The sequence below is a fragment of the Lathyrus oleraceus genome, chromosome 7 (genome assembly GCF_024323335.1).
Source record: "Lathyrus oleraceus cultivar Zhongwan6 chromosome 7, CAAS_Psat_ZW6_1.0, whole genome shotgun sequence".
Lineage (NCBI taxonomy): Eukaryota > Viridiplantae > Streptophyta > Magnoliopsida > Fabales > Fabaceae > Lathyrus > Lathyrus oleraceus.
Genome location: NC_066585.1, coordinates 409,905,740 through 409,977,828, shown reverse-complemented (window position 1 = coordinate 409,977,828; position 72,089 = coordinate 409,905,740).

The following is a 72,089-nucleotide window of genomic DNA, read 5'->3' as shown; positions in this document are numbered from 1 at the left end:
CAGAACCTAAGAGCAAATACTCTCACTTACACAATGTGTAAACTTGCCAAAATTCATTGATCCAAAAAGAAGATACATGCCTCCTTTATATAGGAATGGCTTAAGATGATGAAATAAGTAAAAATTAACTCCTAAGAAAACAAAAGTTTTACAGCCACTAATTATCATGATAGTGGGTTGTGTTATTACAAAGAAAGTGCAAAATAAAGAAGAGATAGTGGGGTTCTTGAAAGGGCAGAATAATGACAATTCTTTATTTACCACTTCTCTTGCAATTTTCGTCCATTATAGTGTGGTTATTGGTAATTCCTTTATTTTTATTTATTTATGCATTATTGGGCCTTTTATCACATGCTTGGATGATAAGAATAAAATTGGGCTCTTTTTCTTCAATCTGGCCCATGCATTCTATTGACTTGATCATGAAGTGAACTAAAGCATCATTGACTCTTCTTGCCCGTGCCCCTGTCATAGGACCTCCTAAGCTTTGCATTGTATCATTTATGTCCCTTGTCATAAATGAGAGATCAAAACCTCGTAGTTCGTGGTAAAAATTTCAAAGATGAGTGGATTGATTTTAACAAAAGCTTAAAGATCTTTTGGTATCAATGGGAATACACTCAACCAAACATCCACCGATAATGAGGGATTTACAACATTTAAGAGGGAAGGCCCCATCTTGGATTAAATCAACAAGTATTCCATTAACCCCTGATAAATGGAAAGTCTTACACTCAACATATCATGGAATGGGAGAATTACATCTCAACCAAAGATAACTCAAATCTAAATGCTTTCGTTTTAAAAAGGTTAAAAGGAAAAGGCACAAAGTGTCCAAAATGATTAGATGAAGTTGTTAGTTCTTTTTGGGTATTTTTGAAAATAAAGTCAATATGATTAAGTCTTTTTACAAGTTTGATTAAGAAAATAGTTTGAAAATCAATGGCATAAGGCCAAGGTTTCTACTCATTAAAACAAGTCTCAGTTGGATAACAACAAGAAAATAAGTTTTGAAAATGAGAAGGAGATTTTGAAATTAATGAAGGGGGGGGGGGGAGATGAAGGGACTATCTTAGACAAGATTAAAAATTTTGAGTTGAAAAGATCTAACCCATGGGAAGCATCCACAAGACAATAATGTTAGATAGAAACCTATTTCATTTGGATTGTCAAGCAAGCAACAAAACCATAATCATCCAAGCAATTAATAAGAAGACCAATGGTATCAAATAAATATAACCAAACATCCAAGCTAGCACTCCAAAGCAAGCAGTCTTCAATGTCCTTCATGTGTATCAGATGAAAAATCCCTTGAAACATACTCAAAGAGAAATCATCAAATAATAACAATAAGATTAAGATCACAATTTGAACAAAGAGAAAGAATGTATCAGATAAACCCAAGGGAGTCTCTCAAGCTTGTATCAGATGAATGGAATTGGCCAAGAAATGGTCTTTACTTAATGGCATTGGCCAAGTTTCCTTCCATAGCTTAGGAATGTTGTCTACTCTAATCCATAGGTCCAAATCAAGTCACAGACGAAGATCCAACAGTCCACCAATGTGTTTTTTAATGTTTTTGTTTTTATTAAGTGTTTTAAGGTCCTAAGACCATAAACAAAATACAATCACAAACACAAATATATCACAAGCACAAAATATAATGGCTCAAGTGAACAAAGTGAAAATGACTGAAGCTTAAACATAGGCCCAAGCGGGCAAATAGCAAATATGATATGAGATGCTAAAATAAAAGCATAAAGTAAATAACAAGAAATAAAAGCATGAAGTAAATGACATTAAAATAAAGTCAATATAATTAGATGTTAGTGAATGTTAGTAGAAGAGGAAAATATGTTTTAACCATTTTTTGGAGAACACTCGACCATCCACTCACAAGCATGAAAATATGAACCTATACATCTTTTATGAGAAGGGATCCAACTTGGATAAAATAAACAAGTATGCCACTAGCTCTAAGAAATGAAAAGAAACAAAATTTTCACATAATACCATGAGGAATTGGAGACTTACAACTCAGTTACAAAAATGCTATTGCCTTTGGGACAAATTTAGCGCTATGTTAAGCAATTGTAATTGGACTTATGTAGAAGTCACAACTATCTGAGGCCAGTCAATAATAATATTGGTGTTAATGCATGCTATAAACAAGGTATCCAAGACCAAGCTCCTAAAGAATACCATAAAAAAAAGGGATGAGCCTATCTCATTCAAGCTCATGTTGACTCATATGACACAAGGTCATTGATGAATCAACTAACACATGATCCATAAGAAGTCATTGGCCAAGAGAGGACTGGGGAAAGAAAAGAGATAAAGATGGAGATATGAAATGAAAGAGATCCCAAATTGATCAAGGGATGAACCTCACTTGATCAATACCATTCATTCATCTTGAGGGATGAAGTTTAAACTTCATCAACCCCCTAAATCCAATGGTATTGACCAAATCAAGGTCCAATTCAACCAAGACCAAGGCCAAACAGAAGTGAGGTCAACACAAAGTCAATACAAAAACTCATCAAAGCATTAAATCAATTAAATCATTTTTAAAACATTTTTAAAATGATGAAAATAAATTTTAAAAGGTGAAAAAACTTAAAATCCCTTCAAAACACCAAAGAAATGGCCAAGGGATTTATCATAGGTCAAGCAAGGTTAAAGGACCATTGACTATTTTTTTTTGGCATTTTTGAAAAGTCAGAAGTAGTTAAAAACTAATTAAAACACGTTAAAAATCACAAAATTCACCAAAAATATCAAACTTAATCGAAAAATTAATTTTAAATCAAAAATGGGAAGAGGAAAATATTTTAAATTTTCGCTATTGGTCCCATAACTTTGGATAAAAATGAATTTATAATGAACTTTATAAGAAAATGCTATTAAAAAATATTTTAGAAAATTAAAATAAATCAGAAAAAACAAGAGCCATCAGATATCCCTCATTAATTGAGGTGGCATATCTGATGGACATACACGCGTGTTCCACCAATGCCCCAGTCAACGCGTCCACATAAGAGGTAATCAAAAGCAATGGACTAGATTAGAACATGGAATGAAGATCTGAGGGTGAGGAACAAGCCAACACACCACCGAAGCCCTAGCTCCGATCATCTTCTCTGGTGAGGGCTATCGAACTGGTCAGACCAAAGTTGCACAGAAATTCATGGATCATATACCATTTTAAAGAGAAAAATGCAAGGATCATGAATATCACCTTCATTTTTTCCATCTCTCACTCTATAGTCAGAAAAGTGGAGATGAAAATTGAGGTGTTCAACCTGAGTTGCTTCGATTCAAGTCCAAGACAACTTAGGAACATTGCCTACATTGGTAGGACTTCAGCCATCACAAAATTGAGTCCAAATCTTAAGAATTGAGGGAGAATCAAAGAGATGAAAAATAAGAAAAATCCCCTTTGGAAAGCAGCTTTGGAGCTTGATTCTTGATGCAATTCCACTTGATTTCTCTTCCTCTTGCTTGCAGAAGTCCAAAGGAATGAAAATGGCAATGAATCCTTGGAATTTTTATTCATAATCTTAAGTTGAACAAAAACTCGATTTCAAGTGAAATCCTCAAGGTATTCTCTATTATGACTTTATGGTACTGATTGGAAAAGTTGGGGCAAGGTTCCTTTTTAATCTGAGGCAATGCACTTCAGTTTATAGGCCAATGAAATGATTTCCACACCATTCCAAATCTGAATCAAAAATAGCAATTCAATGGTGCATGGGTGCATGGACGCATGGTCAGGCCTAATGAATGATATCAATCCCCTCCAGGTCGTGCAAGAAAGCTACTGAAGTGATCACATGGGGCCATGCAAAGTTGTACATCAATTGGAGTTTAAAACTTGCTAAATTAAGCCATGGAAAGAACTCATGCGCAAGTCCTTCAATTATTATCAAAATAGTGTGATCTTGGACTTTTTAGAAAGCTATCATCATGCGTAACAACTTTGATGTTGGTAACTTTTCAATTTGAATCATGGAACACGGTGAATTCTGGCCTTGAAGATGGAGGTATCAAACATACTTAGAAATTTTTCTAAGTTATAAGTCAAATGGACCCTCTTTCCACCTTGAATAACTTTTGATATGAGCTTCAAATGAACTTGGTTTCTTCTATCCCTTTCAATTACCTTAAATGTGATCATAAATATGACTCCATTTGGAGTTTGGATGATGGAGTTATTTATTTTAGAAGTTGAGGAAATTTTCTTGTTCAATGATGAGGACCAGAATGGACCTAGAATGTTTCCTTATGGTAAATGATCTTTCAACTGGAATTTGATATTTCTCAAATAAGAAACGTTGAAGAATACATCTTGAAATTAATCATGAAACTTGGTTCATATTCATATCATAAAAATTGAGGAAGTTATGGTTCTTGGAAGTTGACCTTCTATCCAGGGCACATACAAAATGACCTACAATCTTTTACCATAAAAAACGACTTTCAAAGCCAAATTAGCTCTTTAGGCCAACATGAAAGTTGTTTGTAATATTATAAAGGGTAAAGTGTATCTTGGAATCATTTTCATATGACAAAAATTGTAGGAGATAGGGTCTAGGAAACCCTAGATTTGACAAGTTGACTTTTCTGGTCAACTTCCTTGAATCAACTTGCAAACTTGAAGTTCCTTTGATCTTAGGGGCTCATGGAGGATCATATATGATTATGATGATTTAAAATGAGGTATACCTTGATATCTTTGACCAAATGTTGAAGAAACTTGCTGAGGAAGGCACACAAGATACCTAGATGAATTAGGGCTTCCTAGACAAACAAGCTTCAAACTCTTGATGAACTCTTGATCAAAATGACAAATAAAGAAACATGGGGATCCATCTATGATGTTTATAACCAATATGGACATTTGCTTGCTTGATCTCTTGCATTGGGATCTCAAACCCTAGTTGTGGGCTTGGTGAGGCACAAATGGACGCACACACACACTACCTACAAAAGAAACAAAGCTAAATTAGACATATTTTTGTATTTTTGTTATTAAACAAAGCAAAATAAAGTATGATACAATCAAATATGCTTGGTTTTCTCTCTCAATACAAACCCAAATGAACGATAGGTGAGGAGAATACCAAGGTGTGATCCCAATGCTAATGCAAAGTTATGAGATGGCATGAGGGATATTAGGGGTCAAAATTAGGGTCTTACAGCTGCCCCTATTTAAGGTCATTCTATCCGAGGATCTGAAGATTAAAATATTTGTATCAACGCGGTAAAATGGACTTAAATAATAACAACAAGAAAAAAATTTTGGTCCCTAAGATACCTCGTGATGCATATGATATGAATGCAAAAATATAATCTTCGTGGGGGATATATTTCCATAAAGGAAAAGAATCCAAAAGAAACCGAAAGTCCACATGAGCACAATGCATTCCATAAGGAAAACTTACTGAGGAGGTAGAGACTTAGGGGATAAAAGTTATATGTAGGCCAGGCTATGAGTTAAAAACTATTGGAGACACGAGAGAATTTCCATGAAAATAAATCAATGGAAAGACTCAGACTGGGGAAAGGCGTAAATCAGAACATTGTTGAAATACCCAAACGTTCAAAGGAAGTTCGATTTCACAAGGAAACTTGAATCCAGACTCAACTGGGGAAGAAAAAATTCATCACGGGAGTAAAAGAGAGATATTATCTACCACCTGTTACTAGGTAGGTTAAAAAGAAAGATAATATACTCGGGAAGAGGGACATCTGTTACCAATTACTGGGTAAACATATCAAGGACGACTCACTGCGGAAAAGGAGGAATAATTACCAACTATCAGTTACTAGGAAGCTTTACAAAGGTAATCAACCAAAGGAAAGAGTTATATTACTAGTTACTGGGCAATATACTCAAAAAGGAGGAATATCCATTACCTGTTACTGGGTAAGAATAACCTACTGGGGAAATGAGAAAGTAGGATTTACATCTACCAGTTACTGGGTAGAAGACCAAAGAAGTAGGATTTACAACTACTAATTACTGGGTAGAAGACCAAAGATAGGATTTACAACTACCAGTTACTAGTTAGAAGACCAAAGATAGGATTTACAACTACCAGTTACTGGTTAGAAGACCAAAGATAGGATTTACAACTACCAGTTACTGAGTAGAACATTAAAGATAGGATTTACAACTACCAGTTACTGGGTAGAAGACCAAAGATATGATTTATAACTACTAGTTATTGGGTAGAAGACCAAAGATAGGATTTACAACTACTAGTTACAGGATAGAAGACCTGAAGAGTAGGATTTACAACTACCAGTTACTGGGTAGAAGACCAGAAGAGTAGGATTTATAACTACCAGTTATTGGGGAGAAGACCAAAGATAGGATTTACAATAACCAGTTACTAGGTAGAAGACCAAAGATATGATTTACAACTACCAATTACTGGGGAGAAGACCAAAGATAGGATTTTCAACTATCAGTTATTGGGTAGAAGACCAGAAGAGTAGGATTTACAACTACCAGTTACTAGGTAGAAAACCAAAGGAAGAATATTCGTTACCAGTTACTAGGTAAACATATCAAGGATAAACTGTCAGGGGCAAATTCAAAGATAATTTTTGTTAACTACCGGTCACCGGGTAGATAATAGAAAAATGACCAGCTGAAAGAAGGATAAATAATTACTAGTTATTGGGTAATTGAGCAATGATAATCTGCTGGAGAAAAAAGAAGATAACCTGCTGGGGAGACGAAAGTAAATTCGCTGGGGAAATCAAAGAAGTAAATTACTTTTAACCGGTTACTGGGTAAATTAATATAGGTAAAGTACTCAACATCAAGAAGGATATTACCAGTTACTAGGAAATAAACTCTCGGAATACCAAAAGATCTATCTAGGTAATAACTACAACGAAGGAATCAAACAAGACTCAACCTAATGAGGATATAACTCAAGGGGAGTGGTTCCATCCAGATAATGAATTGGGGAGAGAAAAAAAATCATCCACGAGGAAATAACTCAGTGGGGAAGAAGAAAGGATAAACGTTTTCTGCTTAAGGGGTTGCGCTCTACATTGAAGGAGGATAAACACACCAAATATGCATGGGGAAATAATATCACCAAAGCAGAGGATCATGAAAAACAGGTATATGCGTAAAAATTAATAATGAAATATATGATGTTATGCTTATGCATGTATATGCATGAGAATGTATATCATTATGTTGACAAACGAGCACAAAGAATACAAACATGAAGATCCAATCACCACAACTAGATACTCGGCTAATCTGAACAAGATGAGAAAACCAACTGAAACACCTGTTAGGGATGAAAATAATGTTAGTGTAAGCCCTAGAGGCCAATACTTTTGGTACTTGTATCGAATTATTTATTAATAATAAAAGGCATTTTCTTTATTATGGTTGATTAATAAAGTCCCTGGAATAGATAGTCCGTTTAATGTATTAAGTGTGAGTTAATCATGAGAGCACATTAAACATAAGGACACTATTCTTAAAGTATCCGTAGTCGAGCTTTAGTGTGAAGTGGGATAACATTAAAGCATTAAGACTATTATGTTTGTAGACTGATGATCGCATCTCATGGATCATGGATAAAGAGTTATCAAGTCTTAAACATAGGTATCAATATTAGGAGTAATATTTATACCGGATTGACCTGCTATGAGAATACTATATAGAAAGTTATGCAAAGTGTCATAAGTTATTCTCATGGTGATAATCGTGTATACCACTCTTCGACCTGAAACCACTATGGATCCTAGATGTAGAGTCGAGTGCTTTATTGCTGATCTAACGTTGTCCGTAACTGGATAACCATAAAGACAGTTGATGGGTACTCCACGAAGCATGCTGAGGGACATGAGTGTCCTAGATGGAATTTGCCCATCCTGCGTAACATGATAAATGTCTATGGGCCCAATATTGAACTGGACAAGGATGACACAGTCTATACCTTGTGTTCAATATAGACATAAGGGCAAAGGGGTAATTATACACATAATTATTATCACAAGAGGTTTTGTCAGATCACATGACATTTTCGTGTCTTGGGTAGCAGCGATGTGTTGCTAGATACCGCTCACTGTTTATTATGTTAAATACGTGATTTAATATATTTGCCAACGTCGCGAAAACCTATAGGGTCACACACAAAGGACGGATTGATGAGAGATAAAATAACTAAGGAATACCGTAATGTATGGTGCCCTTAAGTAGAATACGAAATATGGTAAGGTACCAAATACTTAAGTGATTTTGGCATATTATGAGATATGGGCAAAATGCACTTAAGTGGGCTTTTTGGCTTGAAGCCCACACAAGTGGTTCTATAAATAGAACTCTTGTGCAGAAGCATTGTATGGGAATACAACACAACTGAAGACTTGGAATTTCGTATCTCTCTTTCACTCAAAGCCTTCATTCATAACAACTAGCACTGCGATTGAAGGAATCCGTTCGTGTAGACTGAGTAGAGACGTTATCATCGTTCAACGTTCGAGATCGCCCCATGGATCTGTATCCAAGGTTTTGATCGTTACAAGAGATCTGCACCAAAGGTTTGAATCGCCACAAGAGGTAACGATTCTATCACTGATCATGCCCATTTGTAAGGATCACTAAATGGAGAAATTTTAAATTCCGCTGCGCCTTGGATGGCAATTCTCCTTCAGTGGTATCAGAGCCACTTATGAAACCATGAATCTGATAACTGTTTTTGTTCTGTATTAATATGATTAAAGACAGAATGAATCAAAGATTAAATTGAGATCGATCAAGTTATATATATGATATATGTAATCCTGATGCAAAATACATTATATATGATATAGTGTTCTCCTTTCGTTCATTCAAACACTCAATGGTTGTTTTCCTTTGAGCGATCAATGGTCATTTGCTTCTTGATCCGACATTAGTATGGTGAAGTAATGACGTGTTGATCAATCATACTGAATTAACAATCGAGATGTGTTTGACGGTCTGAAATTGGTGCATCAGGGTTAGTGACGGCACAAGGGTTGTGTTGTCAGAGAGTTATGCGATTGGGGTTATGATTGCACAAGAGTTGTGCTTTCTAAACACATTTTGGAACAGTGTTAACCGGTTAACACATATGGTTAACTGGTTAACGCAATACGAAATAAAATTTTGAGTTTTTCAAACAGTGTTAACCGGTTAACGCTTTTGGTTAACCGGTTAACGCAAGGCGGAAAACAGTTTTCCAAGACATTTTCAAACAGTGTTAACCGGTTAACGCATTTGGTTAACCGGTTAACGCATGGCAGAAAAGACTTTTTTAAACAGATTTCAAATAGTGTTAACCGGTTAACGCATATGGTTAAACGGTTAACGCAAGGCAAAATTCACCCGTTCGGCTAACTCAGTGCTTTAAAAGTATCAAGTGTTGATGCGAAAAGCGACATTGATTTTAAATGAATTGTTCATTAAAATGTGGTGATCGGTCGTCAAGATTTAATTTGGTTTTAATTAATTAAAGGAATTAATAATAATAATAAAGTGTTTATTATTGTCTTGTGGTGATCGATTATGGCCTTAGTCTTCCTTTATTTTGTTTTGGGTTTTAAAATACGACCTGCATGTCGTGCCTCTCTCTTAATCTCCCAAATGTAACTTCTTTTCTCATCTCACTCCCTCGTATGTAAAACGAGTTTCTTTTTGTAATGTAATGATATGAAGAAAGCAAAGAAGTCAGTGCCAAAGGAGGACAACCTTGAAGATCTTGCTTGGAGAAGCTTAGATCGTTGTAGGTTAGCTTAGGTTATCTCATTGGCTTGGGAGAACAATTGCGCTAGGGGCCATAACTGTTTCATTTTATTTGTATGTATGTTGATGCATGTGAATGTATGTTGATGCATGTGAGAGACGGTTTATATGATAAACAAGCCGGTGAGATCAGAAAAATTGCAATTCCCTCAAATTAAATATTAAGTTTATGCTTTCCAAGTTTTAACACTCATCAAGACTAGTATCGAATAATGTAGGTTTCGCCTACGCGAGGTGAATGTTCTATATTAGTAAGGTGCGATGAGATAATTGTAATATCCAACTGTTAAAACAATGGGTCAAACTTAACTAAACAAATTATAATAAGATTATATATATGTTTAGAAGCAAGAGTTGGGAATGATCTATATGATGGATTGGAATAAGGAGTTATTCACCCAACTGAAATTTTCGAGAATTGTATGAGATACAATTGAAAGGAGTTCCTACCTAAATAACCTAGTTTTGTATAATCCGCCTATGCGGACTTAGAACGAAGTGAAATATGGATCTCGACCCACTAGAAAATTTTCCAACGGGATTTTCCGAATCAAATGATGAGGGTCATTTGTTTTGAATAAAATAGTGGGAGCATGTTTAATTAAATGCCTAATTAAATATGTCAATGATACTTATATTTTCATTAATCCTTATGTAGATAACCATGACAACAAACACCTCTAACAACATATTGCGATCAAACCTTGAGAAGAAAAAATTGTCTGGGACAAATTTTCTGGATTGGTACCGCAACATGAGGATTATCCTCAAACATCATAAAGGGAAAGGCAAGGAAGTTGCCAAACCCAAACCCACTATTGCTACTTTGAAGCCTAGTGGAAGCATAGAAAAAGAAGGCACCTGCTTCCATTGCGGTAAGACCGCACACTGGAAGAGGAACTGCCTAAAGTACCTGGAAGATAGGAAGAATGGAGTAGAGACTCCAGCTTCAGGTATTTTTGTTATTGAAATTAATTTATCTACTTCTGCATCATGGGTATTAGATACTGGATGCGGTTCTCACATTTGTACAAATGTGCATGGACTAAAAAGGAGTAAAGATTTGGCAAAAGGTGAAGTCGACCTACAAGTTGGCAATGGAGCAAAGGTTGCTGCCTTAGCCGTAGGAACTTGTGAATTGACTTTACCTAGTGATTTAATAATTCAGTTAGAGAACTGTTATTATGTACCAGCAATTAGCAGGAATATTATTTCCGTTTCTTGTTTGGACAAGTTCGGTTTTTCATTCATAATAAAGAACAATTGTTGTTCAATTTATTTGAATGATATATTCTATGCTACTGCTCAAATGAACAATGGATTATATGTCGTTGATCTTGAAATGACAGTTTATAACATTAATACTAAAAGGATGAAACCTAATGAGTTAAATCCAACTTACCTTTGGCATTGTCGATTAGGCCACATAAATGAGAAACGCATTTCCAAACTCCACAAAGATGGACTGTTGGACTCTTTTGATTATGAATCATATGAGACATGCAGATCTTGTTTAATTGGAAAGATGACAAATTCTCCATTCACAGGAAAAGGTGAAAGAGCTAATGATCTTTTGGCCCTCATACATACTGATGTATATGGACCACTGAACATACCAGCCAGAGGAGGTTTTCAGTACTTCATCACATTCACTGATGATTTCAGTAGATATGGTTATGTGTATTTAATGAAACACAAATCAGAGTCCTTTGAAAAGTTCAAGGAATTCAAGAATGAAGTACAAAACCAACTAGGTAAGAATATTAAAACTCTTCGATCAGATCGAGGTGGTGAGTATTTAAGCCTAGAGTTTGATGACCATCTGAAAGAGTGTGGGATCCTATCCCAACTCATTCCTCCTGGAACACCCCAATGGAATGGTGTATCTGAGAGAATAAATCGAACCCTGTTGGACATGGTCCGATCCATGATGAGTCACGCCGATCTTCCAAACTCCTTTTGGGGACATGCGCTATTGACAACAGCTTACACACTTAACCGTGTTCCATCCAAAAAGGTTGAGAAGACACCATATGAGATATGGAGTGGTGAGAAACCACATATGTCTTACATGAAGATTTGGGGTTGCGAAGTTTATGTGAAATGACAAATTTCAACTAAGCTTGAGCCCAAATCTGACAGATGCTTATTTGTGGGGTATCCTAAAGAAACAATAGGGTATTACTTCTACAATCCTTCTGAGGGCAAAGTGTTTGTCGCTCGAACTGGAGTTTTCCTAGAAAAGGATTTTATTTCCAAAGGAACCAGTGGGAGGAAAGTAGAGCTTGAAGAAATTCAAGAATCACAAAGCATTGATACACCTATGGAGGAATTAGAGCAGAAAATACAAAGAGTTGTGTAAGAGCAACCTGCTCAAGTAGAACAAGACCAATGTAGGTCAAGCAGGATACGTCGCCTGCCTGAGAGATATGGATATCTCATAAAGGTGAAATATTACTCATGGATCAAGATGATCTTGTGACCTACTCATGGAGTCTTCGTTTTGATGAAACAGTAAAACAATATGGATACATCAAGAACGAAGATGAGCCTTGTGTCTACAAGAAGGTTAGTGGGAGCATGATCGTGTTCCTGGTGTTATATGTAGATGACGTATTACTCATTGGAAACGATGTGCCTACCCTGTAACAAGTAAAGACTTGGTTGGGGAAATGTTTTTCTATGAAGGATCTAGGTGAAGCCGCCTATATATTAGGAATCAGAGTCTATAGAGATAGATCATGAAAACTGCTTGGCCTAAGTCAGAGTACATACATAGACAAAGTGCTGAGACGCTTTAATATGCATGATTCCAAGAAAGGATTCATACCTATGCAACATGACATGTGTCTATTAAAAACACAATCCCCTTCAACTAAGGTAGAAAGGGAACGCATGAATAAGATTCTATATGCATCTGCAATAGGATCTATCATGTATGCCATGTTATGTACTCGACCAGATGTCTCGTATGCTTTAAGTGCAACGAGTAGGTACCAATCTGATCCTGGTGATACCCATTGGGTATCTGTCAAGAATATTCTTAAGTACTTGAGAAGGAGTAAGGACTCATTCTTGATATATGGAGGTCGGGAAGAATTGGCTGTAATTGGTTACACCGATGCTAACTTCCAGACAGATAAGGATGACTTTAGATCGCAATCTGGTTATGTGTTTTGCTTAAATGGTGGCGCTATGAGCTTGAAAAGTTCAAAGCAAGATACAATTGCTGATTCTACAACCGAGGCCGAGTATATTGCTGCCTCAAGTGCAGCAAAGGAAGTTGTTTGGATCAGAAGTTCCTCAGTGAACTTGACATAGTTCCTAGCATAGTGGATCCCATTGCTCTCTATTATGATAACAATGGTGCTATTGCACAAGCTAGGGAACCTAGATCTCATCAACGATCCAAACACATACTTATGCGTTATCATCTCATTCAAGAGATAATAGATAGATGAGATGTGAAAATATGTAAAGTACCTACACTTGACAATATTGCTGACCCACTGACAAAGCCTCTTGCGCATCAGAAGCATGATGGCCATACTAGATCAATGGGCATAAGGGGTATGCCTGATTGGCTCTAGTGCTAGTGGGAGATTGTTGGTGTAAGCCCTAGAGGCCAATACTTTTGGTACTTGTTGTAAGACCCCAATTTTGACCCTAAGATCCCTCATGGCATCATAACATATTGCATTTGCATTGCCTCAAGGATGTTTAGCATCTTGGTTCCCTTTGCCTTTGGGTGGGACTCCTTGTGATTGGTTTGAGATCACCAAGCATGCTTGAATTATACATCATTGTTTCTCTTACTTTTGTTTACTAACCAACAACACAAAAATGTGTCACTAACATCTTTTGTTTGAAGCTTGAGTATCATCCAAGACACTTTGTGGGTTCTATTTAGATGATCAGTCAACACAAGGGAATGGCTTGAGATACTTCCAACAGGTTCAAATGGGGTCTATTCGTCAGTCAAAACGTTAATCTTGAAGGGGAAAAAGTTTGTTCATGAGTGTCATACCCCAAAAATTACCCATCATTTTTCCTAAAAAAAAAATAAAAAAAAAAAAAACGAAAAAAAAAAAAAAAAAAAAAACGAAAAAAAAAAAAAAAAAAAAGAAAAATTTATTAATTAATTAATTAATTAAATAATTAAAATAAATAAATAAATAAAATATAACAAATTATTTTGGACTTGGGTCTCCCTCATTCCAAGCCCATTACCCACGAAATTAGTCTATAAATACTAAAGTTTCAGTAGGGGAGTGAGACTTGGAGTTTACACTGGGAGATTTACTGGAGAAAGAAGGAAGAGAAGCAAAACACTCTGAGGTTTCCTTGGAACAAAACCTTGAGGAAAAAGAAAGAGAGAGAACAGAGAAGGACGGATAGAAACTTTGGCATAGGAACCCTGCCTACCCGGAGAATTCAGAGTAAAGAAACCCTGAAGGCAGCCCATCTGCACCGAAGCCATCGCCGTCCAATTCCCGCTGCCTAACTTATTCCGATACTACAAGTGGTCAATCCCTTCAACCTTGAATTGGCAAACAGGTTTGCGTATCTCTATTGTTTATACTTTCAATTGGCCATATCTACATATATAATGCATCATGATTAAATGTTGATATATAATTTGCTTTCGTATGGGAATTTAAATATGCCTGAATACCCTGAATGTTTGACCATGTTATTCCTGTGATAAAATGCCATAAAATTCAAAGTTCCTAACATGGGGCTGTTTTCAAATTCAAAATCCGTGGCCTTCGCTAGGCGAGGCAGAGGCGAACGAGACAGTACCTGATTCTTCTAGTCTGTTTTTTTTATGTTTTTATCATAGCCATGCATTATTTATCCTATCCTATTTATTGTTGTGATATTTCTCCGGTGTAATCTTCGATTGCACCCTGATTTGGTGTTCTGACATGTTTCTTTTTTTTGAGTTTCGTAAAGGTTCACATATCCCAGGAAAAGGTTATTTGGCTAGGTATTCCACTTTATTTGTGGGATACCCTTGTGGAGTTTCACCCTAAATTAATTTTTTAATGTATTAATTTCTAATGTATTAATTTTTTAATATATTATTTTTAATAATTTTAATGTGGAGTTTCATCCTAATTATATAATTAATTGTAAAACTTTGCCTTTGAATAAGTGATCTTGGACCTCTCTTTGTTGCCTTACGATTACGATATTACGGTCATGTCCCGCGAACGTGGGGATACCCTTAGCAAAGACCCTTCGGTTAAATCATCATAAAATAAATTATAGTCCCTCGGATGTTGCCTTCGAATATACAACTTTGTCCCTCGATGACCCTCCGATGTTGCCTACGGTTAAATGATGATAGTCCCTTCGAATGCTAAGGTATCCTCATAACTGTTGCCTTCAATGACCAATCAATGACCCTACGATGACCCTTTTACATCCAAAGGATAAAACTACTTATTTCTCAATAATAAGGACAGTTTTACCCTCATAAGGATAGGAAATACTCATAAAGACCTTGGGTCGGTATAACTCTTAATTGCTGGCTCACAACCTAAAACATTTTTTCACACCTCACACCTTTCAAAATACCTTCAGAAAATCACCACTTGGTATACATTCATACTAGAATCATTACCGAGTTATATTTTTCTAAACAATTTTCAAAACTAAACGAGATAATCACTTTGTATACATTCATACAAGAATCATTACAAAGTTAAATTCTCTTTTCAAAACAATTTTTCTAAACAATTCACAAACACTTTTTTTTTAGACAAAAATAATATAAGTGATCGAGCAATTAAGAGCCCATGGATAACCATGGATACAAAGGGTGCTAACACCTTCCCTTTGTATAATGTACCTCCCGAACCCAAAATCTAAATTAAGGTCTTTCCTGTTCTTTTCCACCTTTCCTTATTGGATAAAAGAAAAGTCGGTGGCGACTCTTGCTAACCGCGACATTGCGATAAAACACACAAAAAGTCCAGTTCACCGTATGACAGAACTGGCGACTCTGCTGGGGACCCTTAAAAAGAGAGGTTACCTTAAAAACAAGATCACTTATTCAATTTGTCTGATTTATTTTTAAGGGGTTGCTTGGGTATGTTATGCTTGAGTGAAAGATCCTACACCCGGATCTAGTGTACCTTAGGTAAGTAGCAAGAGATCATCGCGACTGTCCGGCGTATACTGGAATGGTCAAAATGATGGCTACGGTTAATGTGGCACTTTGGATGTCCTGATGTTCCTCATGTTAGTTGAGGAAATATTTGGCATTCGTGTGGTGTCATAAAAGCATTAACCAGACCTTTAGAACCCTAATTGACTCATCCTGGCCATTAGAAAGTAGTGAGATAACTGGCTTCGGTTCCGACTGGAGTTGGTTGAGACTCGATACTACACTCTTTGAGATTGGACTTTAGGGAAGCTTCGGTCAACCACTTGGTGTTGCACTGAAGTGGACTTAAGGAAAGGTCAATGATTTGAGATCCTTCTAGAACCCGGTTACTATTCTAAGACAGGTTGAACCAACCAAACTTCAGTGGGGAGGGTATTTACCTATGGACCTCACGCAAGCCTTAAAACCTAGGAATGATTGTTGTGTGACTTGCTTGTGCTTGTTATTTATCTAACAACATGACATCATAACAACATAACATTATAACATCATGGCATTGTACTAACCATTTCAAGGATTTAGGGATTTAACTCTGCTAAAAAAAAAAAACAGAAAAAACAAAAACAAAAGCAAAAACAAAAGAGAAAAGAAAAAAAAAGCTCTTTTTGTTAGTTTATGCAAAGTTAAATCCCGAAAGTCCTTGAAAACATTTCATACATTGCATTGCATCGCATAACAGGTATTCTAAAGGATCAGTGTTCTCACGATTTTCCTATCAAACAGATTCCAGCAGATTCAAACAGATTGAACAATGGCTCTCGAACAAACTGTCAAAGATCTCCAGGCCCAGAATGCTCAATTCCAGGAAATGATGCTGAGCTTATCTAAGGGGCAGGAAGAACTGAAAGCTCTTTTGATGGAGAAGAAGAAGGACCAGAAACCTGTGGGTTACATCAACCCGGGGAGAAGGCTTAAGGGACAGGTTACAGGAGTCAAGATTAGAATTCCGAAGGATTCAGAAGAAGAGACCGAGAATGATTCGGAAGATGAGAATCCTAATCTCGTCAATTCTGAGGACGACGACGAAGATTATGAACATGAACAGTACTCTCCGAAGGATGATAAGTACAAGTTGCTGGAAGAACGTATGCTAGCTATGGAGGGGCAGAAAGTTCCCGGTCTGGATTTCGAAAACTTGGGTCTGGTCTCTGATGTGGTCATTCCCCGCAAATTCAAGGTTCCCATTTTCACTAAGTATGATGGTGCCTCTTGTCCTCAGATGCATCTAAGGGCTTATGTGAGAAAGATTCAGCCGCACACTACTGATAAGAAACTGTGGATCCATTTCTTCCAAGAGAGTATGTCTGGCACACAGTTAGAGTGGTATTATCAGCTTGAGAGCTCTAACATCCGCACATGGACTGATTTAGCAACAGCTTTCTACAAGCACTACCAGTATAATTCTGAGTTAGCGCCTACTCGGCTACAGCTACAAAATATGACTATGGGCTCTAAAGAAAGTTTCAAAGAATATGCTCAAAAGTGGAGAGATTTGGCTGGCAGAGTCAAACCCCCTATGACTGATCGAGAGTTAGTGGACATGTTCATGGGTACACTGACTGGCCCATTCTACAGCCATCTACTGGGAAGTTCCTCGTCAGGTTTCACTGAACTTATCTTGACAGGTGAACGGGTTGAAAGCGGCATTCGAAGTGGAAAGATACAGGCAGCTACTTCTGCAAGCACCAAAAAGTCCTATCAGGGAAAGAATGAATCAAATGCTGTGTACAGTGAGAGGAAGCATAACAAGAAGAATCGTGACCATACTGTTGGGGCAGTTACAATTGCCGCACCGCCATCTCAGAACTTCCAACACAGACAAGACAGGTCGAGAAGACAGTTTACCAAGATCAATATGACTTTAACCCAAGCACTGCAGAGTATGTTAAAGGCCAATTTGATTACCCTCAGAGGCCCTCCTGCAAATCCCAACACTAATTCTCCTCGTTATAATCCCAACGCCAGGTGTGCCTATCACTCTGATAGCCCCGGGCATGATACGAATGATTGCTGGTTGTTGATGAACAAGATTCAGGATATGATCGACGCTGGAGAAATTGAATTTGATCCTCCGGCGACCCCCAATGTCATCACAGCACCTATGCCTAATCATGACCAGAATGTTAATGTTATAGACGACAATTCTCACGTTACTGACGTTGCTGATTTAGCATCTCCTCTCCTGATCGTTAAGAAGAATTTATTGCAAGCTGGTTTATTTCCAGGTTGTGCTGAAGATTGCGATCTCTGTGTACTCCGACCCAATGATTGTTTGAAGTTGAAGAACGGCATTCAACGGCTGATGGATGATCGTACAATTCTATTTGAAAGGGTTCCTAAGGTGGACAACTCTATTGAAGAGGTATCTATGATTGCTAGGTCCAAAGCTCCAGTGAAGATTACCGCTACTAAAGTGCCTGTGAAGATTACCGCTGAGCCCAAAGTGGCTCCCCTGATTATTACCGCACCTGGCCCCGTGCCATATTCCTCCAGCAAAGCTATTCCGTGGAACTATGGAGGCGACGTTTACATCCATGGCATAAAGCAAGTTGGTAGTTCTGCTAATCCTAATGATATTGTGGAGACTAGTAAAATTACTCGAAGGGGAAGGATCTTCTCTCCAGAAATCTCACCTCCCGCTCCCGAAATTCGAGGAAAAAGACCAGTCAATCCTCCTCAGTCAGAGACATCGGTCGAAGTTACTTCTGAAGATGTTGCCAAACAGGAAATGGAAGAGATGCTGAAAATCATCCGTAAGAGCGATTTTGATGTAATGGAACAATTGGGGCATACTCCGTCTAAAATCTCAATGTTGTCCTTGTTATTATCCTCTGAATCCCATGCCAATGCATTGATGAAATTCTTGAAGACCGCTCATGTGCCTCAAGAAACATCCGTCGATCAATTCGAACATTATGTTGCTAATTTGACTGTTGACAATGGCCTAGGCTTTTCCGATGCTGACCTGACGCCAGCAGGAAAGAATCACAATAAAGCTCTGCATATCTCCATCGAGTGTGAGGGGATCACCCTGGCTCACGTGTTGATCGACAACGGCTCTTCCTTGAATGTGCTCCCGAAAGCTGTACTCGATAAATTTGACTACAAAGGCATTGAACTGAAACCTAGTGATGTTGTGGTGCGTGCTTACGATGGTGCGAAGAGTGTTGTCTATGGTGAAGTGGTTCTCCCTATCAAGATAGGACCTCAAGTCTTCAACACTACCTTTCACGTGATGGACATTCGTCCCGCCTACTCCTGCTTGTTGGGGCGCCCTTGGATCCATGGGGCAGGTGCGGTAGCTTCGTCGCTTCATCAAAAGCTGAAGTATCCAATAGCAGGCATGGTTGTCACTGTATGTGGAGAAGAAGAGTATATTGTCAGTAGTGTGCAAGCCTTCAAATACGTCGAGATGGATGGTGAATTCTTTGAGACTCCTTCTCAGTCATTTGAAGTGGTTCCTCCACCCAGTCCTGTCCTTAAGCCAACTCCCCTTGTGCCCAAGGTTGTTCGTGCTCCCCCTGTCATGATCTCTCTGAAAGATGCTCAAGCCGCGATTGAAAATGGTGATCGTGCTGGTTGGGGTCAACTGATCAATGTACCGTACAAGTCTGATAAAGCTGGCCTGGGGTTTAACTCTGGAAAGATAGTCAAAAATCAGATTAATGCTATGGAAGATGCTGATAGTGATTGCGACTTGGATAGCTGGATTTTCCCAACAATTGGTGACGGACTCGACAATTGGAAGACTGAAGACATTATCCCGATTTCCTTTAGTCAGGAGTAATTGTTATTGTTTATTCTAGAATTGCAAATTTTAATTTTCTTTTACAATCAAACTTCTTAAAGCATTGTGTCTATGCCCGAGGCACAATGGCTAATTTGTTAGGGGTTTGTCATTTTCATAAGCATATTCATATTCAATAGATCAATGGACTTTTTGCATTCAAATATTGCGCTCTTTATCTTTCCTGTCATTTTTCAAACAAGCTATGTTTCTTGCACACACTCACGTAACAATTTGCCGATCCATATCCACTCTGGATCCTGTTGGTAATGACTCTGCTACTGTTCATTATGACTTTGAAAATCCGATCTACCAAGCCGAGGATGGAAGCGAGGAAGATTGTGAAGTCCCTGGAGAACTTGCCCGACTACTGCAAGAAGAAAAGACTATACAGCCGCATGAGGAATCAATTGAAATTGTAAATCTGGGTACTGAAATAAACAAGAAAGAAGTCAGAGGTTTCTTGGGGCACTCGAATTACATTGCCCGATTCATTCCACACTTGACTGCTACCTGCAAACCCATCTTCAAATTACTGAGACAAAATCAAGAGATGATATGGAATGATGAATGTCAAGAAGCTTTCGACAAAATCAAGAAGTACCTCCAAGAACCTCCAATTCTGGTGCCACCAGTTGAGGGAAGACCTCTAATCATGTATTTAACCGTTTTAGAAAACTCAATGGGGTGCGTGTTGGGACAACATGACGAGTCCGGTCGAAAAGAGTATGCCATATACTACCTTAGCAAAAGTTTACCGACTGTGAAACAAGATACTCACTGCTCGAGAAAACTTGCTGTGCTTTGGCCTGGGCTGCTCGCCGACTAAGACAGTATATGTTGAATCACACCACTTTGTTGATTTCTAAGATGGATCCTATCAAATACATATTTGAGAAACCCGCCCTCTCCGGAAGAATAGCAAGATGGCAGATGATTTTAACAGAGTATGATATCTAGTATACCACCCAAAAAGCAATCAAAGGAAGCGTGCTAGCTGATCATTTGGCTCATCAGGCCGTGAATGATTATCAGTCTATGAATTTTGAGTTCCCAGATGAGGATGTCATGCTTGTTACTGATTATGAAGAACCTGGACCGAATGAAGGACCCGAAGTGGGATCCCGATGGACTATGGTTTTTGATGGATCGTCTAACGCATTGGGCAACGGTATTGGCGTCGTGATCATTTCCCCCAAGGGTGGCCATACGCCTTTCACCGCTAGACTATGTTTTGAGTGTACCAACAATATGGCTGAGTATGAAGCATGTATTTTGGGACTCAGAGCTGCTATAGACCTGAGAATCAAGTTTTTGAGGGTGTATGGAGACTCAGCCTTAGTAATCAGTCAGGTCAAAGGAGAATGGGACACTAAACATCCGAACCTCATCCCCTATCGAGAGCAGGTGTTGACATTAATCCCATACTTTGAAGAGATCACATTCGAACATATTCCACGAGAGGAGAACCAGTTGGCAGACGCATTAGCTACCATGTCATCTATGTTCAGAGTCAGATGGGACAATGAAGCTCCCCGGATTACCATTGAACGACTAGACGAACCAGCATATTGTTATGAACTTAACGCTGATGAAGTAGAAGAGAAGCCTTGGTACCACGAGATAAAAAGATATTTAGAAGCTCAGGAATACCCTGAAGGGACATCCATCAATGACAGGAAATTTCTGAGGAAGTTCTCCGCTAAATTCTTTTTGAGTAATGGAATATTGTACAAACGTAACCATGATTCGACTTTGCTTCGCTGTGTGGATAGAAATGAATCAGAGAAGATTATGGAAGACATGCACGACGGTATCTTTGGGACTCATTCTAGTGGACATACAATGGCCAAGAAGATTCTGAGGTCAGGGTATTATTGGTCTACCATGGAAACTGATTGCCACCATCACTCCAGAACTTGTCATAAGTGCCAGATCTATGCGGATAAAGTACATGTGCCTCCTGCTCCATTAAACGTGTTGACCGCGCCGTGGCCCTTTGCAATGTGGGGCATTGATATGATTGGCGAGATTAAACCTACCGCCTCTAATGGACATCGTTTCATCCTTGTTGCTATTGATTACTTCACAAAGTGGGTGGAGGCAGCCTCATTTGCTTCTGTTACTAAGAATGTGGTGGCACGATTCATCAAGAACAGCCTCATCTGCCGATACGGCGTCCCTGAGAGAATTATCACTGACAATGGCACTAATTTGAACAACAAGATGATTACTGAACTCTGCACGCAGTTCAAAATAAAACACCATAACTCTTCTCCGTATCGGCCAAAGATGAACGGCGCTGTAGAAGCGGCTAATAAGAATATTAAGAAGATTATACAAAAGATGACGGTAACATACAAAGACTGGCATGAGATGTTACCATTTGCTCTTCATGGCTATCGTACTTCCGTGCGAACTTCGACAGGGGCAACTCCTTTCTCTTTAGTCTACGGAATGGAAGCCGTTTTACCAGTGGAAGTTCAGATTCCCTCTCTAAGGATCATGAAAGAGGCGGGCTTAGACGAGGACGAATGGATTCAGACTCGACTCGATCAGATAAATTTGATGGATGAGAAGAGACTTGCGGCTGTATGTCACGGGCAGATATATCAGAAGCGCATGACCAGGGCATTCAACAAAAAGGTCAAGAGACAAGTGTATCAAATTGGCGACTTGGTAATCAAACGCATCATCCTACCACAAACTGACCCCAGAGGCAAATGGACTCCCACATACGAAGGGCCATTTGTAGTTAAGAAGGTATTCTCAGGTGGAGCCATGATACTCGCCACAATGGATGGTGAAGACTTCCCACAGCCCGTGAACGCGGACATAGTTAAAAAATACTACGCATAAAAGAGACCCGCTAGATTGACGTATCTAGGCAAAAGTAAGGGCATCCCGGCGAACCAAAAGGGTTCGGGCAAAAATTAGGGATATATAAAAAAAAATGTACACCCGGCAAGTCGAAAACCTGAAAAGGCGGCTTGGGCAAAAAAGGGTATCATGGTGGACTGAAAACCTGAAAAGGCGGTCCAGGCAAAAATTAGGGATTAAAGCGTATGACTATGTCCCGTTCTCAATCAACTTTCATCCAAGTTCGAGGGACTGACCAAGCCAATCACTTCTATCCGACAGCAAGGGATGAGATGCTCGAAGACATAATGACAGTAGTAGGCTTAAAATCAATAGGACTTCTCCCACATAGCTTTCTCTTTGTTTTCGACAATTTCCTCTTACTAGGATTTCTGTCTCCTTGTACACAAATTGCCTGTTTATAGGCCTCCTTTCAAAATCAATACAACCCTCTTTCAAAAAAAAGGTGCTTTTGTTTTTACTTTTCTGTTTTGGTTGCGTAAATGTCCATTGATTTAATTTGAATTAATATGTGCATTTGAATATGACTGATGTTTGCCAAAAATACATGCATAGAATAGCAATAGCAATTACTACCCGACTTCAGGATCAAGGAAAAGGTCTAATCATGCTTCCAATGAATCCGCTACCAATTCTCTTCCCCAGCAAGCCTGTTTTTTTTTCCTCAGAAAATGGCAGTATCCCCAGGCACAGCCAGTTACTCCCCAACAGAGGTCGGCGTCACCAGACAGATTGATCATCTCATCCATCCCCAGCCAGGCTCTGTTGAATATTTCCACCATCAGACAGAAATCAAGCATCCCCAGCCGAGAAAGGGTCATCGACACAAATGTCTCAAATCAGTAGATGGGGATTTATTTTCCCCAGTAGAGTCCCCAAGCAGAACTTCTCATACGCATAACTCATTCATTACATCCTTTCACAGCATACGCATGCATACAACATTCACATTTATTTTAGCATAACACGAAACATCTCATGCATCATGACATAGCATGAAGCTAACTTTTTCTTTGCAGGTTAATTATCCTCCTGATATAGTCAAAGTAGAAGGTTCATTCAGACAGACACCTTTATCAATCACATTCAAGATTCAGATACATATTTCAAATACAGTTCATGGGAACATTCATTCTGACAACACTTCGATATCCTCCTAACGATGGCATCTCTAAGCCCATCCCAGACATTTATTGCAAGTACAACATATACAGGTTATCAGATACAGCCTAACGTACGGTTCATTCTGATTCAGCCCAACATATGACTTCTTCAGCAACTCCAATGCGGTCTAACGTACGACCCATTTGGACCTTCAAATCCTCAGATGCTGCCTAGCGTACGGTACATTCAGGGGTGTAGTCTAGCGTACGACTACTTTCTTTTTCAGATGCAGCCTAACGGACGGCTCATTCTACAACTCGGATACGATCTAACGTACGATCCATTCTGAACTTCAACAACCCCAACGCGGTCTAACGTACGACCCGTTTGGATCTTACAACCCTCAGATGCTACCTAACGTACGGTACATTTCTGAAGTGTAGTCTGGCGTACGACTACCGCTTTCATCATCAGATGCGGCCTAACAGACGACTCATTCCGCGACGGTCTAACGTACGACCCGTTCGGATGTCCATCCCCTCAGATGCTACCTAACATACGGTACATTTCTGAAGTGTAGTCTAACGTACGACTACCCCTTTCGTCATCAGATTCAGCCTAACGTACGGCTCATTCTGCAACTCAGATACGATCTAGCGTATGGTCCATTCTGATCCTTTATCCCCAACAGCATATGACACACTCCGACTCCCGAGCGAAGTCGGCAGCCTAATGGATGACTCATTATTCGGTCTAATGTACGACCCAGTGTGGCACCCATGTCTTCAAATTGGCCTAATGTACGGCTCGATCTGAAGCTTTCGTCATCAAACCTCCCGGATGGCATCTTTAAGCCCATCTCCATCAAGACCAACTGTCGATTCTCAAGTGCAAATTTTTGGGGCATTCTAGTGTTCAATAATCTTCCACCTCCAGACCACGAATGGCATACACGCCATCCTAACTCTCTCGGTTCAAGAATATTGAACAGGGGCAGCTGTCATACCCCAAAAATTACCCATCATTTTTCCTAAAAAAAAAAAAAAAAAAAAAACGAAAAAAAAAACGAAAAAAAAAAAAAAAGAAGAAAAATTAATTAATTAATTAATTAATTAAATAATTAAAATAAATAAATAAATAAAAATATAACAAATTATTTTGGACTTGGGTCTCCCTCATTCCAAGCCCATTACCCACGAAATTAGTCTATAAATACTAAAGTTTCAGTAGGGGAGTGAGACTTGGAGTTTACACTGGGAGATTTACTGGAGAAAGAAGGAAGAGAAGCAAAACACTCTGAGGTTTCCTTGGAACAAAACCTTGAGGAAAAAGAAAGAGAGAGAACAGAGAAGGACGGATAGAAACTTTGGCATAGGAACCCTGCCTACCCGGAGAATTCAGAGTAAAGAAACCCTGAAGGCAGCCCATCTGCACCGAAGCCATCGCCGTCCAATTCCCGCTGCCTAACTTATTCCGATACTACAAGTAGTCAATCCCTTCAACCTTGAATTGGCAAACAGGTTTGCGTATCTCTATTGTTTATACTTTCAATTGGCCATATCTACATATATAATGCATCATGATTAAATGTTGATATATAATTTGCTTTCGTATGGGAATTTAAATATGCCTGAATACCCTGAATGTTTGACCATGTTATTCCTGTGATAAAATGCCATAAAATTCAAAGTTCCTAACATGGGGCTGTTTTCAAATTCAAAATCCGTGGCCTTCGCTAGGCGAGGCAGAGGCGAACGAGACAGTACCTGATTCTTCTAGTCTGTTTTTTTTATGTTTTTATCATAGCCATGCATTATTTATCCTATCCTATTTATTGTTGTGATATTTCTCCGGTGTAATCTTCGATTGCACCCTGATTTGGTGTTCTGACATGTTTCTTTTTTTTGAGTTTCGTAAAGGTTCACATATCCCAGGAAAAGGTTATATGGCTAGGTATTCCACTTTATTTGTGGGATACCCTTGTGGAGTTTCACCCTAAATTAATTTTTTAATGTATTAATTTCTAATGTATTAATTTTTTAATATATTATTTTTAATAATTTTAATGTGGAGTTTCATCCTAATTATATAATTAATTGTAAAACTTTGCCTTTGAATAAGTGATCTTGGACCTCTCTTTGTTGCCTTACGATTACGATATTACGATCATGTCCCGCGAACGTGGGGATACCCTTAGCAAAGACCCTTCGGTTAAATCATCATAAAATAAATTATAGTCCCTCGGATGTTGCCTTCGAATATACAACTTTGTCCCTCGATGACCCTCCGATGTTGCCTACGGTTAAATGATGATAGTCCCTTCGAATGCTAAGGTATCCTCATAACTGTTGCCTTCAATGACCAATCGATGACCCTACGATGACCCTTTTACATCCAAAGGATAAAACTACTTATTTCTCAATAATAAGGACAGTTTTACCCTCATAAGGATAGGAAATACTCATAAAGACCTTGGGTCGGTATAACTCTTAATTGCTGGCTCACAACCTAAAACATTTTTTCACACCTCACACCTTTCAAAATACCTTCAGAAAATCACCACTTGGTATACATTCATACTAGAATCATTACCGAGTTATATTTTTCTAAACAATTTTCAAAACTAAACGAGATAATCACTTTGTATACATTCATACAAGAATCATTACAAAGTTAAATTCTCTTTTCAAAATAATTTTTCTAAACAATTCACAAACACTTTTTTTTTAGACAAAAATAATATAAGTGATCGAGCAATTAAGAGCCCATGGATAACCATGGATACAAAGGGTGCTAACACCTTCCCTTTGTATAATGTACCTCCCGAACCCAAAATCTAAATTAAGGTCTTTCCTGTTCTTTTCCACCTTTCCTTATTGGATAAAAGAAAAGTCGGTGGCGACTCTTGCTAACCGCGACATTGCGATAAAAAACACAAAACGTCCAGTTCACCGTATGACAATGAGCTGTCATGCTCGCTAGGCAAGCAGAATGGGTCGCCTAGCGAGTCCCAAGAAAAGCCACCAGAATCACCTACGCTCAGAGGAATTTCTTGAACTGTCATGCTCGCTAGGCGAAGCCCACGTGTTAAAAAAACGAAAAATGAAAAAACAAAATGAAAAAAAAAATAAAACGAAAAATGAAAAAAATAAATAAATAAATAAAATATAACAGAAAAATTTTGGACTTGGGCCTCTCTCATTTGAGCCAGCAGGTCCACAAAAATCAGGTTATAAATTCAGAGTTTCAGTGAAACAAAAGGCAATTCTCTTCCTATTACCCTGGTAGGGAAAAAGATAGTAAGAGAAGAGCTAACAGAGTTCAGAGCAACCTCCAGAGACTGAAGGGAACTCATCGGCAAAGAACCAATTCCATTTCATATAAACCCTCAGATTGCTTTGCAAACCCAACCGGGCAATTCAATTTCATTCGATCTCTCTAGTCAAGTTTGCCTTATTCCCATTACTTTATGCTTTTAATTTGAATGCTCTGAATGTATGAGGTATTATGGGTGAATTTGATACCCTTTTAATGCATTTTTTGACAAGAGGTTTAGGCCTCCTACCCTTGGTTGCTTTTTGTGAGCTTTTTGCGAATTTTAATGGCATGATTCATGTGGTTACATTTTGATTTGGGGGCAACTCTTGATTACCCTATCTTGTTTCTCTAACCTGTTTGTTGAGTTTTGTTTTGTGAGGGCTCACATACTCTTGCAGGAATAGCTTGCTTGGTGTTCCACTTTATTTGTGGGGTACCACCTGGAGGTCTATTCCGATTACCTGTACTAACTCGCTTTCTTTGATGGTGTTTAGCTTGGAAGAGTCTTTGGGTTTCTTATTTATCTAATTGCTATTACTTAGGATCTTTATCCGTACGGTAGATCTCTCGATCCCTTTACTTTTCCTGCATGTTACCGATTTCTTAGGTTTCGTATAGCCTCTCGTGGCATGTCACTTAAGGTAGCGCGGTTCCTTCATCTAGGACTGCCTTTTTGCATGAGCATCCCTAAACACCCCAAACTCATTGATTTTTCTTCTTCTAAGAACACATTATCTCCTTCTACTACAGGCGAGTAAGTCTCCAAAGGTCGAGCATCCGGTAGATTGCGTAGTAATGTCGTTCACCCCAAAACACAACCCTTACCCCATAGGTGGTCGATCTACGTTTTGCTCTGATTTTCATCCCAGATGAGATACGTAGGCATAAGACGCGATGTCTTAGCGAGCACACTCCTCTTTAACCCCTAGGTAGCCGAGCTACGAAGACTCTGATTCTCAGATTCAGATGAGATACGTATGCAATGGATGCGACATCCGTGCGAGTCATTTTCTTTTGACCCTTCTTTTAGTAAGTAGTACTTTAGATAAACATACACGCTTTTCTCATCCCTTCAATCATGTTTGTACAAATAAAATTTCACAAAAACAACAACCTTTGCAACAAATGTGAAAAGGGCTCCCTAGGAGTACCTAGGATGCTTTGGGTGCCTAACACCTTCCCATTGCATAACCAACCCCCTTACCCAGATCTCTGACATTTTTACTAGTTTTAGATTCGATAAAACTTTTAGGTTTTTGTTCGCTTTCTAACCATTCCTTTGGATAAATACGAGTGCGGTGACGACTCGACTTGTATGATTTACCTTGGATTTAGTCAATATCTCTAATGGTAACGAATACCCCGCTACACTTGTATCGAATTATTTATTAATAATAAAAGGCATTTTCTTTATTATGGTTGATTAATAAAGTCCCTGGAATAGATAGTCCGTTTAATGTATTAAGTGTGAGTTAATCATGAGAGCACATTAAACATAAGGACACTATTCTTAAAGTATCCGTAGTCGAGCTTTAGTGTGAAGTGGGATAACATTAAAGCATTAAGACTATTATGTTTGTAGACTGATGATCACATCTCATGGATCATGGATAAAGAGTTATCAAGTCTTAAACATAGGTATCAATATTAGGAGTAATATTTATACCGGATTGACCCGCTATGAGAATACTATATAGAAAGTTATGCAAAGTGTCATAAGTTATTCTCATGGTGATAATGGTGTATACCACTCTTCGACCTGAAACCACTATGGATCCTAGATGTAGAGTCGAGTGCTTTATTGCTGATCTAACGTTGTCCGTAACTGGATAACCATAAAGACAGTTGATGGGTACTCCACGAAGCATGCTGAGGGACATGAGTGTCCTAGATGGAATTTGCCCATCCTGCGTAACAGGATAAATGTCTATGGGCCCAATATTGAACTGGACAGGGATGACACGGTCTATACCTTGTGTTCAATATAGACATAAGGGCAAAGGGGTAATTATACACATAATTATTATCACAAGAGGTTTTGTCAGATCACATGACATTTTCGTGTCTTGGGTAGCAGTGATGTGTTGCTAGATACCGCTCACTGTTTATTATGTTAAATGCGTGATTTAATATAATTGCCAACGTCGCGAAAACCTATAGGGTCACACACAAAGGACGAATTGATGAGAGATAGAATAATTAAGGAATACCGTAATGTATGGTGCCCTTAAGTAGAATACGAAATATGGTAAGGTACCAAATACTTAAGTGATTTTGGCATATTATGAGATATGGGCAAAATGCACTTAAGTGGGCTTTTTGGCTTGAAGCCCATACAAGTGGTTCTATAAATAGAACTCTTGTGCAGAAGCATTGTATGGGAATACAACACAACTGAAGACTTGGAATTTCGTATCTCTCTTTCACTCAAATCCTTCATTCATAACAGCTAGCACTGCGATTGAAGGAATCCGTTCGTGTGGACTGAGTAGAGACGTTGTCATCGTTCAACGTTCGTGATCGCCCCGTGGATCTGTATCCAAGGTTTTGATCGTTACAAGAGATCTGCACCAAATGTTTGAATCGCCACAAGAGGTAACGATTCTATCACTGATCATGCCCATTCGTAAGGATCACTAAATGGAGAAATTTTAAATTCTGCTGCGCCTTGGATGGCAATTCTCCTTCAAATAAATCATTGAGGATATAAATCTTATCTTCAAATATTCAATTCCTTAGGGATAGCACACAACCATGTACTCCAGGAAGGCTGGGGATATCAAAATCCAAATCAATTCTCAACTCTGGTTGGGGAAAGACATGGAGAACATGCATCAGACTAAAAAACTATTTAAGACTCAATGCTCAGAGGAAATGAAGAATATATATATATATATATATATATATATATATATATATATATATATATATATATATATATATATATATATATATATATATATATATCGTAGCAGTTACGGTGGATTAAAACAAATCCAACTTCAAAAGTCAACTCTCAGGACAGGAGGAATAACTGCTAGGGGATAAGCAATGGTTGACAAAAGATCTTGCTTAATACTCAAACTCTCTGGGAGAGAATAAAATACAACTTGCCAACTTCACAGGGGACGAAAGCACTGTTGAGGATATCAACCAACGTGCCGAGGATAAGAGAGATTTGTTGAGAAACCACGTCTCAAGTCGAGTGATATATATATACTTCATAACAACAAGTCAACGTTGCGGGGAATTCTTGGTAATACCTTATCAAATGGTATTACCAAGAATGAGTACCAAAGGAACCTTCATGGACTTCGGTCATCAATAAGTCTTCTTCGTCTATATCCACACATCTGAGAAAAACCATATCGAAGTTTCTCTTATAAAGAACATCACCATTCAGGTAGAAGCTACCAGCCAGTCTTCTCAAAGTCTTCTTGTCTTTCGAAGAAGCCCCAAGCGGGTAAATTTGACTTTGGAGGAAACACTGAATATCATGGTACCATGGTTTATCATCTTTTATCTCTTCAATAGAAAATACATGAGCTAGCCTATCAAGGCATATTACATTCCGCTTAGGAACTTCATTCCAAAAATTCACAACAATCATGGAAGCCAATGTTGCAAGAGCATCTGACATTCGGTTTTCACCTCGAGAGATATGATGAAACTCAACCTTTGTAAAGAAAGTTGATATCCTCCTCGCATAATCTCTATATGGTATCAAACCGGGTTGATTCGTATCTCATTCACCTTTGATCTGGTTAGCAACCAAAGTTGAATCTCCATAAACGTTAAGATATTTGATCCTAAGATCAATGGCTTCTTCGTGCCCCATAATGTTAGCTTCATACTCTGCCATATTACTCGTATATTTGAAGGTTAATCTAGATGTAAATGGAAAATGAGTGCCTTAAGGAGTAATAATCATTGCCCCAATGCCATTACCATATGAATTAACAGCTCCATCAAATACCATGCCCCAACAAGAACCAGGCTCTTGCCCTTCTTCAAGCAATGGTTCATCACAGTCTTTGATCTTCAAATACAAAATCTCTTCATTAGGGAAATCAAATTGCACTGATTGATAATCATCAATAGGTTGGTGAGCCAAATGGTCAGCCAAGACACTACCTTTAATCAATTTCTGAGCTCGGTATTCAATATCATACTCAGATAACAACATCTGCCAATGGGAAATCCTCCCAGTTAAAGCAGGATTTTCAAAAATGTACTTGATTGTATCCATCTTGGATATCAACCAAGTAGTATGATTCAACATATATTGGCGCAAATGCTTAACAGCCAAAGCTAAAGCACATCATGTCTTCTCAAGCATAGAATACCGAGTCTCACAATCGGTTAACTTCTTATTGAGGTGGTAAATAGCATATTCTTTCTTACCAAATTCATCTTGCTTACCAAGAACACCACCCATACTTTCTTCAAGCACAATCAAATACATGATCAAAGGTCTTCCTTCAACAGGTGGAGTCATAATCGAAGGCTCAAGCAGATAATCTTTAATATTGTTAAAAGCTTTCTGGAAGTATTTGGTCCAAACACAAGACTTCTTTTTCCGAAGAAGCTTGAATAGAGGTGCACACATGGTAGTCATATGCGATATAAATCTTGAAATATAGTTCAAGCGACCGAGAAAACCTCTAACTTGCTTCTCAATTTTGGGCACAAGTATTTCTTGTATTTCTTTGACCTTGGCAGGATCTACTTCAATACCCTTCTCACTGACAATAAAGCCTAACAACTTACCCGAGCGGATACCAAATGTACACTTATTGGGATTCAAGCAGAGTTTGTACTTCATCAAACGCTAAAATATCTTCAATAAGTGCTCAACATGCTCATCTTCAGATCTTGATTGGGCAATCATATCATCAACATAGACCTCAATCTCTTTATGCATCATATCATGGAAAAGAGTGGTCATGGCTCTTTGGTATGTTGCACCATCATTCTTCAAACCGAAAGGCATCACTCTGTAACAAAATGTTCCCAAAGGCGTAATGAATGTGGTTTTCTCCATATCTTCGGGTGCCAATTTTATCTGATTATAATCGGAAAATCCGTCCATAAAAGAGAAGACATTGAACTTAGCTGTGTGATTTACCAATATATAAATGTGTGGTAGAGGAAAATCATCTTTAGGACTAGCTTTATTCAAGTCTCTATAGTCAATGCACATGCGAACTTTTCCATCCTTCTTCGGAACAGGTACAATATTGGCCACCCACTACGGATATTCGGAGGTAACAAGGAAACTGACATCAATCTGCTTTTGAACTACATCCTTGATCTTCACTTCCATGTCAGGATGAGTTCTTCTTAACTTTTTCTTGAATGGCGGATATTCAATCTTCAAAGGCAATCTATGCTCCACACAATCAGTATCAAGACATGACATATCTTGATAAGACCTGGCATATCTTGATAAGACCTGGCATATCTTGATAAGACCAGGAAAACACATAAGAGTACTCTCAGAGAAGCTCAACCAACCCCTTCTTAACATCTGGATGAAGCTGTGACCCAATCTTGACCTCCTTGATATCATCTTCGGAACCCAATTTGACCAACTCAATTTGTTCTTCAAACGGATGAATGGTTCTTTCCTCATGCTCAAGCAAATAGAATAACTCATCAAAAACGTCTTCATTATCATTCTCTTCCCCAACTTCGAACACAGGGAAATCAAAGTTCGGAGAGAGAGTAGGATCATTATCTTCAATGGCTTTGAGCAGTAACCTGCATAATGATTTGATATTTTGATTTTAGAAATATGAAGTGCAAACAAATATTATGCAGATATAGGAAAAATGTTGTTTATTTATACTTTTTGTGATTACCATTTTCAGAAAAAAGAAAAAAGTAAAAATAACATAAAACATGGATGAATAAAATTGCATTTCATTGATGATAATTGAAAATGCCTGACAATGTTTCACTTCTCCCTTAGGCATATGAGAAGGATTTTTCTTTATCAATAAGGTATATTACTTTGAATGATGAATTATAACAGGAACATTAATAGAAACCCAATTGTTGCAAATCTGTCCATGCGTTACAAAGTTGGTCTTGTCTTCTTCTTCATCTTTATCTTCATGAATGATCACAATTGAGTGTTGTTCTTCCTTATGATTGAACCCTCCACTATGGAAAATATGTTGCATATCCTTGACTTCCTTCTTGAACAATCCTTGTTCGAATCCCAAACCGTCCCGATTCTTGTTCTCAACCACTTCCATGAAACGACCCCAATTTTCTGTGTCACCAACTTAAACAATCTCTTGCACATCTTTTAAAGAAGACATGGATGCCTCAGTCTTAATTGGGAGGTCAACTTCTCCAATGACGGTTTTGCGAGAACCGCCAAATGCCTTCACAATCACATCACTATATCTCATGGGTGCTCCTTGATAAGATAACCTAGCCAATGTAGACTTGGATAGAACGTTCAAAGATGGACCAGTGTCTTTCAAGATGTTGCACAAGGCGCCCTCCTTACAGTTCATAGATATGTGGAGAGCCAGATTATGATTCCCGCCTTCCTCTGGAAGCTCCTCATGACAAAAACTCAAACTATTGCATGAAGTAATGTTAGCAACAATGTGATCAAACTGATCAACCATAACATCATTTTCAACGTAGGCTTGCTCAAGTACTTTTTGCAAAGCCTCACAATGTGCTTCAGAATTCATCAACAGACATAAAACATAAATCTTGGAGGGCGTTTGGAGTAGCTTTCTCCATGAAGTTAAACCCACTCTTCTTTATCAAATGGAGAACTTCGTCGTCATCATCATCCTTATTCTTCAAACTGCTGGATTCACTAGATTGACAAATTAGAGGATTAACAGGAACAACCACCTCGGCCTTCTTCCCAACTATGACATTCTCAACGGCTTTCGGGAATACCGGACTGAACACACGACCACTTCGGGTCACCTTGACAACATCAACAATGCTTACCACTGAATTAGATGCGGGAAGAGGAACCTCTTGCCCATCTTTAATCATATTAGCATCATACTTATAAGGCACAACTTTATCAGATATGTACGGGAGTGGGCTCGCCAATCATATCACTAATGACGATACCGATCTACTGCACTTCTTACTACTATCAAACTGAATCATCACTCATTCGAGAGTCTTGAAAAATGGAACAATCACTTTCACATCATCATCCTAATCTTTAATTTGATGAATGTGAATCATACCTTCATCCGCTAATCTATGAGCATCCCTCTTCACAATCATACACCCACGTGAATTAGCACTACAAATGATACAACAATCATGATCATGTTCGCATTCACCGATCAGACACAAAGTCTTGTGAAGCTCTACAAAGGATCTTAGGATCTGTCTGACATCAAAAACTCTGTACTGACCGTGACAACCGTCCACCATATCCACAGAGGAGTTACCATGGGTGGGTAACAGATTGGCTTTAACATTTGGCGCACTGTCCTCAAAGGACACCATCCCACTTCTCACCAATCGTTGAACCTCATATTTCAACGGATAACAATTCTCAATATCATGGCTTGCTGCCCCTTGGTGATAAGCACAATGTTGATCAGGCTTATACCACCACGGTAGAGTTCAGGCATATGCAGAGGATTTTTCGGCTGAACCAGATTCTTGACAATAAGAGACATATATAATTCTTCATAAGACATCATAATAGGGTCAAACGTGACCTTCCTCTCATAGTTGTTCTGCTGATTATTATTGTTATGATGATTTTTGTTATGAGTATGTTGTTGTTGTTGTTGAGGTTGAACTATTGCTGATTGAACTACAAAATTATTGGCGAATACTGGAATAAAAGAAGACAGTTGATGATGTTGTTGACGAGATCTAGAACTCTTCTTCATGTAAGTCTTCCTTCACCTCTCCACAGTCACTGAATTAGTTTCCCCATCTTTCTTCTTCAAGAAACCACCTCATACTTCTTACTGACTGACGCTTCTTCTCTAGACAATTTGCCCTCATAAACACCTTCCTCTAGACGCATCCTCATGTTCACCATCTCGGTGAAATTATTGGGAGCGCTAGAAATCATACATTCTTAGTAAAATGAGCTAAAAGTCTTCAGAAATATCTCCGTCGTTTCTTTTTCTTCCAATGAAGGACTGATTTGAGCAATTAACCCTCTCTATCTCTGCGCATATTCTTTAAATGTCTCCTTATCTTTCTGAGACATAGACCGAAGCTGGTCATGATTAGGCGCCATATCCATATTATACTTATACTACTTGACAAAGGCCTCATCTAAGTCATTGAAAGTATGCATACTACCACTGTCCAGACCCATGTACCAACGAAGAGCGACACCGGTCAAGCTATCCTGGAAGTAATGAATGAGCAACTGGTCATTGTCTATTTGAGTTGACATCTTGCGGGCATACAACACAATATGGCTTAAAGGACAAATGTTCCCCTGGTATTTCTCAAAATCAGGGACCTTGAACTTAACAGGGATCTTCATATTGGGAACCAAGCAGAGCTCAAAAGCGCTCCTCCCAAACAAATATTTTCCCCTCAGGGTCTTCATTTCCTTCTCCAGCACTTGAAACTGATCCTTCATTTCATCCATCTTCTCATACATATCAGGACCTTCAGACAACTCAAAATGGCAGATAGTCTCTAAAACACGAGGCATAACATGCACAACAAGAAGAGGAGTAGACATGACCGAGCAAGATGCCAACATAGGAGAAACAGTAGGAGCACAACCTCTACTAACATAATTTTGAGGCATTCCCCAAGGAAATTGGACAGGAATGGAGTGCGCATACTGGTTGACTGGAGTCACAAACACGGGCGTTGAGGTAATCTCGAAAATGACTGTCCGTTGCTGCGGAGTTGCAGGAGTTGGAGCCGCTTGCCTCTGAGTTGTGATGAGAGATTCCATGAGAGTAGTAAGTCTAGCAACTTATTCCTTTAGTTCACGGTTTTCTTGTTCCAATTGATCCATCTTGCTTTGATGATTAGCGCAAGTGTTGTACTGTTGCGTCAGCTTGACTGATACAAAGATGAAGATCATGAGACACCTGACCGAAGGGCTAGAATGCAAGAAACATGCGATGCAAATGATGCATGAATGCGATGTTTTTGATTTTATCATTTTTAAGGAACATACAAAGTCTTATTTTCAAATATTTCAACAATAGTAATAATCAATAATAAAAATTTGATTTGACCATAAAATCTCATTTTCATTCATAATATTTGGAAGGATTGCACTAAGTACAATTTCAGAAACCAAAATACAAATACAAGAGAAAAGGAAAATAGAATGCTAAGGATGCCTAGCAACTACATCAACTGAACTGGTAATGGGCACGTACTTCCTTCGAATGCGTCTGATCTCTGACTCATACGCGGTCTTCATATGAGCTTTCTCAGTGACGAGCTGACAGACGATCTTCTTCCAAGCATCTGAAGACTGAGGGATACTAGAGGAAAATAAATCCTCTGGCCCTCTCTCTCTCTCTCTCTCTCTCTCTCTCTCTCTCTCTCTCTCTTAACTTCACGATCTTCAAGAACCTCAATGAGTTCATCCTTGTCTTTCACCTCAAGTTGCAACCCCACATGCTTTCGATTCAAAGCATGGAACTGTTCTTCCCAAAGGTCCTTCTCTTGCTTCATCTTAGATAGTGCGTATTTCAAATCCTCTATGTCTTGGTTAAGGAGAGTTGATGGCTCAACCATAACCATAAACATAGGTCTTTCACAGGCATACTGCATCTTAAGCTCCAAGGATCTTTTCTTCACCCAACTAATGTAAGGTTCCAAAGCTACGCAATTACACGGTCCAAGCTCGACTTTTCCCTTCCTATGAACACTATGCCAAGCACGCACCATCCTTCCTTTCAAATTTTGGGGCTCTTTACCCTCTTGATAGAACAAACCTTCTAACTCAACGTTATTAGGTTTATCCTTTAAGGGGAACCCAAGTTGACGACGAGCCAAAACAGAATTGTAGTTGATTCCTCCTTGTGTACCAATGAGAGGCACATTAGAAAATTCACCACAACTATCAATAATCTTCAAGCCATCATATGCAAGATCATACCAAGTAATATCATCATTAATGAGAGACATAAGTCTTTGGGACCACCGTAGACATTGCTTGTTCTCTAAGAAGACGTGTGTCTGAGGCAAGTGCGAAATAAACCACTTGTACAAAAGAGGAATGAAACACACAATAGTTCCACTACCCTTAGAATTCCTTAGATGTATAGAGAAATATGTGTCACCCAACAGATTCGTAACAGGATTCCCAATTAAGAAGATTCTAATGGCATTAACATCGACAAAGTTATCAATATTAGGGAACAATGTTAGACAATAGATAAGCAATACTAAAATAGCCTCGAAAGTATCCATACTACCGACTTGAGAAAAAATGGTAGCTCTCCAAATCAAAAACTCAGAAGTAAGACCTCAGGTACCTCCTTTCTTCGCCATATTTAGATTAATCTCATACTTCTTCAAATGAAGAGCATCAAGTATGACTTGAGATTTCATAATCCCCTCTAATCCATTAAAAGGCACCTTGTCATATACGGGTATACCCAAGACATAGGCATAATCCTCCAAAGTAGGAATAAGATGATAATCGGGATAGGTGAAGCACCAGTAGAGACGATCATAGAACTAAACCAACACACTCAAGAGTCCTTCAACAACCTCAGCAGACAATATAGACAAAAGCTTCCCATTACGTCCTTTGAAATCCAAGGGATCAACTATAAAGGATGCTAGCTTCCTTAACTCTTTCAAATCTGGACATCTGAAACTGTATCTCTTAGTGTTCCTTCGTCCATAATCCATGGTCTGAAAATAATTGCAAACACGACCTTAGTTCCTTGAAATTTATTTTTGTGGTGAATGATATGATATGCATGTATGCATGAATGCAACAATCACACACAAGAGATCACACATAAGGAAAACATAAACAAAGGTCAAGGGATGGATCAATTCATCGTCAAGATCAATCATCCATTTTGGTGGATTAGGGTTTTCACCCTATTAACACCCAAGATCCATTGATATTTATGGTAACTGATCGGATCAACCAAGAATCAACGGGTTTGTTGTGAGTCACGAGCATGGAGTCGGGTTAAGAACCATCCCAAAGGAGTGTACTAAGGATAAAAACCTGTAGAGCATGTTCTAAAAAGTTCCCAGAGTCGTGATCCCATCTATCAGATATTATGGGTTTGGATGACTTAATCATCAACCCATAGTATTCTCAAGAGAAACTCGTCTGAGTGTAGTATCACGTAACAACTGTTATTAAGTATACAACTGAACAGTCTTCGCACTATGTCCTAAATAGGCCAAGTTGGGTTAAATGTTCTATGATTATCAGCTTCTCGGACTCCCAGATTAGAGAAAGTAATGCCTATCCACGACTTACTCGTGTGACATTAGTAACTCTAAAGGGGTCTCCACTGAGTGAGGGGTCTCAAGTTAACTCTTTCAGGAATAAATCCATCAAATCCAACATGACTATACCACCCTCCTATCTTATTTTTGCACTCAAGTTCAGGTATAGAACTTATCTCACCATACAGAGATCACCAAGCACAACAAACAGAAAATATCACACATACAATATATACAAACATACAAATATCAATAATCAACAAATATAATACACACAAAAAGTAGGCTAAACCCACTTGGGACTACTCCCCAGCAGAGTCGTCACTTTTCTTATGTAGCAGTAAATTCATGTCCATTGAGCTATTGGTTAGCTTAACATCAATAAAACCAGAGTCGCCGTCGCACTTTTCTTATTTCCAAAGGGAAAGGGAGAAAGTAAGAACAAAACCCAAAGATAAGAAGTTTTCAAATCAAAACTAATAAAATATCAAGGATTACAGGTAAGGGGGTTGGTTACACAAAGGGAAGGTATTAGCAACCAAAGTGTCCTAGGTACTCCTGGGGAGCCCTTTTTGTGTGTAAGTGTTTTGTTTGAAAAAGATGATTGTTTTAAAAATATAATGAGGGGATGAGAAAATAATTCATTTATTTATATTTTGTGTTTGGTAAGACTTTTGGTCTTATGCCTACGTACCGACATAAATGAGGGATCAAAACCTCGTAGTTCGTGGTAAAAATTTCAAAGATGAGTGAATTGATTTTAACAAAATCTTAAAGATATTTTGTTATCAATGGCAGAATACTCAACCAAACATCCACCGATAATGAGGGCTTTACAACATTTAAGAGGGAGGGCTCCTACTTGGATTAAATCAATAAGTATGCCATTAACCCCTGATAGATGGAAAGTCTTACACTCAACATATCATGGAATGGGAGAATTACATCTTAACCAAAGATAACTCAAATCTAAATGCTTTCATTTTAAAAAGGTTAAAAGGAAAAGGCACAAAGTGTCCAAAATGATTACTTGAAGTTGCTAGTTCTTTTTGGGTCTTTTTGAAAATAAAGTCAATATGATTAAGTCTTTTTACAAGTTTGATTAAGAAAATAGTTTGAAAATCAATGGCATAAGGCCAAGGTTTCTACTCATTAAAACAAGTCTCAGTTGGAAAATAACAAGAAAATAAGTTTTGAAAATGAGAAGGAGATTTTGAAATTAATGAAGGGGGGGGGGGGGAGATGAAGGGACTATCCTAGACAAGATTAAAAGTTTTGAGTTGAAAAGATCTAACCCATGGGAAGCATCTACAAGACAGTAATGTTAGATAGAAACCTATTTCATTTGGATTGTCAAGCAAGTAACAAAGCCATAATCATCCAAGCAATTGATAAGAAGACCAATGGTATCAAATAAATATAACCAAACATCCAAGCTAGCACTCCAAAGCAAGCAGTGTTCAATGTCCTTTATGTGTATCAGATGAAAAATCCCTTGAAACATACACAAAGAGAAAGAAACAAATAATAACAATAAGATCAAGATCACAATTTGAACAAAGATAAAGAATGTATCAGATAAACTCAAGGGATTCTATCAAGCTTGTATCAGATGAATGGGATTGGCCAAGAAATGATCTTAAATTAATGGCATTGGCCAAGTTTCCTTCCATAGCTTAGGAATGTTACCTACACTAAGTCCATAGGTCCAAATCAAGTTACAGATAGAGATCCAACAAATCACCAATGTGTTTTTTAATGTTTTTTTTATTAAGTGTTTTAAGGTCCTAAGACCAAAAACAAAATGCAATCACAAGCACAAATATATCACAAGCACAAAATACAATGGCTCAAGTGAGGAAAGTGAAAATGACTGAAGCATAAACATAGGCCCAAGCGGGCAAAGAGCAAATAGGATATGAGATGCTAATATAAAAGCATAAAGTAAAATAACAAGAAATAAAAGCATGACGTAAATGACATTAAAATAAAGTTAATATAATGAGATATTAGTGGAAGAAGAAAAGATGTTTTAACCATTTTTTGGAGAACACTAAACCATCCACTCATAAGCATGAAAATATGAACCTATACATCTTTTATGAGAAAGGCTCCAACTTGGATAAAATCAACAAGTATGCCACTAGCTCTCACAAATGAAAAGGAGCAAAGTTTTCACACAATACCATGAGAAATAGGAGACTTACAATCTCACTTACAAAAATGCTATTGTCTTTGGGACAAATTTAGCGCTATGTTAAGCAATCGTAATTGGACTTATGTAGAAGTCACAACTATCTGAGGCCGGTCAATAATAATATTTGTGTTAATGCATGCTAGGGACAATGTATCCAAGACCAAACTCCTAAAGCATACCACACACAAAAATAATAGGGGATATGCCTATCTCAATCAAGCTCATGTTGATCATCTGACACAAGATCATTGATGAATCAACTAGCACATGATCCATGAGAAATCATTGGCCAAGAGAGGACTAGGGAAAGAAAAGAGATAAATATGGAGATATGAAATAAAAGAGATCCCAAATTGATCAAGGGATGAACCTCACATGATCAATACCACTCATTCATCTTGAGGGGTGAAGTTTAAACTTCATCAACCCCCTAAATCCTATGGTATTGACCAAATCAAGGTTCAATTCAGCCAAGACCAAGGCCAAACAGAACTGAGGTCAATACAAAGTCAATACAAAAACTCATCAAAGCATTAAATCAATTAAATCATTTTTAAAACATTTTTAGAATGAAGAAATGGTCAAGGGATTTATCATAGGTCAAGTAAGATCAAAGTACCATTGAGTAATTTTTTTTGGCATTTTTGAAAAGTCAGAAGTAATTAAAAATTGATTAAAACACATTAAAAATCACAAAATTCACCAAAACTATCAAACTTAATCCAAATATTAGTTTTAAATCAAAAATGGGAAGAGGATAATATTTGTGAATTTTTGGTGTTGGTCCCATAATATTTGGATCAAAAATGAATTTATAATGAATTTTTTAAGAAAATGCTATTAAAAAGCATTTTAGAAAATTAAAACAAATCAGAAAAAACAAGAGTCATCAGATCTCCCTCATTAATTGAGGTGACAAATTTGATAGACACATGCACACGTTCCTCCAATACCTCCGTCAATGCGTCCACATAAGAGGTAATCAAAATTAAAGACCCAGATCAGAACATGGAATGAAGATCCGAGGGTGAGGAACAAGCCAAAACACCACCGGAGCCCTAGCTCCGATCATCTTCTTCGGTGAGGGCCACCGGACTCGTCAGACCAAAGTTGCACATAAATTCATGGATCATATACCATTTTAAATCGAAAAATGAAAGGATCACGAATATCACCTCCATTTCTCCCATCTCTCACTATATAATCAGAAAAGTGGAGATGAAAATTGAGGTGTTCAACCTGGGTTACTTCAATTCAAGCCTAAAATAACTCAGGAACATTTCCTACATTGGTAGGACTCCAGCCATCATAAAATTGAGTCCATATCTTAAGAACTAAGGGAGAATCGAAGATATGAAAAGTGAGAAAAATCACCTTTGGGAAGCAAAAACAATGAATCCTTGGAGTTTTTGTTCACAATCTTAAGAAGTCCATTTCATTTCTCTTCTTCTTGCTTATAGAAGTCCAATGGAATGAAAATGACAATGAATCCTTGGAGTTTTTGTTCACAATCTTAAGTTGAACAAAAACTCGATTTCAAGTGAAATCCTCAAGGTATTCTCTATTCTGAGTTTATGGGATTGATTGGCAAAGTTGGGGAAAGGTTCCTTTTCAATCTGAGGCAATGCACTTCAATTTATAGGCTAATGAAATGATTTCCACACCATTCCAAATTTGAATCAAAAATAGAAATTCAATGGTGCATTAGTGCATGTTCAGTCCCAATAAATGATTGCAATCCATTCCAAATCATGCAAGAAAGCCACTAAAGTCATCACATGAGGCCATGCAAAGTTGTACATCAATTGGAGTTCAAAACTTGCTAAATTAAGCCATGGAAAGAACGCATGCACAAGTCTTTCAATTCTTATCCAAATGGTGTGATCTTGGACTTTTTGGAAATCTATCATCATGAGGAACAAATTTGATGTCGAGACCTTTTCAATTTGAATCTTGGAACATGGTGAACTTTGGCCTTGAAGATGGAGGTATCAGACATACTTAGAAATTTTTCTAAGTTATAAGTCAAATCAACGCTCTTTCCACCTTGAATAACTTTTGATATGAGCTTCAAATGAATTTGGTTTCTTCTAAAATGTTGTGTCCCTTTCAATTATATTCAATTTGATCACAAATTTGACACAATTTGGACTTTTGATTATGGAGTTATGGATTTTAGAAGTTGAGGAAATTTGCTTGTTCAATGAAGAGGACCAAAATGGACCTATAATATTTCCTCATGGTACATGACCTTGAAAGTTGAATTTGATCTTTATCAAAGGAGAAAAGTTGAATAATACATCTTGAAATTAATCATGAAATTTGGATAATCTTCATATCATAAGAATTGAGGAAGTTATGGTTCTTGGAAGCTAACCTTCTATCTAGGGCATATACAAAATGACCTATAAAAGTTCAGCATAAAAATGACTTTCCAAGAAAAAGTAGATCTTGAGGCCAACATGAAATTATTTTGGAATGTCATAAAGAGTAAATTTTATCTTAGAGTCATTTTCATATGACAAATATTGTAGGAGATAGGGTCTAGGAAACCCTAGATTTGACTAGTTGACTTTTCTGGCCAACTTCCTTGAATCAACTTGCAAACTTGAAGTTCCTTTGATCTTATGGGTTCATGGGGGATCATATACTCTTATGATGATGTAAAATAAATTACCCATTTACATCTTTGACCAAATGTTGAAGAAACTTGCTGAGGAAGGCACACAAGATACCCAGATGAGTTAGGGTTTCCTTGACAAACAAACTTCAAACTCTTGATTAACTCTTAATCAAAATGACAAATAAAGAAACACGGGGATTCATATATTATGTTTAGAACCAATGTGGGTATTTTGTTTCTTGATCTCTTGCATTTACGGTCTCAAACCCTAGTTGTGGGCTTGGTGAGGAACAGATGGACACACACAACCTAAAAAAGAAACAAAGCTACACTAGACATATTTTTGTTAGTAAACTAAGCAAAATAAATTATGATAAAATCAAATATGCTTGGTGTTCTCTCCCAATGCAAACCCAAATGAATGATAGGTGAGAAGAATACCAAGGTGTGATCCCAATGCCACTACAAAGCTATGAGATGGCATGAGGGATCTTAGGGGTCAAAATTGGGGTCTTACACCATTCAAATTCAGTCATTTACTTATTGTCATTTAAATTCAGTCATTTACTTCTTGTTATTTAAATTCTGTCATTTACTTCTTGTCATTTAATTCAAGTGATTTACTTTATGCCTTTGATTTATGTCTCACTCATCATCTTATTTCATACATTTCTCTTAATATGTTATCCATTTTAACCTATTCATCTTGTGTTTTCTTATGTTGTGTTTGATTTACTTGACAAACATCAATGAATAAAAACATGATAAAATAAACCTAATTGATCTTTAAAGACCTTTGCTTGATCTAAAGTGATGATATGCTTTGGACTTTGGACTTTAGCCTTAGGCCTTAGACCATTTTCTTGACTTGGACTGACCTTGAACCCATGGACTTTGTGGACTTTTGTACTTGGAAGTTTATCCACATGTGAACTCTTGGACTTATGGATTTATCACCTTTCTTTTGTTCATTTTCTTTATATCCCTTCTTATCACATTCATTAGTTTAGGTTAGCACACATTATCACCCACATGGCTTTCTTTTGGGCTATCTAACAATGAGACCTAGGCTCAGCACACTCTTGCACACACATGAATTTTTCTTGGGATACCTAACAATGAGACCCTAGGTTAGTCTGTATCATAATTATGAACTGTGTCTTCTATCTATCTGTTTCCCTCCGATGTATCTTGATCAAATTCTATTTGATCAACTAGATCCTACAACTTTGCACATATACCCTCTGTCTTTGTCAAGTGACCATAAGTTTCTTGGTCACTTGATATGACTTGTCTCTATTACTTTAGAGCTTAAGCCTCTCAACAAGTACAAGATCTCAAGCTCTAGTCAGGCATCAATCATCTGCCTCATCCCCAAAAAGCATTTTTGTGTACCTGCTTCAACAACTTGTCAGGCATTGACAAGGATTTCATGCCATGAGCCTTAAGCAATAGAGAAGGGATGAGAGGGAGCATTCGTATCCTTATATTAAATGTTTTGGGTACGGGACGAATGGCCTAGTTTCTCAGAGTATTCACCTCTATTCAAAGACTTTAGTGTAATTCCAGTCAATTCATTGTCAAGTCTGGAACTAGGCTTGTGGCTCCTTTTACATTTCCTTTTGGTTTAAACACCAATACAATTTCCTTTTGGGTTGAAACCTTCATTGGTTATATACCTATATTTTGGGAGACACCTTTATGGTTAACCCCCACTGTTTTCTTGGTTTTGACACCACAATTCAAGGACACACCTTTATGGTTAACTCCTTTTGTTTCTTGTTTTAAACATCACTTTCCTTTTCTCTTTGGTTTAAACACCATAATTTAGGTTGACACCCTCCATTTTTGGTTTAAACACATCTTTTACCATATCAGTCCCCATGCTTTGGTAAAATCCTTGTCATGTCAGTCCTAGTGCTTTAACAAGTTCCTACTTTCTTTTCCTTACCATGTCAATCCCCGTGCTTTGGTAATCCCCTTTCCTTGATTTTGACACCACTTTTACATTTCCCTTATTGGTTTAAACACCACAATCTTTTTCCTTTGGTTTAAACACCGCTTCAGTTAGTTTCTATCCTTTTTCCGGTTTAAACACCACCCCAATCATTCTCTTTTCTAAGTCTTTGTCCTCCAAACTACGGAGCTCTGAATTTCTTATTGCACTATAAGGATACATAGCACGATGATGCGAATCCTTGGCGAGCACATTTTTTTTCTTTTCCCCCATTTCTCTCTCTGGTTCCACGAACTATGAGGCTCTGACTTTCTCATTGCACTATGAGAATACGTAGGCATGAGGGACCCAATCCTCCTCGAGCGCTCTCTTTCTAACCCATTTTATGTTTTGCAGGTACACCCAGATAGAAACACCCATTCAAGCAAAGAGCATTAAAAACAGTTCCCATGGAGTACCATGGATGTGAGGGGTGCTAATACCTTCCCCTTGCATAAGCGACTTCCTTACCCGTTTCTCTATTCCCCCTTGGGTTTTATTGATATTTCCCTTCCCTCTTTTAAGATATATAAAGTTATATGGCGACTCCCGTGTATGTTCAATCGTGTGACGCAATCGAGTACATTTCCGTCAAGTTTCAGCTGGCGACTCTTTTGGGGACTTGCAACCTAGTGTCTAAAAGGAGTCGAGCCTAGTTTTGTTTTCTTTCTTGTTTGCTTGGGTGTTTTTTTTCATGTTTCCTACTTTTAGCATTATGCTTGTTATTACATTCATTTTATTGCTTTGATATTTCATTCGCTAACCCATTCTGGATATCTGGATTTTTGTTGTTGTTGGGTTGGGCTGATGTTACTTGAGAGAATCTCTACACCTGAGCTTGAGTATACACACACGATAGACTCATGGATAGTCGTGTTAACCTGTGTTTTGCATGTTGGGTTGACACATGACCCACACCCAGACTAGAGTCACTTAGGGGTACTTTTATCTTGTGAGAATTCACTATGGCATATTATTTTCACTTGATTCTCTGACTCTGGGAAGCCTTTTAGGGATCACATTTGAAGACTAATACATACATGTGAGTGGTGTAGCGGGAAATTCATAACCATCAAGCTATTGACAAGCTAGAGATCAATTAACAATAGTCGCCACCGCACTTTTATTGTTTCTAAAGGAAAAGGCGAAAAGTATGAACAAAACCCAAAAAGTAAGACGTTTTCAAATAAAACTAATAAAAGTCAGAGATCACAGGTAAGGGGGTTGGTTACACAAAGGGAAGGTGTTAGCATCCAAAGTGTCCTAGGTACTCCTAGGGATCCCTTTTTGTGTGCATATGTATTTTGTACAAAGTGATGTTTACAAACAAATAGAATGGGGGATGAGAAAAGAATTCATTAATTATATTTTTGTGTTTGACAAGACCTTCGGTCTTGTGCCTAAGTACCAACATAAAAATGAGGGATCAAAACCTCGTAGTTCGTGCTACAAATTTCAAAACGAGTGTGTTGGTTTTAACAAAATTAGGTTTAAAAGGCACAAAGGCCTAAAATGATTTTAATGAGTTAGTCCTTTTTGGCTTTTTGAAAGTTTAGGTCAAATATAGTTAAGTTTATTCACAAGTTTAATTTAAGAAAAGAAGTTTGAAAATGCAATGGCATAAGGCCAAAGTTTCTACCTTTTTTGCAGAAGTGGTCAAATTTCAGAACAAAAATAGTTGACACAAAGAAGATTTTGAAAATGGAGGGAGAGATTTTGAAATTAAAGAAATGGGGAGAAGATGAAGAGACTACCCTATGCATAAAATTTAAAAGTTTAAATTTGAAAAGATCTGACCAAATGGGTAGCAATCCAACAGACAAGTATGCCAATAGAAACCCAGAATTCCCTTGGACTTTTAGAATTAAGCAACACACAAATGCACAATTATATTCTCTTGAAGAGCAAGGCATCAAATAAAGATGGCCTCATCCAAGCTTATCCATTCCATGATCTTCTTCAAAAATAGCCCATGTAACAGATGAAATCCACAAGTCACAGGTGTAAAATAACAGCTTCACAATGATCATGTTGCAGATGAATCTTAGAGAGATCTTCAAAGATGTATCAGATGAAGTTCAAATTTCAAGCACTTGGTTCTTCAACCAGTTGGCATTGGCCAAGTCCTTTAGCTTAGTAAGGTTTCCTAGATTCTAAGTCCTTTGCTCAAGATCAAACCAACAGTCCACTCAAAAGTTTTTTAGGGTTTTTGTTTTCATTATGTACATTAAATGGTCAAAGACCACATAAACAAACAAAGTATATACAAACAAAATATATCACATAATATGGTCCAAGTGGACAAAGTGAAAATTGCATTGACATAAACAATTAGAATGATATGTATAATGGCAAATGAAGTAAAGTGCTAAAAGTAAATTGCATTAAAGTAAAAGCTTGAAATTAAAAGTTAATGGTTAGTAAGTTAGAAGTTAGTTTTGTTTGCTTTTTCAAGACATTCTTTGGAGAACACTCAACCCACTTATCACAAGCATGGATCCTTGAACCAAAACATCTTCCAAAAGAAGGAAAGAAGGCCAAGTTTCCACACAATACCATGAAAGAGGGGAGACTTACAATCTCACTAACTAGAATACTTATGCCTTTTATGTCACAAATTTAGCGCTATGTTAATCAATCGTAATTGGACTTATGTAGAAGTCACAACTATTTGAGGTCGGGCAATAGACTTTTGGTGTTAATGCATGTTGGAGACATAGTATTATAAACTATGCTCATGAAACATACCACACACAAAAAATATGCAAAAGGTGTGGCCTAATCTCATCCATACTCATGTCAATTTTTCAATCAACTAGCATTAGGACTTTGAGATGTCATGGGCCAAATGAAAATGAATGGATGAAGAATGGGAATTAGATGAAGAGGGAAGGGGATGAATGAGATCACAAATTGGTCAAAGGAGGACTTTTACCAAATTAATATCATTCATTCATTTTGGGAGATGGAATGTACATTCCACCAATCCCCTAAATCCAATGATATTAACTTGACAAAGTTAAATCAACCTTGACCATGGCCCAACAATAAACAAGCAAACTCAAATAAGTCAATACAAATTGTCAACAAAATTTAATTGGCATTTATTCAATTAAAAATAATAAAATAGTACATTTAATTCAAATCTGTTTTGTCCAAATCCTAAAATCTCATCAAAACATCAAAGAAATGGCCATGAGATTTATCATAGGTCAAAGGACCTTAGAGAAAAAAAAATCATAATTTTTGGACATTTAAAAATATTTTTAAACAATTAAAAACAAATGCAAAATCAATTAATTCATGAAAAATATTAATAATGATCCAAAAAATAATTTTAATTCAGAGTATGAAAGAGAAAAATATTTGAATTTTTTTGGTGAAAGTCCCATATTTTTTTGGATTAATATTGAATTTAATATGAATTATTGAACAAAATGCAATTAAAACAAAAATTCAAAAATTCAAAAATACGTGGACCATCATATCTCCCTTATTAATTGAGGTGGCAGATCTGATGATCTAAAGCGTGCGTTCCACATGCACCTTAGTCAACTGCGATGTACACATGGTAATTAAAACAAATGCTCAAGATTAAAACGTGAGAGGAGGATCCTATGGTTCAGATGCAAGACACCTCACCGCTGGAGCCAGAGCTCCGGTCATCTTCTCTGGTGAGCTTCACCGGACTGGTCATCATGAACCATCACCAAAATGAAAAACAGGGACATGATCTTGAAGAAAAAATGGCACTGAGCTTGAATCTGACCTCCATTCATTCCAATTCCAAATATATTGATAGATAGGTGGAATTGAAAATTGAGGTACATGAACTGAGTTGCTTCGATTTGACCTCAAAGCAACTCAATCTTCTTGCCTACATTCGTAGGACTTCAGACAACCAAAGAATCAATGGAATTGAGCAAGAATTTAAGAGAATCAAAGAGTTTAAAATTTCTGAAAATTACCTTCAATGGAGGTCTGAACACGATGGATCTTGATCTGGCTTGTGCTTGGACTCACTTCAATTGCTTGCAGGAAGAGAATGGAAAGGTTTTGAAGCAATGGATTCTTGGAGAATTGAATTCCAACACAATGGAGATTCAAGCTCAAATTCAAATGAATTTATCACATTTATCCTATAAGAGTGAAGGGTTTTCAATGGGGGATCAAAGCTGGTGCAATGTTGTATCTAATTCTGAGCAAATGGAGCTCTACTTATAGATGAATTAAGTGATATTTGCACATTCACTTCCACTTTCCAAAATTGGCAAATGATGATGGCATGTTGCATGGGCGTGCTTAGGCCCGTGAAATGATGGTTTGGAGGTCCAAATTGAAGATCAGATGCTTTGAAGATTGATTGGATTGCAAGGAAACTGAACATTGATGCTTGAAGTTGGATCCATGCCAAATGATATCAGTCTGTTTAAGCCATGTGAAGCCTATGCATTTCTCATCCAAAATGAATGAATTTTATCTCTTTGGAAAGGTGAGATCAAGAGGAACAAGTTTGATGTTGAACACTTTTTAATTTGGAGCTTAGAACTTAGAGAAATTTAAGGTGGAAGTTTGGAAAAATTTGTCATACCAAAATTTTTCTAAGTGTCAAGCCATATGTCTCAATATTCCACCTTGCTTAACTTTTTACATGAGCTTCAAATGAGAAACGTGTATTCATCAAAGTTGTAGCTCTCTCCAAGAAATTTAAAATGGCCACCAATTTCATGTAATATGGATTTTAAATGATAGAGTTATTCATTTTTGAAGTTTGGAAAAATCACTTCATCAGTGGTATAGGTCAAAAGTGACCTATAATGTAGCCTCATATCACATGCTCAAGAAAGTTGAATTAGCTCCCACTCCAAACATCAAAGTTGAAGTAGACACATTGAATTTGATTTTTCAACTTCTAAATCTTTAATCTCATAAAGATTTAGCAAGTTATGGCCTTGGGAAGTTGACTTTCAAATTAGGGTTTAGACAAAATGACCTATAATGTTTCAACATAGAAACTGATTTTCCAAGCAAAACTAGATCCATGTCTCAACATGAAAGTTGTTTGGAATGTCATTTATAGTAAGTTTTCTTTTGGAATCATTTTAATTTGGTGAAAATTGTAGGAGATAGGGTCTAGGGAGACCCAGTTTTGATTAGATGAATTCATCTGGCCACCACCATCAACCAACTTGCTAATTTCCAATTCTCTTGACTTTCTTGGCTCATGGTAGATCATATATGAATAATATGATGAATTTTGAAGTGTCCCTTGAGAAATTTGATCAATTGGTGACATAGCTTGTTGAAGAAGTTACTCAAGATACCCAATCAAACTAGGGTTTCCAAGGCAAATCACCCTTAAACTCTTAAAGAAAACTTGATCAATATAACATGTAGAGATCATTGGGACTCATATATGATGTTCATAACCATTCTTGAATCAATTCTTGGTTGTGCTCTTTGTTCATGATGTAGCACCTCAAATTTGCACCTCCCATTTTGTACATCATTTTTCATTTTAGGTCATTAGTATTACATTGTCCACTGCATAGCATTGCATTGTCCATTGCCCAAGTGAAAGTCATCAATCAAGACTGGTCAGGAGATCCAGTTGTGCAAGCAAGCAAGTGCATTTCCTATTGAAGAAAAGCCCTAGGGTTGGTTCATTGAGTTCATATGACCTAGGGATCATTTTGAAGTGGTTTGGCCAAAGATTGGATGTTCAGAAGTCATCAGTCATTGCACAATGCATCTGAAACCCTAGAAAGTCAACCAAAGTCAACTGTGCATGAAATCATGGATTTGAAGGTGGGAGATGGTTAGAGAGGCCTCATTCATGTCCATACAAGTCTCATCTGACATTTCAAACATCAACATTGAAGAATTTGAGGTCAGAGGAAAAGTTTCCAAAAATAGTAAGTGACCTGTAATTTCAAATTGCCAAAAATGGAAAGGTCTTCTCCTCAAGATTACATGTCCAAGGAAGCTTCAAATGAAATTTTTCCCAACATGAAAGTTGAAGATCTTGCTCTCACCTTTCCAAAAAGTCCAAGAACATGAATTTCCCATGTGTGGTTGAGAAGTTATGGATCAATCTTTGCCAAGAAAATTTGAAGTTCAAAAGGGGATAACTGTCACACCAAAAGGCCAAATGGAGTGGGATTTTTTGTAACATTCCTATTTTAACATGCTCTATCCAAATCATGCATCACATTTCATCAATTCTCACCATAAAAATATTGGATTTTTCACTTGAATTGCATTTGAAATTTGGAGGGAAAAATCTCATTTGAAAAATATGCATTGTTTTCATGTTTTTCCAGTTGCACTTGGTATTAAACAGCATTTGGAGTGTATTTGGCTCAAAAACCGTGCACTGTAGCACTCATATCATGCATGAGGGTGCATGGGACAATTTTGCACAAACACTTGCATCTCACTAATTACTTTGGCATTTGGCTAATTATGATTAGTATCTTCATTAGTGCATCATATATAAAGATAATCCTAACAGAAAATGCCATTAACATTTCATTCGAACCAGATCTAGATCCAATCACAAATTCTCACAAACTTTTTCTCTCCATTTTTCTGCAAACTTCTTCATAGACCTTGCATTGTTCTTCAGTGATCCAGCATCCACAAGCATTTTTGGACAGGATTGAAGCTAGAATTCATCATTTTCGTGCACCTTTTGGAACTGTCAAAGCAAGCTTCATCCATGGCAATTGAGATTTCTGGAGGAATCAAGCAGTGTTGAGCTACAATCTTTCATTCATTCACCTATCTAAGCTTGGAAGAACATCTGTTTCACTTTGCCAAGGCCTAATTCGCACGATTCCACTACTGTTGCATCTTGAAGGTCAGTTTTCGATGCTCTTAATTCATAAAATTGATGAATGATTCTGGTAGATCTTTGAACATAGGTTATAATGAGCTTTAGATCGTGGAATTTCATTGAGTATTGAGGTAGTTATGATGCTTACAAGTTTGGTTGTTGAAACTTCATGTGCATGAATCTTTGAACCTTTGCTGAATTAGAATAAATTGAGCTTAGCATGTTGATGTATGATGTGAGGCGAGTGCAATGATATGCATTTGGTAATTTTCTGTGCACAAATGTTCTTGATGATGAAGAATGTATGAAGCTGATGATGAACCCTAAGTTTTCTTTTCCAGAACCTGTTTTGATCCTATAGCGCGTTGGTTGCATGCGTATTGGTGTTTGTAAGCCATGCATTGGTTAGTTTGGGAGCCAGCGTGTCATGTTGATTGGCTGAGGGCGCGTCATCCAGCCTTAAGTGAAACGCAGCGTTTCACTTAAGGGCGCCACTTTTGAATTCCTCCTCAGTTCGATACTGAGCGAGTGCATTTCCATTTTTTGCCTTGGCATTTTATTTCACTTTATGCTATCATGTTCATGCTATGTCCTTCATGCATTTTTATTTTTTCTCATTCATTAAAAAATTCATAACTACAAAAATACTTATCCAATTCACCTGAGATTTTTTGCACAATGATCTTCAGGACGTCTTCTATTTTTTGGATATTTTTCCAGAATTTGTGCACGGTTGGAATGTTTGTGGCCTAGGGTTTATGTTTGCATGTCATAGCTTGTACCTTGCTTGCCATTCCTTTTGTGAAATGATGATGGTTGATCCAATGAAGCTGAAAATTTGCATGTGTAAATTGGAGATCCTAATTGACATTTTGGCACTGAGTTTGCAATTTTTGCATTTTTGGTTTGTGAGATATGATCTGATTAATATAGGTGTGACAATTTGTGTCACACCTTTGCTTGCCTGACTTGTAGAATTTATTTGCCATGCCATATGAGCTTCAATTGATGTGAATTTTTGCATGTTGACTCTTCTAGATGTTAGGTTTGGCCATGAATATTTGTGGATTTTGTGGATGCATTTCCAATTTGTTTGAGATTTTCTTTGTTGATTGGTCATGTTTGGACTTTTGATGAGTGTTGAACTTAGTTGATTTGTGAAATTCTTGATGTTTATTGGATGAGTTTGAAATTTTGCACATTGATTCTAGACACTTTGAAGTTTGCCATGGCTTTGGTTTGAGACATTTATCATGTGTGGATTCTGTTTTATGCTTGTTTGAAGTTGATGTATGATTTTGTGCCCCCATTGAGCTTGTTTTGCTTTGCCTTGCCTTAGGGAATTTATTTGACATGCTTCCACTTATCCAAATGACTTGATTTTTGGTATGATGACCATGTGATGAATGCTGTTTAGCCATGATTTTTCTTGAGATTTATTGAATTGTTTTTGAGTTGATGAGGATTGATTCATTTTGTTTGCTTCAATGAGCTTTGAAATGCATGCCTTGCCATGTTTACTTTATGAAATGAAATTGGTTGATGCTATTGATATGAGACCACTTGGATATTGTTCTTGATTGGTTTAATTTGATTCATGTCAATTTTCATGTTCTGTTTTGAATTATTTCTCCCTCTTTGACCCTAGGCCTTGTCCTAGAGGTTTGCCTCTCACATTTGAGCTTTGTTTCAGGTTAAAAAAGCACAATTGCCATGCTTGATGAGGTTCACTCATTTGGAGTTGATCCCTTGCTTGTTGATGACTAATCTTGAGTTTATTTTGTAGGCTTTGAGACTTAAGCCTATGCTTTGTGGCTTGCACCTTTGTGCATTGATGCTTGTTTGTCTGCTTGTGTACAGTTGACTGTCTGTTGTCTGTTTGACTTTTGTTTGAGTTGTGTACTGATTATGTTGGATTGTTTTCAGGTACCTTAGTTGCTATAGTTCCTTTGTGAACTTGCTTTTGCTTTGCTTGATAGCTTGAGCATTGAGGTATAATGTCTCTAACTCCATGTAGTCTGGAAGACCTGGCCTGTTATTTGGCCCGGCACCTGTCTCAAGTCCTCCTTAAGAGGCAATGCTTGTGATTGTTTATATTTGTCCCTAAGCAGGAAAAGACCTTCGATAAGGCAATTGGCAGATACAAGAGATGTGTAGTCCATCTCCTTTTATTCAGTGTGTCATCCCTTTGCTCACATTACATGTTGATGCATTGTGGATACTAACCCAAGATCCTTGTTGAGTCAGTCATATGTGTAGAAGGGTTCCAACGTTCTGAACCCACACATTCTTTTGTCTGAAGCTCTCCCAGGCCAGGGATAAGAGCTGTGAGGCACACCCCTCACTTCCTATTTCATCTTCTTCACTCTAACTCTCAATGTTAGGGTTAAGAGCTGACATCACCCGATTCCAGATGGCTTGTGTTTCACAGCCTAACCCTTGTGTGAGCCCACTTTGTTTGGATATAGTGTGTGCTATTTGTGTGATTGTTTGCTTTGCCTTTGCTGTATAGGATAGCTTGCTCCCTGTGCAAGTTAGATAGCAACCTTAACTTAGGGATGATATGCATGATAACATCTAGGCTCGAGTCGTAGTCTCCCTAGTTGTGTCTCCCTTTGTATCTGGTTAGACTAATCCTTTGTCCCTGCGTAGGGGAACTACGTCGCCCTGATCCTCATACCAGATGAGGTACGTAGGCAGGAGATGAGCTGATCTCTCCAGGCGCCCTTTTTGTTTTGTCTTTGTGTGTGTTAGGAGATGGATGTAAGACCAGCGATTGGCATTCCGTATCCTCTTGTTGTGTGCTTGGAGTCCGATGTAAGTCCAGCGATTGGCATTTGGTTTCCAGTGTGTGTGTGTTTGGTTCGGAGTTTGATGTAAGTCCAGCGATTGGCATTCGGTTTCCATGTTTTCCTGTTTGTGTGGAGTTTGACATAAGTCCAGCGATTGGCAGTCGATTTCCTGTGTTGTTTTGTTTTGCGTGCGTTAGCCGAGCTACGAGTGCTCTGATTCTTCTTTAGTCCGAGAAGATACGTATGCATAGGATGCGACATCCCAGCGAGCACGTTTTCCTCTGTCTGAACTACGTCGACTTTGATGTCTGTGCCTGACAGACTACGTAGGCCTAGGATGCGATATTCTGCCGAGTTAGTTTCTTTTGTTTTCTGTGTCTCTTTCAGCCAGTGTTCGATGTTTGTTGAGCAGTATTTTAGCAACCACATTCCTTCCTTTTGTGCGTGGATCCCGTCGAGTACGATGGATGCGTAGGGGTGCTAATACCTTCCTTTCGCATAACCGACTCCCGATCCCATCTCTCTCTGGTCGCGAGACCATGTCTTTTCCAGGTTTACTTCGAGCGTTTCCTTTCCCTCTTTTGGGATAAATAACGCACGGTGGCGGCTCTGTTGTTTTCGTTTCCCGCCGGTTTTTCGCGTAATGCGACAGCTGGCGACTCTGCTGGGGATAATAGAAGTTGACCTCTTGCTGGTCCATCTTCCCTAAGCGAGTCTCTCCTAGCGCTCTCTAGGTTAGGGTTTTGGTTGCTGTTTGCTGTTACTTATTGCATTTACGATTATTATGTTGTATATATGTGCATATCTGTTTGCATGCATCATACTGTCATTGTGCTGATCCTGTACAGGTTGGTTCCTCTATTTGGGGGTGGGTGTTCTGAGTGAGGCCCAATACCCAGGCCTGAGTATACACCTAGGAGTAGAGTGGTCTCATGTTTCTTCACATGTTGTGCGACATGATGAGGAGACGTGTCACCACAGCCGGACGAGGTTCATTTGAGAGAGTCCTTCCGGGTGGAGTTATTCCACTTAGGTTGGGTTATCTTATTTGGGCTATTGACTTCGGTGACCGATCTTTCCTGGATCCTTGGTTTAGACGATCTTAAGAGAGCTACAACGGCACACCCGAAAGGGCAAACCCGTTGAGTATCTTTGCCCGATTGTCGAGACCATTGTCCGCCTTAGGATGACCTTGTTAGAATTCACCTGTGAGGGGAGGGCTTGACTCTTGCAAGAGCAGGTTCCGTTAGTGATTCTGTGATGGCGACTATGGTCCAGATGGATTTATGGGTCTTTATTTCTGGACGCCGGAGGTTTGACTCCGTTTATTTCGGATCCCCGGGTCGAATTTGAGAGTACTCGTTCAGAGGATCTGGTTATCGTCCGTTCAGTGGACGTTCCTGTGATGATAGTGATATAATCTCCGGTTCCGTTTATTTCGGAACTCCCCAAGTTGGATTTATGGTGACTTAGTCCCTCAGATGACTGTGACTGGTTCAGAGACTGAATGGGTCTTCAGATGACTTGGTGGCACAGTGACCTGCATTCATGCATTTGCATCATTATCATTTCGCATTCATCTTCATTTAACCCATGTCTATCCGTACCCAGGGTCCATTTTTGATTGAGGTTCTGGTTGAGAGACATCCAGATGTCAAAATGTTATTGATACAAAAAAAAATTATCTGTCTCGGTGACACTAGAATCAAAGGGCAGAGTATTCTTAGTACGGATAGACATTGCATGCGTGAGTCATACTAACCCATTTGCTGTTTTGTAGGTGTCAACCGGTGCGCATAGCTCTTCTGTTCAGATATCCCGTTAGACTCAACAAATCCAAACTGATGGATCCACCCAACACCGACATTCTTGAGATGAAAGAGATGATGAGGGAGTTGTTCAGTGTCGTGCAAGGGCTTGCTTTGGGACAGAAAGCAATGGCTGAGAGGTTGGAAAGGATTGAAGGCTGGATGATCAAGGAGAAAGTTCAGGGAAAGGCTCTGTCAGCCGAAGCAAACAACCCCTCTGGCACAGTAGCAAAGAAACCATCTGGCAGTGGTCCACTCAAAAAGGAGGTTGAATCAGGAGGTGTGGAGGCAAAGAGGGAACGCGGTAAAGATTGTTATCATCCTTATGTTGCCGCTGTAAGCACTCCTGTTGATAACCCGATTGTACCACAGCAACAACCACCACCTCAATAGAGAGCACTGAAAGCTAAGAGCCAAGTAAAGAAGGGGAAGCCAGATCGTCAGTTTGATGAGCCACCTGTGATTTATACTCTTCTGTTCACAAGGTTGAGGGATCTGGGGTTAGTCCGACCAAGGATATTGATTCCCGTGGAACGGCAGCGGAGGCCTCCAAACTATGATGAGAATGCCAAGTGCGAGTTCCATTATGGGGCACTCGGACATAACATTGAGGGTTCTAGAGCTTTCAAACATGTCGTCCAGGACATGGTGGACTCTAAGGTTATCAGCTTGGCATAGATAATGAATGGGGATGTCAACCCCGTACCCAGGAAGGCTCCTATAAAAGTGAAGATGGTGAGAAAGGACAAGAGAGGAATGGAGGTGACTGAGGAGGATCAGTTAAAAGTTCCCATGTCTGCGGTCCTAAAACCTCTGATGAAGGATGGAACCTTCCCTGGTGTTGATAATTATTGTGAGGCCACTGCCACAAATGGGTGTGTAGTGATGAGAGACACCATCCAGAGAATGGTGGAAGTAGAAATGGACGTTGAAAAATTTGAAACGCCAAGTCTGGCAGTTGAAACAGTCAGGGTAGAAAACGCCCTTGTTGCTGAAAAAGAGAAGAAGCTGTCCATTTCTTCTTATAAACAAGCCCTGGAAGTGGTGAACAACGGAGAAGCCCGAGGCTGGGGGAAGATCATTGATATCATGGTGAAAGCAGATATGTTTGGGGTCGGCTATCAACCAGATCAAGAGTCGTCTAGACAAATCAGAGGACGTCGTCCACCGTACACCTTCGTCAGTGCAGGAATGCTGGATCCTGATCACGCCTGTTCAGTGGGTGAAGTGATCGACAGTGACCGCGAGCTCGAGTTGTGGATAAAATCGTGCGTACCAGGGAACTGGAAGGCCTCAGAGATCACCACTGTCGCTCATCCGGAAGAATAGTATTTCTGTTTTTCAATTATGATTGCATGAAAGCCATACGTTTTGCCCGAAACGTAATGGTCCATTGTAAGGGCCATCTCATGTGTTTCATTGTGCAACATTTTGCATCAGTAATAAATGGATGTTTTTGTGATTAAAAGCGGTGTTCCTTGTTTTTCATTTATTTTTGCAGTTTAAAAAATAAAAATGGCAATGTTTATTTTCATTTTTTCTTTCCTTTTGATTCGTCTTGTTCCGACCTCAAAAGAGACTATCCTCCTGATCTCATTGATAACAATTTGGTTACACCTCTGTATGACTTCGGCAATCCGATCTATCATGCCAAAGAAGAAGACGAAGAAGATTGTGATCTGCTGGCACTACGCCAAAAATGACTTTTAACAGCACATCTTAGACAGCGCTTTTAAAAGAAAGCGCTGTCTAAGGTTAAAATTAAAATAAAACACGGAAAATGTTCCAAAAAAATAATGAAAGCGCTGTCTAAGGGGGGGTCTTAGACAGCGCTTTCTAAAAGCGCTGTCTAAGACCCCCCCTTAGACAGCGCTTTTAGAAAGCGCTTTTAAATATAGACCTTAGTCAGCGCTTTTGATAAAGCGCTGTCTAAAGTCTTTAAATTAAAAAAAAAATTAAAACCAAAAGCGTTGTCTAAGGGGGGGTTTAGAAAGCGCTTTTGGAAAGCGCTGTCTAAGGCATACCTCATAAAGCGCTTTCCACAAAAGCGCTGTCTAAGGTCTAATTAAAATAAAATTTTCAGACTCCATTTCAGTTTTCCCTCCTGCGAACGTTGAAACCCTATCAGTTCCTCTTCTCTAGCTAAACCACAAAACGCCATAAATTCCTCTTGAAACCTAACCCTAAGCTCCAATCAAGCCAAACTGGGGAAGAACCCTAGGTTTTTCAACTTAAATTAAATGAAGCTCGTGCACGGATTCACAACTAAATCTTAGGTACCTTCGAAGTGGGGGTTTGCTCTTGCGAACGTTGAATCGAAGGTTGCAGCGCAAGGAGATCACTTGAATACGGTACGTTCTGCTCTAATGCTCTTCCTCTTCTTCCATCTTTTGAACTTGTTGGATGAAACCCTAACTGAACTATGATGCTAGCTTTTATGGACTCCAATTCGGTTACAGGTTCACATGAAATTCAGGTCAAATGTAGATTGAAATTAAGAAGTTAGTTAGAATTAATTAATGTCCGAAATTAGATGAATCAGCTTACTAGTAAGTTAATTGTCATGTTAATGCATTGTTATGAAAGTTAGTTTGAAGTTGATGTTGGAATGTTAAGTGAATTGTTAAATCTATTAGGACTGCAGTTAGTTATATTTGGTATTGGATTGTTAGTGAATTGGATTAGGAAATTTCAGTGAGCGGGTTAAACTGTCATGAATGGGCTAGTGTTAGAGTTGTTAGTGATATTAGAGATGATTAGTTAATAGTTATTTAAGTGTTAATGAATGTTGGTTTTGAAGTTGAATCAGTTAGTGTTTAGGGAATTAAAGTGTTAGTTTGAAATGTTAGTTAAGTTAGTAAGTTAGTGAAAAGTAGTTAGTTGGTTAATGATAATATGATTGTTAGTTGAGTTGATTCGATAGTTAGCTATGAAAATGTTAATTATGTGTCAGGGACTGTTAGAGATTAATTAGAACAGTTTTGTTAGTAGGACTGTTATGAAATTTGAAATGTGATTCAGTTAGTTATTTAGGAAAGTTGGTTAGTCATGTTTGAATTGGCAAATAAAGTTGGTTAGTCATGTTTGATGTTAATTGAATTAATTCTAATTTTATTATGGTTAACTGTTTGTTGAAAATGCTATGCTAATCGGTTAGTTGCTGGTGTTACAAATGCAATGTTTAATGATAGTTGGTGATTTGGGAGTTGTTAGTTTGTGTATGTATGTATATTGAATTGTGTATGTATATGTGTATGCAATTTGATTTTCTATTACAATATCTTGTAGCTTCTCAAATCTGAAGTCAAACCAGTACCAAGAATTGTATTAGTGAAAGTTAAATCTAGGTTCTGCTTTTTCAACATTGTGCAGCCCTACCAATTCCCCTCTTATCAATGTTGAGAACATGTTCATAGTTTTTTTTTTGCTGGTTTTATTATCTTCTTGCATTACATGGTAACCTAGTGCTTAGCATTGTGTAATATAGGCAATATATAATGTAAAGAAGATGTTAAAGCTAAATGCAAGTATGCAACAACACTTCAGCACTTATTTCTTTCCAAAAAAAGTGATTTAAGGTTGAGAGCTTATTACTGGTTTTTAGAGGCTCAATTTCTTTGAAATGATGAGGTTGGTGGTATTCAAATGCAGATACAACCACTACTTCTATTCTATTTTAAGTATATCTAATTTTAAAGAATGATTTGGGATAAGATATTCAATGAATTTCAGTATGAGTTTTAGGTTCAACCTGTAATTGCTAACAGAACGTTATAATCGGTTTAATCGGTTGAAGCTTGAGCGGCTATTGAGCGATTCGGTTGTGACTTTGTCATGGTTTGAGGATAGTAGTCAATAACAGCATATAGCCAGAACACTATAGCTGCCGCTATAAGGTAAATATCAGAACAGCGACCGAGAGTGGTTTCAGGCTTTAAATTTACAATATTTTAAGGATTTCGTATTCGAGTATGCACTTTAAGAGAATTATTTGTGTTTTGATTTATGAATATTTTATATTTGTCTAAAAATCGATCAAATAGATTGGGTTTGGAGTTGGCCGCTCCGCGCTGCTACTCGAAAATGACTACTACTCTGAATTTGAGTAATTGACCATGCATGTGCTTTCTTACACATAACAATGCTATGCCATTTTTTTTCTTCTGTTAATATATGATTTACGTAGTTCATAAGCACAACACATGCATCATCTCCTTTACACATGTTTGTGGCCCTAAACTTTTCAAGCACTTGTTATCCATCAGCCATGAACATTTGGTATTGTAGCATGTGGCCATGCAAATGTATGTAGTCTCATATATAGCAATCAACATTATTCCTTCCAAGGAGTCAATAATAGCACCATTAACACATTTCGGAGTATAATGATTTTTAACATTGTGTATGTATGTATATTGAATTGTGTATGTATATGTGTAGGTATATTGTAATAGAAAAAGTTTGATTCTTGTAATATAAAAAATGAAAGTGATGAGGTAATTAAAGTTGGTATATTGGCGTATCGGATACGTTATTGAAGTTTATATTAACATTGGTTATGTATAGGTTTTTGAAGTTTAAAATGAATTGAACTTTATAATTGTTAGGATATTCAAAGATACTACCTTAGTTATGTATTTTCGTCTGGATTAATTGTTTACTTTAATAAGTAGGAAAACCATGGATAAAACATGGATCTGTGCCGATCGAATGACCAAAGAGTACGAGAGTGGGGTTGCGGAATTCGTTAAGTATGTTGTTCAACACGCTGAAAACCCCAGACGAATGCATTGTCCTTGCTTGCGTTGTTGTTATATTGGTAAGGTTGACGCACATGGATTGAAATCGCATTTGCTGAGGCATGGAATTGATCAAAGTTATCAGTGTTGGATATTTCATGGTGAGAAAATTAACGAGAATGTTGAATCGAGTGGAAAAAGTAATACGACATATGCTTCATACGACAAAGACACGGAAACATACGATTGTGATCGAGTTGAAGAGATTGTAGAAGCACTGGAAGAAGATCTTCATGATTGTCCTGAAATGTTTGAGAGGATGGTAAGCGATGCAGAGAAACCGTTGTACAAAGGTTGCACTAAATTCTCAAGACTTTCTGCGGTATTAAAGTTGTACAACTTAAAGGCGGGCAATGGATGGTCGGATAAAAGTTTCACAGAGTTGTTGGCCCTTATGAGAGAAATGCTACCGGATGATAATGTTCTTCCTAATCGAACCTATGAGGCAAAAAAAATGTTGTGCTCTATTGGCATGAGCTATGATAAGATACATGCTTGTCCTAACGATTGCATTTTGTTTCGTAACGAATATGCAATGTTAACTGAGTGCCCTAAATGCGGTTTGTCTCGATATAAGAAAAGATTATCTCCTGCAAAAGTCTTATGGTATTTTCCGATAATTCCGAGATTTAGGCGCATGTTTCGTAGTGAAACCGATGCAAGACATCTTACTTGGCATGCAGATGAAAGAATTATTGATGGAAAGTATCGGCATCCGGCTGATTCACCACAGTGGTCGAAGATTGATAATGATTATCCTGAGTTTGGATCAGAAGCAAGAAACCTTCGATTGGCATTATCTACTGATGGAATGAACCCACATGGTCTTCAAAGTATCTCACATACCACATGGCCTGTGATTCTTATGATTTATAACCTACCTCCGTGGCTATGTATGAAGCGTAAGTACATGATGTTATCTATGTTAATCTCTGGGCCTAAACAACCAGGGAATGACATAGACGTATACTTGACACCTCTGATCGAAGATTTAATGATTTTGTGGGAGAACGGTGTGGAGGTTTATGATGAATATAGGAAAGAAAGTTTCAATTTGAGGGCGATGTTGTTTGGCACAATTAATGATTTTCCAGCATACGGGAATCTATCTGGGTATAGCATTAAAGGTCAACGTGCGTGTCCTGTTTGTGAAGACGGAACCGATACGATTCGATTGGAACTTTGCCAGAAGAATGTGTTTCTCGGTCATCGTAGATTCTTACATTCTAAACATCACTACCGTGGGTGGAGAAAAGCATTCAATGGAGACACCGAACATCGTAGAGCTCCACCCGCATTGTCAGGTGAACAAGTTTTTGAAAAGGTGAAAGATGTGCGTACTGAGTTTGGCAAGCCTTTTGCACATAAGATTGTGAAAGGTGGGTGGAAGAAAAGGTCGATATTTTTTGAATTGCCATATTGGAAGTCTTTGTACGTGAGACATTTTCTCGATGTTATGCATATTGAAAAAAACGTATTTGAAAGTGTTATCGGTACATTACTCAATATAAAAGGCAAGTCTAAGGATGGCCTTAAAGCAAGGGAGGACATGTTAAAAATGGGAATGAGAACTGAATTAGCACCCGTGAAGAAAGGAAGACGAACATATCTACCACCTGCTGCTTTTACTTTATCTAGAAAGGAGAAAAAAAAATTGTGTAAGTCTCTGAGTGAAGTTAAGGTTCCAGAAGGATACTCATCTGATATCAGAAGACTTGTTTCTATGAAAGACCTTAAGTTGAAGAATTTGAAGACACATGATTGCCATGTTATAATGGAACATTTTCTACCGATAGGTATACGTTCTATTTTGCCAGAAAAAGTAAGAAGTGCCATAACTAAATTGTGTTTTTTCTTTAGGTCAATTTGTAGTAAGGTGATCGATCCCGAGATCTTACCAACACTACAAAAAGAGATTGTAATTACCTTGTGTGAGCTTGAAATGTATTTTCCTCCGTCTTTTTTTGACATAATGGTTCATTTAGTTGTTCATCTTGTGAAAGAGACACAGTTGTGTGGACCAGCTTATATGAGATGGATGTACCCTGCTGAACGGTATATGAAAATATTAAAAGGGTACGTGAAATCCCGAAGTCGACCAGAGGGTTGTATTGTTGAACGATACATTGTTGAAGAAGCTGTTGAGTTTTGTACTGAATATTTGTCTAACGTTCAATCGATTGGACTCCCCAGAGCTCAGATTTTCGACAAAATGGAAGGTAAAAAATTAATTGGGAATAAAATTGTGACAATATCAAGGGATGAACGGGATCAAGTTCATTTGTATGTTCTGCACAATAATAATGAGGTTGAGCCATATGTTGAAATGCACAAGGATGTACTCCGAAGGTTAAATCCGAACAGAAATGAAAATTGGATAGTTATAGAGCACAATCAAAGTTTCATACAATGGTTGAAGGATCATATTTATTTGAAGCGCTCTTCAGATCCTTCTTCGGTAACAGAAATGTTGAGATGTTTGGCATATGGTCCAAGTTTGCATGTGTTTTCTCATAGCGCATATTCAATTAATGGATACACATTTTATACCAAAGAACAAGATGATAAGAGTACTATGCAAAATAGTGGTGTCACCGTGCTAGCTGAAGCAATGCATATATCAAGTATGAAGGACTTAAACCCCAAATATGCAAATTTGTCATATTTTGGAGTTATTGAGCACATTTGGGTGTTTGATTACGAGAAGTTTCAGATTCCCATCTTTGGTTGCAAGTGGGTGAATAGTAGTGGCATACGAATGGATAAGTCTGGATTTTTGCAAGTTGATCTTACTAGGGTGGGGTACAAAGATGAACCTTTTATTCTAGCATCTCAAGCTAAACAAGTGTTCTATGTGAATGACCCGAAGAGTACAAAATGGTCTATAGTGCTTTTCTCTAACAAGGTGACTGATGATAGCGGTGTCGATCAATGTGATATTGATGTTGAGAATGAGTCATGCATTAGACGGAATGAGTTGAATAGAAATGATGAAGTTGAGGATCTTATACCGGATGAGTCATATATAAGAAACGATCATAATGAGGGAATTTGGATCAATTCATCAGTACGCATTGCTAAGAAACAAGTGATTAATATTCCAACAAAGAAAAGAAAGAGATGTTAGTGATTTGAGTCATATTTTTTTTTTCAATTGTTTTGATTATAAGTTATATGTGATAATGCATGATTTCATTATATTTTTGTTTTCAATTGCTTTGATTATAAGTTATATTTGATATTTGATGGTTTCCTTGGTTTATTACAGGTTAGACATGGCTGATGACCAACATGAGGAAGTTAGTAAAAAAGTATCCGCGGAAGAAGAAATTCGAAGAGGCATCACAGTAATGAGAAGGGTGGTCCAAGGAAGATCTCGAGGCATCATACTAGATGTCTATTGGAACAACCAGGGACAACTTATAGAACCTAATGGGCATACCTTAACTAGTTTTATCGGTGCACTAGTAAGGAATGAAATTCCCATTACATGTGATGATTGGAGAAACAAAGAGCTGAATGAGTCCAAAGAAAAAATTTGGAGTGAGATAAAGGTACAATCATTTGGCCCTTAATTATACGGTATCAATTATGTTTTTTCAATTACCGATACTAACTATCAATCTGTATGTTTTTCTTAGCGATGTTTTAACATCGAAGAAGAAAGAAGAGGTTTTTGTATGAAATTGGCCGGAAAGCTTCTAAGAGGGTTTCGGACATTTTTATCATCCAAGTTCCTTAAGGATGCGGATGGTAATTTTGTGGATGCGGAGCTTCCTAAAAAATATGAAAGTTTGATATCGGCTGAAGAATGGGAAGCTTTCAAATCCAAAAGACAAGACCCGGTTTTTCAAAGAATAAGTGCTACAAATCGGGAAAGAGCATCAAGTCCCGCATATCCGTACCGAAAAGGACGTGTCGGATATGGACGCTTAGAACAATCCATGGTAAGTATTTATAAATTGCGATAACAAATTTGTTCATCATATATTAGTTTTATCTGATCAAATTGTATGACTTAATGTGTAGCTGCAGAAGGAGGAAAGTTCAGAAACATCTCTTCCTGCACATGTTTTGTGGAAGGAAGCCCGTGTGGGCAAATCTGGAGTTCCTCAAGAAGAAGTTTTACACGTATACCAGAAATATGTAAGTATAACATTTTTTCATTAATTGAATAACATTTTTATACACAAATATTTGACAAGTATACGGTATTCATCTGATTTTTTAGGAGGAGCTATCTCAGTCTTTATCTCCCGATGATACTAAGGGCATACTTAGTCGGGCATTAGATGTCCCTGAGTATTCTGGTCGGGTGAGGGGTAAGGGATTTGGAGTCACTCCGACCTCCCTGAGTATTAAAAAAGGAAAGGCTCCTAGTAATCGGGAGCTTCATGCAAGATTGGAAGCCATGCAAGCTGAGCTTGATGCATTGAGGAGAGAAAGAGAGGCTAGCGCCTCAACAGTATACAGAGATGCTTCGGACAAAAACGGTATCAACTGTACCTTTCAGCCGAACATTCCAGAGGTAATTACATATAATTGTCTTAAATTGAACTATTTGCTTAAATTATGTATTTGACATATATACACATTAACGATTTCTTGTTATTATTGGTTTTAGGGCATTTCCCATTGTCAGCTGTATTTGTCGTCACCATACTATCGGATGGTTGGCAAGGGAAAAGTGCATAACGTTAGCGGAGTATTACTCCACACTAGAGAGCTCCCTGCTGGATGTTTGAAGGTATCAGTTGATATTGCAGTTGAGCTGAATGCAGCATTACCATATCCTAGCGATGATTCGGATGCAACAACGGTGCACGAAGCAGTAGGTTCGTTTGTTGCATGGCCGACAAACCTCATATGCGTAGGATATGAGGTATGCTTAAAACTTATGTTAACTTTAATGTGTATATTCAAAGTTTAAAATTTATGCTTAAATTATTACTTACATATTTTCCTTGGTTATGTTAAATAGACTCCCACAAAATCCAAATCAAAAGATAATGCGATTCCACGGCATACCGAGTCCACGGTTTCAAGAAAAGAGGTAATATACAATTATATGACATATATTCATGGAAGTTGTTACATTCTTAATTTGATCTAACTATTTATATGACATGTAGCTTCAAGAAAATGAGGTTAGCAATGCCTCCGCACAACAAAAAAAGGAGGTTAGCAACGCCTCCGCACGGGTAAAAAGTTCTGGTGCTAAGAAGACCGTAGCTAGGAAAAAACCTACCACCAAGTATAGGTCGTGCCTCAGGACATTTCTAGAGATGACCGATATACCGACCGGAGGTGTTCGGACTGTACATATGGAGGTAGGGATTTTCGGCTTTGATCACGACCAAATGATTGGTAATGAAGACTTCATGCAAGTTTTTAGTCATGAAGAAATCGGCGTCACCGTTGTCAATACATATATTAGGTAAATCCGGTCTACTTTTTTTATTAATTAAACAACTTATGTTAATGATGTTTACTTTATGTTAATCCGGTTTACTTTATGTTTCAAAAGAGGTGTTAATGATGTTTTTATATTAGGTTTTTGTATGACAAATTGATGCACCCCAATGGTTTGGACGTGTCATTCGGATTCTTAGCACCCGCGACCGTCAACTTAGGTTTAATCTTAAGTAGACCGAATACCGTGACGGAGTACGTTCTTCGGATCCTCATGGACAATAAAGATGCGGAGAAGTTGTTTTTTATACCGTTTAATACCGGGTTAGCATTTCATTCTAAATTCATCTATTATAATTATTTTCCAAGTTACCATCTAACATTTGCCTAATCATTACAGTGGACATTGGTTGTTGCTCGCAATCAATCCTATCCGAGAAATTGTGTATTATCTTGACTCGTTAGGAAATGATTGGACAACATACCCGGAGATGAAGGTCCTAATTGACACGTAAGTGAGAATGTTCAAAAATTTTCTTAGTTTATGTGAATTGTTCTAATTGCTTCATTTTTATTTTATTAGCGTCCTACAAGCTTTTCGGGCCCAACGAGATATCCAAACCTCAAGGAGGGGCGCCAAATCCATTACATGGATTAAAGTGGCGGTATATTTTTAATTACCACATTTTTTATTATATTAGTGATGACACTTGATAAAACTTAGGATTTATAATCCATATTTTTTTTTTCATATGTAGTGTCCTCAACAACGTAATCAAATAGATTGCGGGTATTTCATGTTGAGGTTTATGCGAGATACTCTTGCTTTGGGCCGATTAATGATTCCCACCGATGTATGTATTTCTAACTTATGAGTTATTTTTATATTTACACATATCTCATATAATTAAATAGTTGGAATTAATTCAAAATATGTTATATTATTATGTAGTACTTTGAGGAATTCAAGTGTGCATTTTATACAAAGGATCAAGTGGACGAAATCAAAGAGGAGTGGTGTCAATTCATGATAGAGCTCAATGTTTTTTCATAAATTTGTGTAATTAATGTGTACATTTGTAGTATATGTAATGACTTGTAAATGTGTACATAAATTTGTATATATTTTGATACATTTAAGGCAAAATTGGTTTGAATTGGTATATATATATATTTGTTAGCCAAAAATTGGTAGAAAAAAGGCCAAAATGGCATATATAAAATGTGATAATTGTCTGTCAAAATCTGGTTGAAAACAGGTAGAAATTCTGGTTTATAAACCTGGAAAAAATGTGGTTTAAAACAAAAGCTTCAAAAATTTTCGTATACCTTAGACAGCGCTTTTGTAAAAAGCGCTGTCTAAGGGGGGGATTAGAAAGCGCTTTAGGCAAAAGCGCTGTCTAAGGGGGGGGCTTAGACAGTGCTTTTTGAAAAGCGCTGTCTAAGGTATACCTAAAACCCTTAAAATAGGAGGGTCTTAGAAAGCGCTTTTGGCCAAAGCGCTGTCTAAGGGGGTGGGGCTTAGACAGCGCTTTTCAAAAGCGCTGTCTAAGGTATACCTAATAAATTTAAAATAAGAGGGTCTTATAAAGCGCTTTTGGCCAAAGCGCTGTCTAAGGGGGGGGGGGCTTAGACAGCGCTTTTAAGATTTAAAAAAGCGTTGTCTAAACCTTTAGCAGCGGAGGTTTAGACAGCGCTTTAAAGCGCTGTCTAAGGCTAAAAAAAGCGCTGTCTAAGGTCTTGTTTGTTGTAGTGTGGGATTAGCCAGGTTGTTGAAACCAGAGGAGAAGGTGATTCAACCGCACGAGGAGCGATTCAAGATTGTTATTCCAGGTACCGCCGAGGTCCGAAAGAAAGTGAAAGTTGGGGCCGCTTCAGAGGCGAGTCGAGAGCAGAATGGTAGCCCCGTTGAAAGAGCATGTGGATACCTTCGCCTGGTCGTGTCAGGATATGCCAGGGTCGGATATCGATGTCGTTGGGTACAAGCTGCCATTGAGAGAAGATTGTCCTCTAGAGAAGCCAAACGCTGGTGCCAAGTATTAGAGTGACTTTGTTTCATGATATGATTCATCGTGGAATCAAATGCTATGCTGATGACATGGTAGCAAAGTCCCAAGCAGAAGAGGGGCATCTGGTGGATCTGAGGATAAGTTGTTTGACCAGTTGAGACAACTCAGACTGAGGTTGAGTCCGAATCAGTGCACTTGTGGAGTGCTGTCCGGTAAACTGCTGAGGTTTATTGTGAACAAAAGAGGAATCGAGGTCGATCCTGCTAAAAAAAAAGAAAGAAAAGAAAAAAAATAAAGAAAAGAAAAAAGGAAAAAACAATACCAGAAATGCCTGAACCTAAAAAGAGATCAAACGATCAGGTGGATAATAATTGCCAAGGGGCATTGAAAGATAAAAGAATAAGTTGCAGGAACCTCTGATTCTGATGCCTCCCGTGGAAGGAACAATTGTTAATCTGGTACTTGACAGCCCTCGAGGGGTCTATGAGGTGCGTATTGTGTCAACATGACGAGTCTTGTCGAAAAGAGCATGCAATTTACCTTGGCAAAAAGTTTATCGACTGTGAAACAATACACTCGCTGCTCGAAAAAACTTGATGTACTTTGGCATAGGCTGCTCGCCGACTGAGACAGTGTATGCTGGTTCATACTACTTTGTGGATGTCTAAGATGGATCCGATCAAGTATACAGTTGAGAAGCTAGCGTCGACCGAATGGGTTGCGAGATGGGAAATAATTCTGATTGATTCGTGATATACAGTAACCCATTGAGGATCATCAACCGAGGAAGTTTGAGTTCCCTGATGAGGATATATCGAGGCCCTCAAATCAAAAGATTGTGAGGGACCGATCCCGGATGAGGGGCCTGACCCTGAATCCGAACGGGTTCTGATGTCTGATGGGGAATGTGGATGAGTTAGTGCCGTGTTGGTTACGCCAAAAAGATCCCGTATTCCTTTTATTGCCCGGATAACATTTGAATGCACCAACAATGGTGGCTGAGTACGAAGTTTGTATCCCGGGTGTTGAACTTCGGTGCGTACGTATACTGGGGCAACGCTGCGCTCGCTCGTGTATGGGATAGAAGTAGTATTACTTACTGAGGTTTAGATCCCATTGTGGAGAGTCCTGAGGGATGAGAAGTTAGAGAAGGCTGAGCGGATAAGGACTCGGTATGACGCAGTGAGCCTGACTGAAGAAAAGAGGCTGGCAGTTACTTGCCATGGGGCAGTTGTACCCAGTGAGTGAAGTGTGTGGTTGACCGAAACGTGCGACCTCGTGCGTACCACGTGGAAGAGTTATTGTTGAAAAGGATCCTTCCTCCTCAAGATGATCGTGGGGCAAGTGGACACACAATTGTGAAGGTCCATTCGTGGTCAAAAAAGGTTTTCTCTGACAGAGCCTTGTTGCCAACGACCACGAATGACGAATTTTCCATCCCTTGTGAATGCGAACGCAGTTAAAAGATACTTCGTAAGAGAGACCCGCTGGACGAAAAGAATAAAAGAGTCCAGGAAAAAAAAAGAGGAAAAAGGTTCGGGCAAAAGATAGGGATAAAGAATGAAAAGTGTACACCCGGCAAGTCGAAAACCCCACAAGGGCGACTTGGGCAAAAAAGGGTATCCCGATGGACTGAAAACCCGAAAGGGCGGTCCAGGAAAAAGAGGGAATGAAACGAACAGCTGCGTCCGGCATGATCGTTTGTGCTTGAGATATGAATTGGATAATCTCCGACAGAGATCGATCGGAAGCGTCTTGTTCAGAAAATAGAAAGTGCGGAAAGTCTTGAGGACATATGGGGTGTAACCGGGTTGGAACCCGATGAGATCACGGTTTTACGTTGCCATTAGGATAGGTTTTTTCCTTTTGTGCGCAATCACCTCTTTTCAGGGATTGCTTCCTGTGTTGCTCGGTTCCGAGTCACTTTCTTTCAGTCAATAAATGCGTGTTCATTCAAATAATTTTGTTTTTTGTCTTCATTACCGCTTTGATTACGAAAACATCCGTTTATTTTGATAAGAATATTTGCATTTTGAAACATGGAGATCCCTTCCGATGCATGCTTATAAGATTGAAATCTGGAAATCTTATTCGGAAGTTTGAGTGGCCTAGGTGTTGAAATGTTGGCACGCCTGGGGCACGCTTTTATCTAACGATCTCTTTTACAGGTGTTGTTAGCTATGTTCACTCACTCGCAGGTTGTGATGTGAAATATTTTGACAAGAGATCCCTGCAGAGTCCAGCCAGGGGCAAGGGATAGACGAACAGTGAGGACGGTGAAAAATTACGACGACGATCCTGGAGGACTAATCGAGAAGACTCTTCAAAGTCTGAAGACTGGAAGTTTGTATGAATCCCAGGAGTTCGATCCCCGTGGAGTAAGGAGAAGTCGGGAATACAAGGTGATGAATCAGAAAAGTCCAGACGAGCCTGGGGAGTTCTCTAAAGTGGAAAGTCGACACTGTGGTTGGATGATGAATGCCAGTGTTCGACGAGTCGACGGGCGGTCCGTGTCAAAAAGGCCGTATCTTCCCAGTGGGTCTGAAAGTAGTATTTCCCTAGCCGATTCGAGATCGGTGTCTCCTCAGTGAGCTTGAAGGTTGCCATGTCCCCCAGTGGGAGTATCAGTGGGTAGTTTGTTTCTCAGGGTTGAGGATGTATCCCCATCGTGGTTGTGAATGTTTACCCCTGGCGAGGTTGTGGATGTCTATCTCCAGTAAGGCCTAGTATATTACTTCCTCAGCAGAGTGGTATAGGCCTTTCTCCAACAGAGTTATGCATTTCCCCATCAGGGTGTGGAGTGTTTCCCCTAGTGGATCTCCATAGCAGAGGGTTTGTATTGGTTGCTCCCCTTAGCAGGGTAATCCCTAAGCGGTTCGAGTTCGATGGAGGTCATCCTCAGCAAGGGTTGTCTTTCCCTAGCAGGGTGGAAATTGCTGTGGTATTGAAATCTTCAGCAGAGTTCCTGGAGCTCCCCGGTGTTGTCTCTGGAGGAGATGTGTTTTTATGCATTCATCATTTAAATAAGCATAGCATATTGCATCATTAGTGCGTAGCATTTCCATGATCATGGGGCATGGCGCTAAAAAAAAAAAAAAAAAAAAAAAACTCATGCA